The sequence below is a fragment of the Heterocephalus glaber genome, unplaced genomic scaffold, assembly GCF_053883595.1.
Source record: "Heterocephalus glaber isolate CG9 unplaced genomic scaffold, H.glaber_assembly_v1.0 deba00001461, whole genome shotgun sequence".
NCBI classification, from domain to species: domain Eukaryota; kingdom Metazoa; phylum Chordata; class Mammalia; order Rodentia; family Bathyergidae; genus Heterocephalus; species Heterocephalus glaber.
The window spans coordinates 45,986,326-46,058,414 of record NW_028258308.1 but is presented as its reverse complement, the minus strand read 5'-3'; the positions used below and the strand labels follow the sequence as shown (position 1 = coordinate 46,058,414).

The 72,089-nt window shown below is 38.8% G+C and overlaps 2 protein-coding genes and 3 pseudogenes across 2 annotated transcripts; all 5 read left to right on the top strand.

The window, feature by feature from the left end:
* Positions 1–36,921: 36,921 nt before the first annotated feature.
* On the top strand, positions 36,922–39,094 carry LOC101713833 (olfactory receptor 2T8-like; annotated as a pseudogene).
* An 8,721-nt stretch (positions 39,095–47,815) lies between these two features.
* LOC101713124 (olfactory receptor 2AJ1-like) lies at positions 47,816–48,742 on the top strand. The gene has a single exon (XM_004870949.2). The coding sequence runs from the start codon at positions 47,816–47,818 to the stop codon at positions 48,740–48,742; it is 927 nt and encodes a 308-aa protein (XP_004871006.1).
* Positions 48,743–50,608: 1,866 nt separating this feature from the next.
* Positions 50,609–51,536, top strand: LOC106008321 (olfactory receptor 2AJ1-like; annotated as a pseudogene).
* A 6,719-nt stretch (positions 51,537–58,255) lies between these two features.
* LOC101712744 (olfactory receptor 2L3-like) lies at positions 58,256–59,192 on the top strand (annotated as a pseudogene).
* An 8,818-nt stretch (positions 59,193–68,010) lies between these two features.
* On the top strand, positions 68,011–68,712 carry LOC110346973 (olfactory receptor 2L5). The gene has a single exon (XM_021249096.1). It carries the CDS (start codon positions 68,011–68,013, stop codon positions 68,710–68,712), a length of 702 nt encoding a protein of 233 aa, XP_021104755.1.
* The last annotated feature ends 3,377 nt before the right edge of the window (positions 68,713–72,089 follow it).

Below are 72,089 nucleotides of genomic sequence, written 5' to 3'. Positions count from 1 at the left end.
AGCATAGACACACATATGCTTGGATTCTGTATAGATGTTTTACCATTTGTCCTTTCCTAGTGTCAGTGCCCAAGTAAGAGCTACCAGCTCTATCTTTTGAGCAGAGTTACCTGAGGAAAGAGGTTTAGCTTCAGTGACCTGTTGTAAGATGCATAACCTGCCTTTTAATGTCCTTGAACAAATCTACTTCCATTAATGAACCATACCTCCTCAGGATTTGAGAGGAGCAGGTCACTGATGTCCTGTCTGCATACGTCTGGGAGATTACTTGTTTACAAGAATGGCTGTTATTGAACCTGTGTACATCAAAGAAGGAGGATTAATAGTAGGGAAAGTTTTTATAGTAACTTCAGGGGTCTCTAAGGGTATATCCTCATAGTTAGTGAGCTGTTCATCTATAACCTTTTGTCTCCAGAAATAGCTCTGATTTGATTGGGAGTCAGAACTTTCAGCCTCCATCCCAAAGTTAACTTTGTGGCTTCTGGTAGTACAGCTGTAGCTGCCACTGCACTCAGTCAAGGTTGCTATCTAGCAGCCATCCCATCTAATTTCTTTGAAAAGTATGCCACTGGATGAGGTTCTTGTCCTATCTTTTAGGTAAAGGCCCCCAAGCAATTCCTACCTTTTCTGATACATAGAGAAATAAAGGTTTTCTTAAGAGATATTCCCAGTGCTGGAGCCTGAGTAAGGGCAAACTTTGTTTTTCTGAAAGTCTTGTCAGTCGATCTTGTTCACTCTAGGGAAACAGACTCCAGACGTTTCACTGCCTCATATAAAGGCTTGGTCATTAGTTCGATATTAGGCAGCCAGATCCGTCAGAATCCTGCCATTTCAAAGAAAGAAGGAAGCTGTTGTTTAGTGGCAGAAGGTCCGAGATCACAGATAGCCTAGATATGGTCCCTACACAGCTGTCATTTTCCATGTGTGAGACTATAACCCAGATATTGAACTTCTTTGGAGAGATATCTCAGCCTTCTCTTTAAAAACTTTATATCACTTCTTACATAGAAAGTTAAGAGTTTGTATGGTGTTATGATTAGATAGTTCCTGAGTTGGCCTGCAAACTAGAATATCATCTACATATTTTAGAATTTCCTTGTTCTAGTTGTAGGTTTTGCAATCAATTTTTAGTGCCCAAGCAAAAAGGTGAGGGCTGTTCCTAAACTCCTGCAGGAGAACTGGCCAAGTGTATGACTGTTTTTCTCTTGTAATGGGATTTTCTCATTAAAAAGTCAACATAAACTGAAAGTCTGGATGTAGAGGAATGTAGAAGAATGAGTGTTCCAAATCTAAGACTGAGAAACAGTATCCCCTAGAATTTGGAAGCGAATTGTACATGGATCAGCCATTGCAGAATTAATCTTATACCATCCTATATTCTCCTGAGGGCTTTATTACAGGGAGAATGGGACTATTGCAAGGGGATTGACAAGGCTTCAGAAGGCCATATTTGAGAAATCTGTCCATGAGAGCCTAGAGGCCTTTATGTGCCTCTTCCTTGATGGCTACTGCTTCCAATTAGGAGACTGGTTTTTAGCCTTATAATTCTGCCATTGCTGAATTTTCCCTACCAGGTATTCCCTTATATCATGCAGCAGGATTTACCTGTTCGATAATTTGGTCAGGGAGACCTATTGTAGTCCCAGCAAGTAGAATTCATTTTGATCTTAGCCAAACTTTAGAATTGCCCCCAATTTTGTTAATAAATCTCTATCATGGGAGTAAGACATGGTGGGACAATTAGAATCTCATGGTTAAACATTTGACCTTCAAAGTGACACATCAGAGGAGTAAAGTGTCTCTGACTAGGGGTCCCTTCAATCCTAACTATGGCTATAGAAGTAGAGGAGAGTTTTCCAGAGAAGGAAATCAAAACAGAATGAGCTCTGCCTATGTCTATAAGCAGTTGAATCCAAGATTACCCGGGGTTCCTCACAGGAGATGGTGATGTCTGTGGGCATGGGAATAGCAGGTTACCCTGGGCCTCTTCAGTTACCAGAACAGGAAATGAGGATTTTAGCTGGCCTAGCCCCTCTCTGAGATCAGAGGCAGTCAAGCCTCCAGTGAGTCATGTGCATTACCTGCCTTACACTGAGAACAAGGCCCAGGTGAAGGCTCAGTGCAGTATTGTGTCCAATGTCTAGTTCTCTTGCACTTTAAGCAGGATGCCTTTCTTTGTTGTAGCTTGGCTTCTCTTAGATCACCTGGGTGGATTTAAAGCATTAACAATTGCAACCGCTATGATCTTAGCCTTTCTCTTTGTCTCTTCTATGGGTCCTGATTGTTGAACACAGAAAATGCTATGTCCAGCAATTGAGTCATAGGTGTCTGTGCCCTGATCTGAAGTTTTGTAGTTTATGACATATATTTGGGGCTGACTGATAGATGAAATGTTATCCCATTATTATCTCTCTCTCTCTCTCTCCCTGGAAGATAGAATACTTCTGGAAGGCCTCTGTTAATCAGTTATGAAATAAAGATGGATTTTTCCCCTTCACCCTATAAGACCACATTCACTATATCATTATCATAATTGATAGAGTCTTTAATGTAAAATTTTATAATCATAATAGAAGCAGCCAGTACTAGATATCATTCCCTGTCCATGCTGAATATTATAATACCAGTTTGGCTCTGTTGAAGGTAGAATAGCTGTTCCAGGTTGGTTTCTTTCCCCTTTTAGAGCATATTATTCATATGCATTTTCTAGTTTCTTGTAGGATTCTCTATCTTTCATGTGAGGTGCAGCAAGTGGCCAAGATGTATTGTACATCTAGCCATGATAAATTAAAAGCAAGGGTCAAAGTTTGGAATTGGTCTACAAGCTCACTAGGTTCTGACATTGGCCTAATCATTTCTTAAATTGTTAAATATCCACTACTGAAAAAGGAACCTGCACTTGAGTATTTCCTTCCATTTTTGAGAATTTTCTTAAGGGAAAGACAAATTGTGATCCCTCTTAGTGAGAAGCACTACTTCAGGTTCAATCTATGGGCCTTAACATTGTCTGTGTGTGGGACAGTGGGACATAGGACTTTGGGAGGGAGGAGGAAATGGAGCTGAAGAATGTTGGGTTCCTCTTGGGCATGAGGCTCTAGTAGATTTTTTTGATTACTTGAAGGGGATGGACCTGATTTACTGGTCTGAAGGTTAAAGGGGCTGGTGAGGAAAACTCTTACTGTGGTTATCTTCCCTAAATCAAGGCCAAGATTCCCCAAGAGACAAATGAGAATCTTAGAACAGGGTCATACAAGATATCTTTGCCTTCCTTGGGACCTGCATTAAATACCGTAATTAGTTTTTAAGACAGGGTTCCACTGTAGAGTTCAGGCTGGCCTTGAACATGTAGCAATCTTTCTGCCTCAGCCTCCTGAGTGCTGGGATCAGGTGTGCATCACCACACCCAGCTTAAATACTATAATTCTCGAACCTTCCATTTGATGGAGTTACAAAAGCCTGAACATAAGAAATTTCACTCCATCTTCTATGTTTCATGTAATAAATGGCAGGGAGAAATGAGAACAACTGAGGAGGGTAGCAGAAAACAAAGAGGTGCAGACTTTATTCACATGGGTGGAGATGGACTGATGGCAAGCTGAAGGCCATCAGTACCAAACAAAAGGCAGGAAACTTCCATTGGAATAGAGGTCTGACATGAATAGTGTCAAAGTAAATATTGATGGTCATGTTCCATACAGTGGTCAAGGCAGATGCATGGATGATATCAGGTGACTTGGTATTGAAAAGATGTTGTATTTTGTAGTTGTTATCTCTATGCTGGAAGCATCGCATCTCTGAGATAGCACAGCTTCAGTGGAGACAACTCCTGCTTTGGTTCTTTGCTTTGTTGTGGTTTTTTTGTATCTTGTCAAACTGTAGTTTGAAATTAAAGAACAAATTCCTTAACCATTTCATGACCAGATCAAACCTGACATCTCCATCTTTTTGTTATAAAAGAAAAATAGAAAAGAGAGCTAGGTGGGAAGAGGGAAAAATTTATCAAGGGATACTTAACATGTGCCATGGGAGTTGCATGGACAAACTACTGTGGAGAACACTTGGGGGAATCTTATAGCTGGGGACAGCAAAGAAAAATATCTGCTGAGTTGTAATTGCCTGCATGCAGTTCTATAAGAATTGGGATAGGAGCCTAAAGAGGTAAAGGCCAAAGAGGAGAGGAAGGTTAATACAAATAAGAGGTCTTGTCAGAGGAATGAGCCATGAGACCCATCCGCAGACAGTGGTCCATGAGTCAGAAACACACTGCCTGATTTCTTCAGCACTTTCAGGTAGATTTTTTGCTATACCTCTTACTGTCCCTGATTTATTTTTGTAGAAACATTCTTCCCCTAAGAAAATGCACAGGCCACTTTGCTCTGCAGTCAGGAGTTCAAGGCTTCTTCAATTCTGCTAGGTCACAGCAGCCAGAGAATCTATCTGGGTCTGCAAGGTAAAAATGGATTGGACTATTTCCTGTTGACTCCGTGATAAGTCCTGAGATAAAGTATGATAGTAAGAGAGAGAAGTTATGAGACCTGCTATCCCTATTCCTGGTGCAGTGGAGAAGCCCAAGCCAACAAGCAGAGTAATCAACTGGATAGCCCTGTGCTAATGGACCAAAGTTTCACCACAAGAGAAAGGCTCTGGTTTCCTGGGATTATCTGTTTTTGGGGTGAGATATGCCAACATACAGATCCTTGTACATTTGATAGAGAGGCCTAGGTAAGTGGAGATACTACAGATGAAAAAAAGCCTCCTTGGTTAGGCAGGCAAAATTCATTGTGGATGCTGAAAATATGTTTAAAGTTGTTGTCCTCATTTTTCTTACCCCCATTGTCCACAACAAGGCAGCTCTCATCAGGAATTGGAAAGTTCCTCTGACCTCAGTGAACTTTCAGGCCCCTGCACTCTACAGTTTCTCCTTTTGTGATATGGCCTACAAGAGGAAGATCCCATGCCCCAGGGAGTGAGGAGAGCCATGGATTTTTATGGTCAGTGGATGTGAATGGAAGTTCCTTCTCTATAAAATGATGACAGTTTAGATTGGGTAAGACCAAACCTGTAATGGGACAGTGGTGGTCTCGTAGGTGGTGGCTGACATGGAGGCATAGAGTCAGCAATCTTTAGCCAGAGTGTATAGATAATTTGGAATTGTTAGAGGAACTGGAGGAAGGGTAACCACTCCTCTTGGAGGCAAGGGGAGTACAAATGTCAGCCAACTCAAAGGTGTGTATAAAAAGAGTAATTAATTTTTTTGATTAGGATTAGCATGACCCCAAGAAATGATTCCATCCCTGAGGCAGGAGGCAGCTCTGTTGCAACACCAATAAAATCTCAAGGAAATACCCACAGATAATTACTCAGTAGGAATGCAGGATGTGTTAAAACTTCTCTACTTATCATTAACATCATCTGATACTTCCAGAATTTGGTAGAGTTTTAGAGTAGTGGGAGAAGTTACTTGTGATTTCCACAAGGAGTATTCAGGAGCCATGTCAATCAGGCAGTTTTATTCTTGAGCAATGTACCCACTGAGGAGGATCCTCCAGGTGGACAGCAGTTGGAGTGCTAAAGATGGCTATGAAGAGTCCTTTCCACATAGGCTGTGAGGACTGAATAGTCTGTGATTTAATTAAAACCTTTTTTTTTATTACCAGGTCATCTTCATAGGGCTAAGTAGTATGAGTGTGTACAAAGATTAGCAGAATGTCTCTGTCCTTCTGGACCTCCTGTAGGGCTGGGAGATAGTCTGCAATAGGACCAGGGTTTGAGTGGGGTTGTAGGTTGAGAAGGAATGTTCAATGGTAGATAAGTTCAAAGGACTGTATCCTGTAGGCTCTCAGGGCATGGCCTGGACACTTTGGAGAACAGTCAGAAGCAGGGAAAGCCAATCATTGTGGAGCTGGAGCATAAGCTTAGTAAGGTGGCCTTTAAGGATGTCATTGGCCATTCTACCTTCCCAGAAGACTGGCTGGTAAGGGGTATGGAGATTCTATTGTGTAGCAAGTGACTTAGACACTTCCTAGATAATCTGGAAGATGGAAAAAGGACCATTGTCTGACTGTATGGATTTGGAAAGGACAAACTGAAGGATGATGTCCATTCAAAGGCAAGTAAATACAGTAGAAGCCTTTTTCTGAGCTGGTGGGGAAGGCTTCCACCTGTCTTGTGGATGTGTCAACCCAAACTGAAAGATATCTTAGCTTTGATATTAGTAACATGTGAGTAAAGTCAATTTGCCAGTCCTGGGCAGGAGAAAAAACTCATGCCTGATGAGTAGGAAAGGGTGTGGTCTCAGAGAGCCCTGAGGATTGCATGACAGACAGAACATTGAGCAGTGATGTTTTGGAGAATTTTCCAGGATGGAAAGCAAATGAGAAATTCTAGCAGATGAATTAGGGGTTTATATCCAGCATGAAAATTATTGTTAATAGTGGACAGAATAGTGTGAGCTTATGAGGGAGGAAGATGGAATTTATCCCAGTCCATGAACTAGCTATCTTGGATAAGAAAGTCTCTCTGGATACCATTGAGGCTCCATGGGTGAGTAAACTGGAGTAAAGCCAGAAAGAGTAAAATATTGACCTTTAGGGGAAAGATTTGCAGCCTCTCTGGCTGTCTTATGTGCGAAGGCATTCCCAGCTGCCTTTGCATCTGAGGATTTCTTATGTCCCTTGCAATACATTACTACTGGTAGGAGAGTGGCTTGAAAGAGAGTCTTAATCAGTGGAGCACTGATTAATAATAATGGAGGACACTGGAGAAGAAGTCCTCTCTTTGCCCGGATGGTAATGTGGTGGTGCAATAAGTGGAATGAATACTTAGTATATATGTTAATGTGATGGCCTTTTGCTAGTGTGACGGCTCAGGTTAATCCGATTAGTTTAGCCTGCTGAGAGGTAGTGAATGTAGCAAGAGCATCTACCTCATCATGGCAGACACATCATCATGAGAGACAATCTGCACATGTGAGTGAGGCACAGGGGGCCTTAGAGGAGCTCCCATCAATGAACGAAGTGTGATTGGGAGCTGGAAAGGGAACGGTTGTAATGAGAGTGAAGGGAAGAGTAGTTAAGTGAATGAGAGATATACAGTCATGTGGATCTGGTACAGGGAGGGGCAAAGTAGGCACAAAAGGTGATGCAGATTTGAAGTTGGAGTCCAGGGCAATTGTTACTGTAGGGGGTGTCTATGATGAGTGCATATAATTGTAAAAGGTAGGGTGCAGACAAGAGGTGGAAACGAGAAGAAGACACAAGGCTTTGCAGGTGGTGGGAGGAATAAAGCATGATTGGTACATGCTTGGTGATTTAAAAGCTTCTGTGAGCATGAGACCTGATGTGGTAGCCACCTGTAAACAGGATGGCCATCTCAGAACAGAGAAGGTCAGCTGTTTGGATAGGACTAGCAACTGGTCAGGGACTGAGCCCCTGAGTCAGGACTACTGCCACACAACCCCCACACTCAGCAGTGTGTAAACAGAAAGCTTGAGAAAGGTCTGGTAGGTCCAAAGCAAGGGCCATTTTCAGAACTTGTTTTAGTATTGTAAAGGACAAGTGGGGGAATCTTTATGATATATAGGTTCAGACAGGTCTCCTTTAGTAAGTTTATATTATATTTTTGTAAGGAGGACAATTCTGGGTAAGCAGAGAAGACAATATCCCACCCTCTGAGAAAGAAAAGGAGTTGCTATTTTGTAGTTGAGACTGGAATCTGCATGATCATATGGACTACATCAGGAGGCATGCCTCAAGTGTGTTCATGAAGGTTTCTGCCTAAGTGACAGAGGGGAAATAGATTTGGACTTTAGAAGATGATACCTGATATCTCTTTAAGTCTAAATGTTGTAAAAGTAAGACTGTCCTGTTATGAAGACTCATGAGAAGGACTTCCGAGAAGATTGTCTTCATACTGCAAAAGGTAAGAGGAGAAAGTATAGAAAGAGAGAATATCATGAGTTAAGGCCTGTCCAAACTACTGAGGACTGTCTCTAAAACATTAAGATAAAAGAGTCTAGCTCAGCTGTAGAGTTTGATGAGTGTCAGGGTTGGTCCAGGTGAAGGCAAAGAGAAGTTATGAGGGAGAATATAGAAGAATAGTGAAAAGGGCATCTTTTAAATCCACAACAAAATAATGGTTAGTAGATGGTACAACAGAGGACCGAAGCATATATGGGTTTGGCACCACCAGATATACGGGAAGGACATTCTGGCTAATGGCACAGAGGTACTGTTGTAACAGCAGACTTACAGTCCAGAGTGTGGCAGGTCTTAGTGGTATAGCAGTATCAGGCCAAGAAGAATTGAGAATGCACCTGGAGGTTGGAGGCAAGTTTGTTGCGTGGGCTAACTGATCAGGGATTTCTCCACAAAATCGTCACCAGGAGCTGGCAGTGAACAGGGTTTATATGGGTTAAGGAAATGGGGGTTGGGATACAGGTGCAAGACTTTTTATCATCAGTTCATTGATTGAGGAAGTTACATTTAGTGTACACAATTTGACAGAAAAGTACACTGGATATGAGCACTTTCTGAGAACAAAGGACAATGAAGGAGGACATGCATTAGGTGTGGGACAAGATATGACCTGGAAGTGGCTCTTTGAAAGTTGGATCAGCTAGCCCCAGGAAAAACATTTTTTACTCAGAAATTGTTTTCTGGTTCATTCCTTTTTCTTTTTGTTCATAGATGTTTCTTTAATTATACAGTTTAATCTAAATCCTGGCATGTATAGGTATGGGAAGCTGAGGTTACCATAAGCTAAGATTCTTGGACTTTTATAGAATAGAGGCATTGAGAGGTGATTCAATTAAGGATGACAGGTCCAATCGTCAAGAGTAGGAGAAATGTAAATAGAGGCCCTAACAAGGCTCCTAACCATGTGTTTCAGCCCCTTAGAGTTCCCCACCAGTGGGAGCCTGTCACTCTTGTCTCCACTTGTCAATCCATTCTCTCATTTGGCAAGTTGTCTCTCTGGCAATACCTAACTTGTTGGCATAGTAACAACAATTTTCCCCTAAGAACAAGCAGGTTCCCCCTTTTTGGGCAGTGAGGAGATCTAGGGCTCTCTGATTCTGGAGGACACCTTTTGCAAAAAGGAGTCTATTTGGTCCTAAGGTGTACTATAGTGACTTGTGTGACATCACATTCATCTTGAATTCAGATGTCTATGTCTGAAAACTGTTGTTGACCCAGTCCTAAAGAAGTGGCACTGAGTGCTAAGCTCCCTATTATGGTTATTCCAGCCAATATAGGTAGTGTAACAGGGTTTCTTTTTTTTACAAGTTGGGTGACTAAGTGGAAGACCCTGTTGTCCTGAGTATACATAGAAATCAAGGTAAGCAAAGGCACAGAGGTTCATTTCTGACCTCAATAAAATCTGATGGATTCCATCAGAATGGATAAGAAAAGATCCAGGAGGTATCATTAATGTACCTGAGAAGATTATCACTGATTTTTATACAGTCTGCAGAGACATTTGGGTTAGAGGTGGTGCCCAAGAGGCATGAGGCATTGTCCCATATGGTTGTTGGTGAGACTGAAGCAGGCACCCTGGAGTAGAGATGGAGTTGAGTTTAGTGGTTCCTAGAGTTAATCCTAGGGCATGGTAGGAAACAGAGAATGGAAGACACAGCCAATATTCATTTCCCAGTTGAGGGTTTAGTTTGAAGGATATGGTGCTTATAATTGACCAAGTGTAGCAGGTCAGGAGTTAATGGGCCAGTAAATGTTCTTTTTTGGCTCAGGGGCTAATGCAACAGGGATCAATGTGAGTAGCTGAGGTTTAGGTGTAGGTATTTTGATACAGGGTGGAGGGATCCAGACTTTTTGGATTTTATGATTACCCCAGGTCTTTTTTCCTACCACCAGCCTGGATATTCATCTGATGCATCCACTTGAACACTCATCCAATTCCACTTTGTCCATGCTTGGTTAGTAAGGTCTGGGTAGTGCATCCTACTGGGGTGCCAGCCCTTTGTTGGAAATTAGAGTTTGATGGGAGCTGGGTTAAGAGGGTATATTGGTATCCCCCTAGCTCAGAGGGCAGTCCCAGTAGAGGCAGAACCAATCAAGAATAGTGTTACAGTGACATAAGTTCCCTTGGACTCTAGGTGGTTGGTGCATTTGGGAGAGACATATTTGTTATTGTTTCAATATTTTCATTCCCAGTCCATGCCCCTTCATCTTGTGAAATAGGAATCCCAGCACGGGTTGTTAGTTTGAATAGGGCATGCATCAAAATACAAATACCCAATAGACCAGGAGGTATCCCTTGTGGTCCAGTTAAGGATTACTATGGGATTGGCATTATAAAGTTGGGTTTGGAACTCCTAGTATCCTGGATTTGCTTGGCAGACCAAGTAGAAGCAGATGCAGATCAGCAATAGTGAACATTTTTGTAAGTTGTAGGGGATATGGCATACCAGAAGCCATCTAACAGCATCAAGCTAGGGTGACTAGTCCCAGCACCCCATAAAACTAGCAGCTTAACTGTCCACAGTTCATTCCAAAGTTGAAGCTTCAGCTGTGCATAGACCATCAGCTTCTGGAGTGGTGGGAGCAGGGCTTTGAGTGCATTGTTTTTTTCAGGATGATTTTCAAAGGAGTTGTCTCTTCTGGGTAGGTCTTTCAGCAGTCCTCTGGGTGTCTTCTCTTGACTCAGGAATGATGGATCCAAGGTTGGATTTTTGAAATTTTAAGGGTTGTGGGAGTTCTCAATAAGATCATTTAGGGCCTTTTTCAAACTGACTGTAAGGGTTCTTTAAAAAAAATTTTACCCATGCCATATCTCCAGGATTGTGTGTGTGTGTGTGTGTGTGTGTGTGTGTGTGCGTGTGCACGCGCAGGTGTATCTGTGGGTATGGCAGTTTTCTCAGCCATATTTTTCTGTAGCTGGAATAATGTCTCTCCTAATTGTATGAGTTGTTCCTGTAAGGATAGATAACCCAGTTGATGCAAATCTTCCTGGAGACCTCTTATGGGCAGTGGGCTCCCATATAAAACCCCAAAAGTTGTATCCCCAGTGGGCCCTGGTGAGTGTTGGACCTTGAGGAGAGCCATAAGGGGCAAATCTACCCATGGTGCCTGAGTTTCTTTATGATACTTGGCCAAAATTGACTTTAGGGTTCTATTATTTCATAGCAGTGACTATACATATTAGGAAAACAGTGTGCATCCAATTAAACAACCTGATGCTGAACCTCAAATTTCTAGAAAAAGAAGAATGGGACAAACCCAAATCTCATACAAGGGAGGAAATTATAAAGATCAGACCAGAAATCAATGCAATGCAGACTAAGAGAACGATACAAAAAATCGATCAAGCTAAGTGTTCAAAAGAATCAACAAAATTGACAAACCTTAGCCAAGCTCATGAAAAAAAGGAAAGAAAAGGCCCAATTCCATCCAATTAAGAATGAAAATGGTGAAATTACAACACACCCAACAGAAATCCAGAGGATCATAAATATCTACTTCAAGAACCTATACGCCAATAAGATGGAAAACAGAAGAAATGGACAGATTCCTAGATACATATGAATTACTAAAGTTGAATGAAGAAGACCTAAAAATTATAAACAACCCAATATCAACCAATGAAATTGAAAATGTAATTAAAAACTTATCAACTAAGAAAAGCCTGGGCCCTGATGGCTTCATTGCTGAATTCTACAAGATTTTTAGAGAGGAACTATTTGCCACTACTGTTTAAACTCTTCAATGAAATTGAAAGGGAAGCAATACTCCCAAATTCATTCCTGGAAGCAAGCATCACCGTGATCCCCAAAGCAGAGAAAGGCCCAATCAAAAAGAAGAAGTATAGGCCAATCTCGCTAATTCACATAGATGAAAAGATCCTTAATAAGATACTGGCAAGTAGAGTGCAGAAGATCATCAAGATCATACACCCTGATCAAGTGGGATTCATCCCAGGGATGCAGGGATGGTTCAACATTAGCAAATCAATCAGTGTAATACACTATATCAATAGAGCCAAGGACAAAAACCATATGATTATCTCCATAGACACAGAAAAAGCATTTGACAAACTCCAACATGCATTTATGATAAAAACCCTACAAAAATTGAAATAGATGGTCTCTACCTCAAACTGATAAAAGCCATCTATGAAAAACCAACAGCCAGTATCATACTAAATGGTCAAAAACTGAAATCCATCACACTAAAATCAGGAACAAGACAAGGATGTCCACTATCACCACTCTTATTCTGTACAGTTTTCAAAACATTACCCACCGCAATTAGACAAGAGAAAGAAATAAAAGGAATAAAGTTAAAAAATGAAGAAGTCAATTTGTCATTATTTAAAAATGACATGATACTCTATATAGAAGACCCAAAAAAAGCCACCAAAAGTCTTCTAGACTTAATACCAAATTTAGTACAGTAGCTGGATACAAGGTCAACACACAAAAATCAATAGCTCTCCTCTACATTAACAACAGACTCACTGAGACAGAAATAGGGCAAAGAATTCCTTTCACAATAGCATTCAAAAAGTGAAATAACTAGAAATCAACCTAAGGAAAGAAAGCAAAGACCTCTTCTCTGAAAACTACTGCACTCTGAAAAGAGAGATTGAAGATGATATCAGAAAATGGAAACACATCCCCTGCTCCTGGGTAGGAAGGATCAATATAGTGAAAATGGCCATACTTCCAATCCTCCTATATAGATTCAATGCAATCCCAATTGAAATCCCAGCAGCATACTTCACGTATCTTGCAAAAACAATCCAAAAATTCATTTGGAGCAAGAAAAGACCCAGAATAGCAAAATCAATTCTAGGCAATAGAGACATGAGAGGGGGTATCACAATCCCGAAAGTGAAACTATACTACAAAGCTACTGTGATAAAAAAAAAAAAAAAAGCATGGTACTCACAAACAGACCTGAGGACCAGTGAAACAGATTAGCAGATCCCAAAACAACTCCAGACACACTCAGCCAGCCATCTCATGTTTGATAAAGGAGCCAAACACCCTCACTGGAGGAAAGATAGCCTCTTTAATAAATGATGCTGGAAAAATTGGGTTTCAACTTGCCAAAGATTAAAGCTAGACCTATATCTTTTTCCATACACTAAACAAAATCAAAATGGATTAAAGATCTAAATATTAAAATACAAACGCTGAACCAGCTGGAACAGAGGTTGGGTAGAACTCTTGAAGACATTGGTGTAGGAAAAAATTTTATGAACAAAATCTCAGTTGCCCCTGAACTAGCACAAACAACAAGTGGGATCTCTTCTTACTAAAAAGCTCTGCACAGCAAGAGATACCACCAGCAGTGTGAAGAGACAACCCACAATGTGGGAAAAATCTTCACCGGCTGTTCTTCAGACAAAGGCCTACTATCTCAAATCTATAAAGAACTCAAAAAGATCAGGCCTCCCAAATTTAAAGACCCAATCTGAAAATGGGCATCTGAAATGAACAGACTTTTCTCAGACAATGAAGTAGAAATAGCAAATAAACATATGAAAAAATATTCAACATCACTGGTCATTTGAGAGATGCAAATGAAAACAACGCTGAGATTCCACCTCACTCCAGAAAGAATGGCTGCTATCATGAAATCAACCAATAACAAATGATGGCAGGGCTGTGGGGAAAGAGGAACCCTCCTCCACTGCTGGTGGGAGTGTACCCTGGTGCAACTACTATGGAAATCAGTATGGAGATACCTCAATTTACTAGGACTGGAAGTCCCATTTGACCCAGCTATTACCCTGCTGGGTATCTTCCCCCAAAGAATTTTAAAAAATCATACTACAGTGATATATGTGCACCCATGTTCATAGCAGAACAATCTGTAATAACTAAAGCTTGGAAGCAGACCAATTGCCCATCAACTGGAGACTGGATAAAGAAAATGTGTGGGGTTTTTTTCATAAAATGAAGTACTACTCAGCCACAAAAAATGAGAAATTAGAGACATTTATAACTAAATGGATGCACACCAAGGAGATACTCTTAAGTGAAATAAATGGGACACATGTGTAAGTACCAAATAGTTTCTCTAGTGTGAGAAACTGAAAGTGTAAATAAGGACTAAAAGTTATACTAGATAATGTGAAATAGGAAGAAAAGGGGCAAAGGGGAAGGGGAAGTGGGAGGGGTAGGGGTAAGGAAAGAAGGGAATTGAATTAATATGAGAAAATGGAAAAATTGAAACAAAGTCTTTGTAAATAGGGAGGGTGAAGGGGTTTAATGGTGGGCAGGGAAAGGGAGAAAATAAGAAACAAGAGAGATTATGTGAAGGTGCAAATTTCCAATGATGATTGTCATTATATTGTATACCTAAAGTTTACCAATGATTAAAATGAATAATAGATAATATGAAATAGCAAGAAAAGGTCCAAATTTGTAGGGAGGGGTGGGGGAAAGGAAAGAAGGGAAAGAAAAATGAGAACTGGAAAAAAAGGAAACAAAGTCTTTGTAAATAGGGAAGGGTGGAAGGGGTGAAGGCATGGCTGGGAATGGGGAAAAAATAAGAACCAAGATATATCATGTAAAGGTACAAGTTCCCAATGAGAAATGTAAATGTATTGTATTCCTAAAATGTAGCAATAAAAGAATTTAAGGAAAAAAAAAGAACATTCAGTATTTAAAAAATAAAGGGAAACTTAGAAGGTGTCTTCAAAGGAATAAAAATTTAATCACTGAAATCATAGAACAACATTTACAAATCTGGAAAAGAATTTAGTATTTGAGTTCAGGAGGTACATAGAACTTCAAATACCCAGAACCAGAAAAGGTTCTCTTCATGCCATATCATCTTCAAAATTTGAGAAATTCAGCACAAATTGAGTCCTAAAAGTTGGAAGAGAAAACCAAAAAGTTACCTAGAAAGTCAAGACTGTCATAATAATAGCTTTCTCAGCACAAACTTTAAAGAATAGGAGAGCTTGAAGTATAGTTTTACCAGCCCTAAAATATAGTTTTAATCCAGAGTTCTATATTCATTGGTATTATTTGTCAAATGTGGTAGAAAAGTGAAGACTTTACAAGAAACAAATCTGAAAAAAATTAATGATCACTAAAGCAGCATTGCAGAAAATAATCCAGGAAATCCAAGAGAGAGACAAATGTGGGCCTACCAGCATCACAGTACTGATTAGCTAACAGAAGTCATTTAATCTTGATTATTTCACCTTTTTTTTTTTTTTGCTAAATTAAGTTTTGTATTATTGAATGTTTTTGTCTTGGTAAGGCAATTTCAGTTTGTGAGTTTCATATATTTCAGTAGTTAGTGTTTAACAATGCCTATCATGTCCCAACTCCTGCATGAAGTCTGAAGTAGGACAGCACCCTGAGGAGGCGAGAAGGAGAACATCGGCAATAGCTGTGCTGTTTGTGCAGAAAGCTTCCTTTGAAGTTTCCACACCACATGCGTGAGGTGCACCATTTGCATGGATATGGAGCCTTCAGTGTTCACGGGAAGCAAGAGGACAGCTGTAAACGGGGCCTGCACATGTGATCCATCACCTGCTAAATCATAGGACTTTCCACTTGGATAAATTCACACCCCAACACAGAAGATGCAGTTTCTTTCTGAACCTATAATGTTCTTTCCTTCTAATAAAACATGCATGGCAAGGACAGTTCACAAATAAAGGAATTAGAATTTCTCACATTCTTCCTGGTGGGATTTCATGATCTCCAATTCCATGAGAGAGAGATTTATTTTCAAATTACCCCTTTACATTTATGGAATCTGAGATTTCTATAGATTTGTATATATTAGTAGATAAACCCAAGTCACAGCATTGCAAGACATGAATGCAGGTTCCCAGGGTGCTGGGCGACTGAAAATGGTAGAACAAACCATAGCAGCTCACAAGGTGAAGCCCTAGTTGGAGTCAGTTGGGAAGTGTTTGGCAATGTGAATACAGCTTGCTTTCACTGTTATTGCTATTGTCATTGATTGCATCACCTACACATATACCAGTACTTGATGTAAGAATAAAATAAAAATATGTTACACACAAACAACCAACCTGATGCATATGTGCAGTACTGATTCTCTCACATTTACTTCCAAAGGAAAAATGAATAACTGAATGCTTTCACTGACTTCATTTTATTCATTTTTTGTCCATTTTTTTTTTTTTTGCAAGACCTTGTAGGGAACAGGGAAAGGGGACATTGCTAGAACCTTTGCAGTAAGTCCTAGTCTCCTGCGAGCCACGACAGCACAAGGTAAATTACAGGAAAGGTAGAAAAATGAGACTGAGAAGAAGCTGAGCTTTCGGTCTGATCAGTGCTGCTCTGGGCAGCAAAGATGACAGCAGTTTACCTCACCTTTTATTTAGTACTCAGTATATCGGGAGAGACAAATGTAACAAATGACTTGCAGAGAGTTCAGTATATCCTGTGTAAAGATGTAACAGTCCAAGAACAATGAGGAACTGAGTAGATGTTTGTTCCTCCCAGGATGTTTTCAGCTCCCAGGATGTTTCTTGTCCTGGAGAATCACAGCATCACCAGATCATTGAGGTCTCAGTTGTGACCAGAGGCCAAAATGGAATTATGTCTCTGAATTCCATAGCTGGGCTGTAGGCAGGAGAACTAAGCTAACCAAATGATTTTTCCCTAAAATTATATAGCATTGCTCCCGACAAGACCTGAAATCAAGAGATTATTTTTAATTATCCCATCTATTGAAGTTTAGAAAAGCAACACCAGAATCATATTACTTTGCTCATTAGTGTATTTTTAAAATCATCCCTTTGCAAGGACATGCATTTGGATTTTTTGTTTATGCATGATTCAGTCTTATTTTAATAAATCATGGTATTCTGAAACATTTTAAAGTAAATCAGCATCCTCAGTAGGTTTAATGTCCCTGAAAATTGAGCACCTCTGGAGCCCACAGTGTGCACCTCTGAGGTCTGGCTGGTTAGTGAGAGAGGGATGGACCTGAGGCTGGTGAGGGGCCAGAGCCTGAGACAGCCACAGGAGGCACTGATAAAGTGAGGTGCCCTCAGCTAGCACCAGGGAGTCCTGCACATATGCGGTACATCCAGACCTCATTTCTGTGGGTCCATCTGCCGGGGCCCTTGCTTACTCTATTTAAGTAGGCCAGAGTCAGTGATTTCCTTGTAAATCTTGAACTGCAGAGAACCACAATTACACCCCCACTTCACACATTTTGTAAAGGAAGTCTTCTCTGTTACCTGTCTCACTCTCTGAAGAGCTGAATGTGTACCTGGGGATGCTTCCATCATTCTTACAATCTCCTGTCAATTCTTTTTTTTCCTTAAATTCTTTTATTGGTACATTTTAGGTATACAATATGTTTACATTTATCATTGGGTGCTTGTACCTGTACATGATGTATCTTGGTCCCTATTTTTTCCCCATTATCTGTGGTCCCTTCACCCCCTCCACCCAATGCTGAATTATTTCTCTAGTGTAAGAAACTGAAAATGTAAATAAGAGTTAAAATGAATAATTGATAATTTGAAATAGGAAGAAAAGGCCCAGAGAGGTAGGGAAAGTGGGAGGGGGAAGGGGAAAGGGAAGAAGGGAAAGGAAAAATCATGAGAAAAGAAAAAAATGGAAACAAAGTCTATGTAAATCTCTTGTCAATTCTGTCAAATTCTTTGTCTGTTACCATGTTATTTTTTAGAAAGCATAATGATAGTTCAGATCCGTGTTCTGGGTAGGAAAAATATAGTTTTAATGTCAAATTTTTGCAATGAGTTTGGAAGACTATTGAAAGAATATTGAAATTATAGGCAGTGTTTGAAATGTAGTGATTACTGAAAAGGTCTTCATGGAAAGGAATAGAGGGTCCTATCTGTGCCTGCTCACAGCACTGCAAAAAGACATGATTATGATTTGGAGGAAAGAGGTTACAATTCTTCCACCACTGTAAGTAAAAGCTTTGGAAGCAGATGTATATGCATTATATGCAGTTAAAACTCTTACAATCTGAAGACACAAAGAAAGGGTTAGAAAATTTTACTTAAAGCATGAAACTATGTCTAATTCTTAGCAATTTTTTAACATGCATTCCTGTTTTTAGTGACATTGCTATCTTACTGTAAAGGTGAATATATTCTAAATTATATCCGAGTCATGACTGGGGTTTGCTTTTAGAAGGATTTGCAATATGGGATGAGGGGACACCTGACAACATGGGCTCTGCCTGCCCATGAAGGGCTCAAGTGGACAGTGTCCTTCAGAATGAGCAGCACATTGTTATTCAAAGCGTTGGAGCAGTTCTGGCAGCAGGGGTCACAGATTAAAAGTGCTTTAAAGATTCAGATTACATTGCCCATGAAGAAGAAATTAGTTTTCTTCACAATTGGCTATAGAGTCAAGGTCTCCCATTTACTTAATGAATAGTGCATTAGTGACTGTGAAGAAGCAGATTATTACAGCAAAATACTTTTGAACAATTAATGCAAGTGTGCATTTAGCGTTATAGTTTTACATTGCAGGATAAAAGCAGGAAGGTCATTCTTATTTTAAGCATGTATCTCTGTACAGCAGAACAAAACATAAGACAAACCACCAAGTATGTTACACTCTGTACACCTGCACCATCTGTGCGGGTCACAGCCAGGGGTCAACTGTGCCGGCTTCAGACCCTACTGTGTATGGATTGCTCAGAGGCCTGATCTGTGGGCCTGGGTCTCCCCCTACAGCCCTTCCTCTCAGTGCTGCTCCCTGACTGCCTTCCAGCTACCAAGGCTAAATACCCTTTCATCCCCCTGGACTTCCACACTAGCATGTGATGCTATCTGTCCAAGAAATAGAGCTGCAAAGCTGTGGCCAAATAAACCATTCCTTCTTTTATTTGCATGTGGGACATATTCATTCCTGCAGTGTGAAAGTGGGCTATTGTACTGTATTTCTAGTTTCTAGATTTTAAAATATGTTTTCTGGTTTGGAGTAATAACCTTCTTTGATCAATCAACATCAGAGAAAATTACCTGACACTGGTAGGTTGAAACATTTTTCTATCATACAGATGCATAATACTCTGTCAGTAACATACTTCATAGCTGTTATGAAACAACACTGGCTTAATTCAGCTCCAATTACTACTATGGACACAGTATGGCAAAAATATAAGCCAAAATACAAATGATGAAATATTTCAATCTGTTCCTTTTCACCAATTTAAGTGGGATTCACATAATGGAACATGACTTGTATAACTATATCTTATCAGAATTTGTATTTGTTATTCCAGTTAATCAATAGGAAATGTTATCATGTGAACTTTGAAAATATGCAAAGCCTCAAAATAATTTAATATTCATGATAAGGCAGGCTGTCAATCTCAGACGTAGGATTTGAAACAGGTTTCAACTTTTTCACTCAGCTAATTTTCTAGGAACCTGTGCTTCACATGGGGCACTGAAATGTGAAATCCTGTCTCATCTCTTTCCACTGAGAGCAGCTCCTCTGTTTGAAGTCATGGACCATGGGAACATCACCTCAGATTTCATCCTACTAGGCCTCTTTCACCACACCATGGCCTACCAGATTCCCTTTGGGGTTGTCGTAGCAGTTATGGTCACCTCCCTCCTTGGCACTGACCTCATGGTCCTCCTGATTCACCAGAACCCTGGCTGCACACACCCGTGATTGAGCTGGGTTTGTTAGTGCATGCCTTTAATCTCAGCACTCTAGAACTTTGGGGTGGAGCACCACAGTATGTAGCCCAGGCTGGGCAAGTCATTTACTTAAAGATACATAAAAATAAAAATAACATAAGTAGAGATTTGAGTGTAGTGCCGTGTGAAGGCCCTGAGTTCAATCTCCAGTTCTGCCAAAAAAAAAAAAAAAAAACCCAAAAAAACAAAACCCAAAACTCAATAATTTTTACAAAGTGATTTTTTGGAAATTTCCTAGCAGGAAAATGTACCACAGCCTACCTTCAACCATTAGGTTCTTTTCCAAGGTGCTATTGCATGCCTGAAATTGCAGTTAATACCAGACTCTATAATTTAATAACCTTTTTGTCTTAACTATGTGTAACTATATATAACTATTAAACACAGTGACCATAATATTTTCAGCTTGACTTGCCACAGAAAAAGCAACACAAATTTATTTTCCTTATGAATTCCACAGAATCATTTTGTCCTATTGTAAAACCTAGGAATCATGGTGTACATTTTTCCCTCTTATATATTTGAAATCTTTCCTATTTTCCCATAAGGTAAGGACTTTAGAGTTTCTTTCTGATGTACATGGATTAACAGCATCAGTATCTTGGCACTGGAAGCCACTGTTAAGTGAAATAAAGTTTACTTGAATATAAGCCCTGAGGCAGAGGGTAAAATGGAGCCAGTCTGTCAGTGTGTGCCAGGTGGGGGTCTTGCTTCACAAGGAGTTGCTGCTTAAGGATCGAGCATCCATGCTCTGGTCAGGACAGACCCAAACTGATCAGATCCCATTATGCTACTTGTTTGGGCCTATTGCTGACTGCAGACAACAGAAACTACAAGAAGGAAAACCACAAATGATGGAAAGTATTTATTGCAGCATCTATGTCTACATTTGGGATTTACATTTCTTCAATCTTCTGTCTTTTGGTTTTAGATGAACTTGCATATTTTGTGTTCATTTACTAAGCTGTTATCACTGACATAAATCATGATTTTTAAAAACAATTTGCAAATTACAAATTCTTAGTAAAAAGTTTCTATATTCATACACCACGATCCACTCTTACTCAGAGTGAATTAACTGCTCAGTGAACCTGATGAGTCACTGTTAGTTTTGCTTCCCACTGAGGTATAATTCTGAATCAGCAGAAAGTTCACATTGCAGGTTTTCCTCCTCCTAATTGCAACAAGAACCTGAACTTGTTACCTATACCTGCTGCCAAGCATCTGTGCTCCCAAAAGAACCCCTCTGTCCCTCCTAAGGAAGTGCTGCTGCTCTGGATTTTATTCCCAGTCTTTGCTTTGGCCTATTCCCACCTCTTGCATCAGTGCAATTTCTCCCTCTCTTCTCAGTATGTTTGTCAAGATCCCACTACATTTTTACACCCATCAGAGGTTTTTTCCTTTAAATTGCTATTAACAGTCTTTCACTTGAAATACTACCATGTGTGTACTCATTATTTTCTTGATGGGACTCTCAACTACTTTTAGTTTGAATGTGGTATATTTAAAGTTCTTTTCTGGGATCATATGTTTGCATCTCCTTGTGGATCGTTGAGGAACTTTATACCAATTGGTGTTTTCAAGGTGCCTGTTCAATCTCACATTTGTACCAGCAATGCGATGAAGTCCACTTGCTCCACATCTTATAAAGCTTTGTTATTTTGGTAATTCTAGTCAAGGTAATAGTGTCTCATTTTGTTTTAGTTTGTTTCCTTGATGGCTGAATATTTTTGCACTAGTTTATTGACTGATTGTGAAGCTTTTTTGTTAAATATCTGTTTACCTTTAGAAAAAATAAAACATGTTGGTACTACTACAGCAGAGACAAGTTGATTGTGCACTCATAGAAAATATATGAAATTCATCTGGCTATTTTGATTTCTGAAATAAAGTATAATTGGATTATTTGTTATTATATTTTCCACATGTACCTTCCTTCAATACCTTAAAATTAACTATTTTGATTAATTGTATATTTGCATAATACAGCTCTCTCACATCTGACATTTTACTTGAAACTCTAGCTTTGAATTAATTATGCATTGTAACAATATTCCCATATATCTTGATAAAATTATTCCATTGAAAATGCGGAACATTTTTTAGAAAGAACTTTGTGTTGATACATAAACTTCAGGCGAGGAAGAATAAAGAATTGGTTTTTTAAATGGATATCCAGTTATTCAAAATGTATTTCCCATCTTTTGCCTGTGAGTTTAAATTTACAATGATTTTCAGGGAAGAAATTTGATACATTTAAATAAGCCATCTGATGGGGCTGTGGCTCAGTGTTCAGTCTTTGCCTACCATGCCAGGGTGTTGGTTCAATTCCAATCACCAAGATAAACAAGCACAAAAGAAGTGAAAATAAAGTTGTCAATTTTACAAAGAAGTACATGTAAATATACATCTTACATTCCCACAGTGCTCTTATAGTATGAATAATAATATTTTAATGATATTTAATGTTCAAACATTATTAAATAAGACTAATAAATCATAGTAAATTTAATATTTAATAATATTTGAATACTATCTAATCTTATGACTATTGCAAGAGCATTGTGGATATGTATAAGTACACATTTGTAAATACATGTCTATGTACTTGTGTTTGCATATATGTATATGTATTATTTTTGTGTTTGCATGTAAATGTGCTCTTAAAAATACAAAACTTCAAAAAAACCTGAACTTTAAGGGAAAAATGTTAAAAGTAGCATACTTTTAGAGATTAGTATTTCATTTCTTTCCTTTATTAAACTTTCCTTTATCTGAATTCCTTCCTTGTGTTGTTTCCCCATCTCCATGATGTAAGAAGCAGGAGTCCAGAGCTGACACTGTGAGGAAGCATGGACCAGAGCCCGGCCTGTGGTCCTGCAGTCACTCTGGAAATGACCTAGGACACCACGAGGAGGCGAATGGGGGAATCTGTCCCAGTTCCAGTGTCCTGCTCCAGAGCGGCTCATGGGCCTCACTGCGTCACCACACATTATGTCTGGCATGTTCCCATAGAGACTGGTGTACCTCGAGGAAAGGGTGACTGTATTCCATATCCTGCTTTACATTCTCTCAGAAATGCAAGTGGATTAGTTTGTCCCTAATGCAGACAGAATAAAAATCGTGTAGTACACTTAAAACAGCTTCGGCTCAGCATTTCTTTTGTGGCTGCATTTTGCTTCTTATTTCTCCTCCCTCTTCCTTTTTGAATTTTTACCACATTCTTGTAAGGTGGGTTCAGGGTCAAATATCAGTTTTGAAAAATGGAGTTACAATTACTGCAGAAAACATTCAGTCTCCACCTTCCAGTGATGCTGACCACATGCTTGACTTTAAAAAGCCTGCATTTAGCAAAGGGAGAGTTGGGGTAGTAAGAATGAATACCTGCGAAGAGGCACAGCAGAGGGAACTGGCGGCTCTCCTCCCTCCAAATGAAAAGAATTTAGTCAAATATTTCTGTATCAAATACAGGAGATGGAGGTTTGTGGGAAAGCAGTGAATGCCACTGAAGTGTGAGCTCTGACCCAGGACTTTTTACAGTAGAGACTGGCCAGGTGCCCTTGGTTTGTGGCCTCACATCTGGGGGACCCATAGTGTAGTTCCATAACTCAATCAATTTGTAACTGTAAGATGGAAATACATGTAAGATGCTGAAAGTCATGCCTGGCTTTTAAAAACACTAAAAAATTAGTTTAAATGCTTTATCAATTATGAAGAAGACAGATTACCCAAATTGCTTTCATTCATCCATTTAAGTATTCCTTTTATTTTGTGATTAGTTGATTTAACAACTGAACAAAAATTCATTTACACAAAATCATTTAGATATTCTGAATCCATTTCTTTATTTTTCCCATTGTAGTAGGATGTCTATAGGGCATTTAGATTTGTCACCCTCAAAACACCCAAAAGTCTCCCCAAGGTTGCTGCAAAGGAGGACCACCAAGTATCCTCCTAGAACACTTTTTCATTATTTTTAAAATTTTTCAATGATATTTTTACACTAGTAGAATAGTTTTGTGATACATAATGTATATACTCATACTGGGGAGCTGGGACATGCACACATTCCATTTCAATCATTTTTACTCTCCCTTCCTTGTCCTTCTCTCCCCAATCCTTCTATCTGTAGATCCTGTTCTCATTTGCGTAAGGTCTATCTCCTGGTTTCCTATTATCTCCCTTCGATTTTGCTCTTTAATTTTTGGTTTACTCGTCTAAGAGAAGCCATGTGATATTTAAGCTTCAATGTCTGGATTATTTCACTAAACATTATAATCTCAAGATGTGTTAAAATTCATCTTGAAATTCAGCCTTCATGTGTGCAGCATTTTCCCCGCACCACTGCTGAGGAGTCTATCTTTACTGCAGTGTGTTTTTCTGACCACTTTGTCAAAGATCAGAGAGCTCAATATCCCTAGGACTGCTTCTGCATCCTCTGCTGTATTGCACTGATCTACATGTCTGATTGACTCACATCAATCTGTGCAAGTACTATGCTATTTTCATCAATGAAGCTTTGTAAGATAAATTGCAATCTGGGATTGTAATGCCTCCTGCTTTGATTTTATTGCTCAGGGTTCCTTTTGTTGTTCTGGGATTCTTTAGGTTCCTAACGAATTTCAGGATGGTTTTTTTCTAGTTCTATGAGAAATGCTGTTGGCATTTTGACTGGCATTACAATAAATCTATATATCCACTTTGGGAATATGATCATTTTAATGATTTTTTTCTGGCCTTCTAAGAACAGGAAATATCTTTCTATTTTCTGATGTGTTCTTCAATCTCCTTTCTCATAGTATTGTAGTTTCTATGATAAAGTTCCTAGGGTCCTTTGTTGTTTCATTTTTAAGTATTTACTTTTTCTTAGTGCTATTGTGAGTGGTATTGTTTTTTTGATATCTATCACAGTGGACTCATTATTAGTTTACAGATACATTATTGATTTTTGAGTGTGGATTTTCTATCCCACTACCTTCCTGAAACTGTCTATTAGTTGTGGAAGTCTTTTGGTGGAATATTTTGAGTCTTCAATTTAAAGTATCATGGCATATGGGAATAGCATTAATTTTATATCTTTTTTTCTATTGTATACTTTTTATTTCTTCTTCTTGATGGATTACCCTGGCTAATATTTCCAGTACTATAATGAATAACAGTGAAGATAGTGTACATCTTTTTTCTTTTTCCTGATTTTAGAGGAAAAGTTTTCTGTTTAATGTCATTTAATAATATATTTGGAGTAGTTTTATCATATATGGATTTTATCAGATAGAGATATAGTTCTGTACCTATTTTCTTCTAAACTTTATCATAAACAAATATTAGTTTATGTCAAAGGGGTTTTTTTGCAAATATTCAGGTGACTATATGATTTTTGTCATTGCTTCTATTTATATGATATTATACACTTATTTGTTTATGTTCAACTATCCTTGTATTGTGGGATGAAACTTCCTAGGTAATGTTGTATAATATTGTTAATGATTTATCACATTCTTTTTGCTAGTATCTCTTTGAAGATCTTTGCATCTATGTTCATTAAAATGATTGGCCTTTTGGTTAATTTGTTCATTTTTGTACTTGAATTCTTGTCTACTTATGGAATCAAGATAATGCTAGTTTCCAGGAATTAGACTGACAGAACTAGTTCCATTTCTATTTTATTAAATAGTTTGAAGAGTATTGGCATTATATCATCCCTGGTGCTCCTGCAGAATTCAGTGGTGAATCCTTTGGGTCCTAGGTTTTTCTTACTTGGTAGGTTTTTATTACAGCCTCAATTTCATTTTCTGTCTCTGGATTATTTGGGGGTTTTATATCATCTTTGTTTAGTTTTTGGTGATTAATTTGTATCTAGGAATCTATCTATTCCTTGTATTCTTGAATTTATTGGAGGAGAGATTGTAAAATACTTACCAATAATCTGAAATTCCATGGTCTCTGTTATTGTTTCTCCTTTTTATCATTTCTAATTGCATTGATATGTCTTTACTTTCTTTTTTGTTGTTGTTGAGATTGGTGAAAAGTTTGTGTATTTTTTAATCTTTTGAGAAATCAGCACTTTATTCTTTGTACTGTTCTTTTAATCTCAATTTTATCAATTTATGCCCTTATCTTTGTAATTTCCTTCCTTTTATCATATTTAGATTTGGATATTTCTTGTTTTCTTAGGACCTCAAGATGAATTATTAGGTTTTTTTGTCTCTATTTTTCTGATGTGGGCATTCACAGGTATTAACTTCCCTCTTAAAGCTGCATTTATTGTGTCCCAAACATTCTGAAATATTGTACTGGTATTATTTTTTGAATATAGATTACATCCAATTTCTTCATTGGCCCATTGATTGTTCAATAGTATATTATTTAATCTTCATGTGTGTGTATAATTTCTTTGGGGTTTTATAGATTCATAGTTTCATTGCACAACTAGATGCATGAGGTAATTTTTATTACTTTGTATTTATTCATGTATACTTTAGGACCTAGTATATAGTCTCTTTTGAATAAAGTTCCATGTGATGCTAAGAAGAATGTGTATTCTATTGTTTTGGGGTGTAAAACTCGTTAGGTATATATTAAGTCTATGTGTTTGAATATATTGTTCAATTTTGATATTTCTTTTTTGGTTTTTTTGTCTGGATGATCTATTTGAGATAGTAGGATATTGAGGGCCCCCACTATAATTTTGTTGAAATATATCTAACCTTTTACATCCAGGAGTGTTTCCTTTATGAAGTTGAATGTGTGGATGCTCTGTGCATAGATATTCACAATTGTTATTGTATTCCCTTGAGTTTTTCCCTTAACCAATAACTGTTGACCTTCTTTGACCCTTCTAATTAGTGTTGACTTAAAGTCTGCTGAGTCTTAAAATGGGAGAGCTACTTCTATGTGTATTCAGGGTCCCTTTTTCATGGAATAATGTTTTCCATGTTTTTATTTTTATTGTATGTATTTCTTTTTGGATTAAATATATTTCTTTTATATATCATACCACTGGGCTTTGTTTTTTAATTTAATCTAATGATTGGTGTCTTTGGGAAATTGTACCCATTCACAGTGAGAGTTATTATAAAATATTATTGGCTTATGCCTGTCATGGTATTATTTTCCTGTCACTGTTTTCTTTTATTTTTTTCCCTTCATAATTGGTCCTCTTGCCTGATATATTCATTCCATTAAACTTTTGGGCACTTTTTGCTACATTGTTGCTTTCAAATATATCCATGAAAATTTTCTGTAGTTCTGTTTTTATGCTCACTAATTTCTTGAGGTGCTTTCCTTTACCAATTTTGAAAGATTTACAAAATATATAAATCTGGGTTAATGTTTATTTTATTTTAGGGCTTAGAAGACTTTGTTCCAAGTTCTCCTGGTCTTTTTGGTTTGTGGTGAGAAGCCTGCTGTAATTTTTATGGGTTTACCTCTATAAATAATTTGTAGCTTTTGTCTAACAGCTTTTAAGATTCTCTCTAGTTTGGGACTTTGGGGATTTTGACTATGATGTCAAAGGAGTAAGGGAGAAAAAAAAAGATGAGAAAATGAAAAGTGTGAGATAGAGAATTCTATTAGAGAGTAAGAGAAAATTAATAGAATTTTATAAATAAAACAGAAAAGAATAAACAAGAATAAGAAAGGAGAAAAACAGAACAAAATAAAGAGGAAAAAAATAAAAAGAAAAATTCTCCCAGCCCTGCCAAATAAATAAATAAATAAATAAATAAATAAATAAATAAATGTATAAATTCAGTAAAAGAGAAATGGGTCTTAACATTTTCCTTTTTTTATAATTAGTGATTTCTCCCTCAGATCTGCAATACTGAAACCCACAAAGTGTGGGAGAGGGACAGTGAGTCACTACTCAGATGTATTCTGTTTTGTTTTATGAATGCTGAATCCTGCCCCTATCTTTCCTGCTGTGTGTGGCTAGTCAGTGACAGATGCCCTAAGGTTATATTCACTCTACCTACTCCTAGTCTCTTGTCCCTCTATGAATATCAAGTCATAGCCTTCTCCACCTAGCTTTGGTGCCTGTAAACCAAGCAAGCCAAAGTATATTCCTATTTACATTGGCAGATCGGGAAATAAAAGTGACCACTGAGTTCTGGGCTGGACATTGACAGTACAGGGTGAAGTGTCAAGCAGTCTGCCGAACTTCCAGACCCAGGCCTTTCTGAAAGTCACACATGACTGCCTTGGCTTCTCTACTCATGGTGTGACTACTGAGTCATTCCCTGCCTCAGTTTAAACTTTACAGTGTGTCTGTGCCTAGCCCACCCACTCCTCCTGACTTTCTCTGTGACTGTCTCCCACCCAGTCTCTGTGTTAGGGTGATCCCAGGAAAGCTGAAGTGAAGTTGTTTTTTAGTTATTTTGTAGCCCAATTTTAAGCAATTAAACTCCTTCCTACAATGGATCCTGATTAAACACATTCAAGTATGGTGGGTATTGCACACTGGATTTCTTCTCCAGCTCTAGCTGTCTGGGTGGAGGGAGTCACTTTCAGAGGAAAGCCTTCCACTGTTTTTGCAGTTTCCAGTACTTTTTCTTGCCTGGGTTTGCTCCTTGAGCACTGTCACCCTCTCCAGGCTTCGTTTGTGTCTGAGGAGATGGCCTCTTCCTTGGGATCAGAGGCCACTTTCCCAAATACTCTGTTCTTTTCTCTGTATTGTGCTCCATTTCTCCAGCTTCTCTGTAGTTCCTGTTTTTCCAGTCAGTTCCCTCCCAATTCCGGTAGATCTACTTCTTTTTCTCCTCACCAAGTTTTTTTTTTTACTTACCTGGTCTTGATTCCCAGAGTGGCTCTATTTTGCCTCTGGTCTTTACTCTGCTGCTGTAATCTCCCACTTTTCAAAAATCACATTTTTCTTTTTCTCCAGCATATCATGGAGGTCCTCCCTAGTGTTTTTCTCTCTTCTCTCATACTTTGAAATTTAATTTCTGGAATATCTTTCACTGTAAGTAATTTTTAAAATTAACTACATACTTCCTATATATAAAAGAGTATTAATATTTAACTGGGAATTTTCAGAATAATTTAATGTAACAAAATGGAAACAATATTAAACTAAAATATTATAGGAAACTTAGGTCTTGTTTATGCTTTTGTGCTATTTGTTACTCTGCAATAAACCAAATAATGTTCCTTAATATACAGTAATGTGAGGAAATGGTTTTTGATTGAATAAAATACCAATTTTTCTGAAGAATTTTTTAGATGTTAGAAATTAAAACACACCTGTCATTTCCTTATGAAATCTGTATGTTTTCTTAATTAAATTATGTGTCAGTTGACCCAGACTTTTTCTTCTTGTGCTAATATTCAAAGCCTGGCTTGGAACCTGATGCCCAAGAGCTTTACTGTGGGGCCACAACATCAATCACAAAAGGAAGCCCCTCATTCCTGAGTAGTTTGTCTTTTTCTTTGCTAAATTTAATTTTGTATCATTTAATATTTCCTATTTCAGTAAGGAAATTTTAGCTAGCATGTTCCCTCATTTTAGTCTTTATGATTTAGCAATGACCCTTAATATTCTCATTAATATGTGGAATCTAAAACAGACCCATGCTCAGAACAGGACAGGATAAATCTCTGTTTTATATAATTGTGAAATTATTCTAAAAAGTTTCATCTGAAACTCTATGTACTAGCTATCTAAGGCATAATATTTCAACTTGTCGAGAGCCTTGAGTTTTTCAAAGAAAGCAAAACAACTTGATTTTAAATGTAGACTGCATATATTATCCATCACCTTGTACTCTGAATAGGACTTGCCATTTTGATAAATTCAACACTGAAGAACAGAAATATAAGTAAAACCTGTGATGCACTTTCCTTGCAGAAAAAATAAATGCCAATTACAACTCAGTAAATCAAGCAATTCAGACATCTCACATTTTTCATGGTGTGGTTTGAATTTCCCACTCTCTGTTCCCTGAAGACAGTTATCTTCAAAGTACTCTTTTATACTTGTGGAACCTGGCATTTCTATATGCTACGAGATGAGCCAACTTCACAGAAGTTGTAACATGTATCCCAGTTCCCAAAAATGCCTGGCAACAGAAAACATTGTGAACACGCAAAACATTAGGAACATCATGGAATGTAGCCCTAGATGGAACTAACCTGGTAAGTGTCTGGCAATAGGAATACAGTCTGCTTTTCCTGTTTCTGATTTATCATTGAGTTGGCACAGGCACATGCGAGCATACAATGTAAGGATAAGGAGAAAATATTTTACATGTGTGAAAAACCTCTCAAACATGTAAGGCAGTTTTGATAGTCTCAAATTTAGTCTAAGAAAGAAAAGCAAATTTTAATGCTACTATATACTTCATTTTACTTTATTGCCAGGTTTTACAAAAGCTGAAATCAACAGCATGCTCTTTAAGCTTGCCTTCTTTCAAAGGTTAGAAATGTAATGCCAAAATCATTTCTTGGCTCATTAGTACATCTTTAAAATCATAATCCTTGTGTGAGGACATTATTTTCATTTTATTTTGCTTCTAAATGATGTTGTATTATTTTACCATATCATGGGTTTCTGAAGCATGTATGAAATACAACAATATCCTGTGAATCATAAAAATGTCTCAAACATCAAATATCTCTGGAGCCCAAAGTGCTGCACCTCTGAATTTCTGAGTTGTTAATGAGAGGATGAGGTTACCAAGGCTGGCAGGGTGCCAGAGCCCAAAGAGTCACTGTAGGAACTGATCAAATGGGGTGGCCTCAGCAAGCAGAGAGCGTACTGCACAGATACGGTGCAGAGGGACCACACTTCTGTGGTTTCACCTGCTGGGGTCACCATCCTAAGCATAGGTAAGCAGGTCACACCATCCTCTTAACACTTAGCTACTTGCTTCTGAGCCTTGAACTCCAGAGAGCCACAGTTACACCACTTACTCCACACATTTGACAGGGAGCATCCTCTCTGGCTCCCATCTCATCCTCTGAAGAGTTACATGTGAGCTGGCTGAGCCTCCCACCAGGCTGGTTCCTAGGACCTCCTGTCAATATTGTCAAATAAATGACCTGCATATTACTATGTTATTTTTATAGAGCATACTGTCTATTCATGTCAGTATCAGGGGTGAGAACCTCACAGTTCTGATGCACAGCTTTGGCAGTGAGTTTGGAAGAACACTGAAAGCTTAATTATAGAAACAGTTCTATACTTAGAGGTCACTGAAAAGGTTTTTATGGGAAGAAAGGAAGGCAGCAATCTGTGCCTCCTCACAAACTGCAAAGACATGACTGTGATTTAGAGGAACCGTGATAACATTTTTGTACCATTCTAAGAACATATTTGGAAGGAGAAGAAAAGGTATGCAGAAACCTCCTACATTTTGAAGACATTGAGAAGAACAAGAAAATCACAATTTTAAGGACAAGAATTTATTGTAAAATAGCAGATTACTTTTAAGTTTGAATTGCTTCTTTTAGTAACATTTAGTACCTTATATACATGATGAATTAATTTCCATTGATAATTCTGACTGCATTTTGAATTCAGGGTATATTTTTAAAGGAATTATGTGAAACAATCATATTTACATAGGTTTACAAAGTTTTCACAATGTCTATTTCACTTGAAGAGTAAAAAGGCAGTAATTTGAATTTGAATTTCAAAACAAATAAACATAGATCTTTAAAAATACTTTTCTAAAATTCAGGAGTGAAGTCATCCAGACCTGGGCTTTTCTTTGTTAGTAAATATTTTATTACATTTTCAATTTCACTCATTGTAATTGGGGTGTTTAGAATTTCTATATCTTCTTCATTTAATTTTGGCAATTCATAAGTATGTAGGAATCTGCCCATTCCTTCTGTGTTTTCCATTTTATTGGAGTAGAGGTTCTCAAAGTAGGTATTGATGATCCTCTGGATTTCTGTTGGATCTGTTGTCACTTCACCTTTTTCATTCTTAATTGCATGTATTTACTCTTTAAACTCATCAAGGAAATTGAAAGGGAAGCAATACTTCCAAATTCATTCCTGGAAGCAAGTGTTACTTTGATTCCAAAACCATGGAAAGACCCAACCAAAAAAGAGAACTACAGGCCAATCTCCCTAATGAACATAGATGCAAAAATCCTCAACAGTACACTGGCAAACAGAATACAGAGGGTCATCAAGAAGATCATACACCCTGACCAAGTCAGATTTATCCCAGGGATGCAAGGATGGTTCAACATTCATAAATCAACAAATGTAATACACCATATTAACAGAGTCAAGGACAAAAACCATATGATCATCTCAATAGATGCAGAAAAAGCATTTGACAAAATCAAGCATCCATTGATGATAAAAACCCTACAGAAAATTGGAAGAAAAGGTCTTTATCTTAACCTGATTAAGGCTATCTATGAAAAACCAATAGCCAGCATCATACTAAATGATCAAAAACTGAAAACTTTCATGCTACAATCAGGAACAAGACAAGGATGCCCACTATCACCACTCCTGTTCAATATAGTTCTGGAAACATTAGCCATAGCAATTAGAAAAGAGAAAGAAATAAAAGGAATAAAGATAGGAAAAGAAGTTAAACTGTCATTATTTGCTGATGATATGATATTTTACACAGAAGACCCAAAAAAACGCTGCCAAAAGATTTCTAGACTTAATTGACAAATTCAGTAGAGTAGCTGGATACAAGGTGAATAGTCAAAAAACAATAGTCTTCTTGTACACAAATAACAGACTCACTGAGAGAGAAATTAAGGAAACAATTCCTTTTATAATAGCATCCAAAAAAATGAAATATCTAGGAATCAATCTAACAAAGGAAGCAAAAGACCTCTACACTGAAAACTACAGCACTCTGAAAAAAGAGATCGAAGAGGATACAAGAAAATGGAAAAATATCCCTTGCTCCTGGCTAGGAAGAACCAATACAGTGAAAATGGCCATATTTCCAAAACTACTATATAGATTCAATGCAATGCCAATAGAAATTCCACCAATATACTTCACAGAACTAGAGAAAACAATCCAAAAATTAATGTGGAACCATAAGAGACCTAGAATAGCTAAAGCAATTCTAATCAACAGAGACATGGCTAGAGGTATCACAATCCTCAACTTGAAACTATACTACAGAGCTACTGTGATAAAATCATCATGGTACCGGCAAAGGAACAGACCTGAGTATCACTGGAATAGATTAGAAGATGCAGAAACAACTCCAGACATGCTCAGCCACCTCATCTTTGACAAAGGAGCCAACCCCCATCTTTGGAGGAAAGGTAGCGTATTTAATAAATGGTGTTGGAAAAACTGGATTTCCACCTGCCAAAGATTGAAACTAGACCTATACCTATCACCATGCACTAAACTAAGATTGAAGTGGGTTAAATATATCAATGTTAAGACAGAAACACTAAACTTGCTGGAAAATAAGTTAGGTAGAACTCTCAAAGACATTGGCATAGGAAATGACTTCATGAACAAAACCTCAGCAGCACAGGAACTAGCAGAAGGAATCAACAACTGGGATCTCATCTTATTAAAAAGCTTCTGCACTGCAAAAGAACCACCAACAGAGCTAACAGACAACCTACAATATGGGAAAAAATTTTAGCAGCTGTACCTCAGACAAAGGATTACTATCTAGAATATGTAAAGAATTGAAAAAATATCAGACCCCCCAAATTCAAAGACCCAATTCAAAAATGGGCATCTTCTTGTTTGTCTGGGAAATGTCTGTTCATTTCAGATGTCCATTTTCTGATTGGGTCTTTAAATTTGGGAGATCTGATCTTTTTAATTTCTTTATAGATTCGAGATAGTAGACCTTTGTCTGAGGAAGAGCAGGTGAAGATTTTTTTCCCACAATGTCGGTTGTCTCTTCACACTGCTGGTGGTTCCTCTCACTGTGCAGAAGCCTTTTAATAAGAAGAGATCCCACTAGTTGATTGTTTGTGATAGTTCATGGGCAACTGAGGTTTTGTTCATAAAATCTTTTCCTACACCAATGTCTTCAAGGGTTCTACCTAACCTCTGTTACAACTGGTTCAGAGTTTCTATTTTAAAGCTAAGTGGATGCACATTGAGGCAATACTCTTAAGTGAAATAAATAGGACACACATGTATAAATAACGAATAGTTTCTCTGGTGTGAGAAACTGAAAGTATAAATAAGGGCTAAAATGTATAATAGGCAATGTGAAATAGGAAGGAAAGGGGAAAAGGGGAAGGAAGTGGGAGGGCTAGGGAAAAGGATAGAAGGGAATGGGATTAATGTGAGAAAATGGAAAAATAGGAACAAAACCTTTGTCAATAGGGAGGAATGGAGGGGTTGAAGGGAGGGCTGGGCAAGGGTGAAAAATAAGAATCAAGAGAGACTATGTAAAGGTGAAAATTTCCAATGATGAATGTCATTATGTTGTATACCTAAAATGTACCAATGATTAAAATGAATAATCAATAATGCAAAATAGGGAGAAAAGGTCCAAAGGGGTAGGGGTAGTGGGAGGGGCAGGGGAAAGGAAAGAAGGGAAAGGAAAAATGATGAGAAATGGGAAAAATGGAAATAAAATTTTTGTAAATAGGGAAGGGTGGAGGGGGTGAAGGGGGGGCTAGGAATGGGGAAAAAATAAGAACCAAGATTCATTATGTAAAGGTACAATTCCCAGTGAGAAATGTAATTGTGTTGTATATCTACAATGTACCAATAAAAGAATTTAATAAAGTGCAAAAAAATGGACATCTGAAATGAACAGACATTTCTCAGACAAGGAAGTAAATGCAGCAAATAAATATATGAAAAAATGTTCAACATCACTTGTCATTCAAGAGATGCAGATAAAAAAACACTGAGATTCCACCTCACCCCAGAAAGAATGGCTGCTATCAAGAAATCAACAAATAACAAATGCTGGCTGGGTCGTGGGGAGAAAGGAACCCTTCTCCATTGTTGGTGGGAGTGCAGACTGGTGCAACCACTGTGGAAGTCAATATGGACATACCTCACAGAACTAGGACTGGAGGTCCCATTTGACCCAGCTATTCCCCTGCTGGGTATCTTCCCCCCCAAAATTAAAAGAATCATACCACAGTAATATATGTGCACCCATGTTCATAGCAGCACAGTTTCTAATAGCTAAAGCTTGGAAGCAGCCCAAGTGCCCATCAACTGGAAACTGGATAAAGAAAATGTGTTTTTTTTATAAAATGGAGTACTACTCAGCCATAAAGAATGAAAAACTAGAATCATTTATAGCTAAATGGATGCATATCTAGACCATACTCTTAAGTGGAATAAATAGGACAAACGTGTGTAAATACCAGATAGTTTCTCTAGTGTGAGAAACTGATAGGGTAAACAAGGGTTAAAATGATTAAAATGAATAATTGATAATTTGAAATAAGAAAAAAGGTCCAAAGATGAAAGAGTGAAGGGAGGGCAAGGGGAAAGGAAAAGAAGGAAAGAAAAACTATGAGAAAAGGAAAAAAAAAGGAAATGAAATCTATGTAAATAGGTAAGGGTGGAGGGGGTGAAGGGTGCACAGGTAATGGGAAAAAAAATAAGAACCAAGATATATCATGTACAGGTACAAACACCCAATAATAAATGTAAAGGAATTGTATACCTAAAATGTACCAATAAAAGAACTAAAAAAAATACTTTTCTAATAGCCATTTCATTTACTGATGCATTTAATTGACTTTTTCATTAAGGAAATGAAATGCTATATTATTATGAATCAAAAACTAAATTCATAATGTGCAATCCTACTTACACATTTATTTTACCTTAGAAAGCATACAATTATCACTCATCTTAATTGAGAAATTAAGATTAACAATTTCACATGTGAAAATAACCGGAATGCACCTTTCTTACCTGGAATCGTGGTGGTTGTTCCATTTCTTCTCTGAAAACACATGGATCTCCCTTGCATGACTCAGCAGAGAATGCTCTGAGGGAGCTTTTTCTGTGCTATCTCAGGGCCTCACCCAGAGGGAGCTCAGCTTCTGTCACACTCAGTCCTGCAGGTGCACAGCGCAGTGAAGCAGCAGGAACCTCACAGCTGGGTGAAGGAACAAACCAGGTGTGAGCCAGAAGGGGAGTGGGTGACCGCAGAGGAAGGACACACTGACACCGAGAGGGCACTGATGACCCAAGGACATTGTGATCAGTGGTTGGAGAAGAAACTCACACTCATACACTCACACAGATACAAACACGTTCCATATGTGAGTGACCTGGCATAACTCGGTGTGTGCTGGAGAACAATGGTGGTTTCTGGCAGCAGAGAGGGATTTTCAGCTCAGTTCCTATAGGGCTTCAATTTGGAGAAATGCAAGGACTTTCAGGCCTGGACACCAGTGGCAGTCTCTCTGTAATGTGAATGTACTTATTAGGACTATATCAAGATGCACTCTATTTGCATAGCATGAAAAGGAATTGAAGAAATGTTATGAGCAGCCCATGGTCACTAAGTCACTGATGACTTCTGGGCAGGTCAGACTGAAAGTCATGTGGCAACGAGGGAGGCTGGAAGAGGAAGACGAGACAGTGGGCTGAGCTCCTGTCCAGTGTGGAGATGCTGGGAAGAGCAGGGCTCCATTAGCCAACCCCTGTAGAATGCACGTGAGGACATTGGTGTGCAGGTCGCAGGTGTAGCAGAGGGATTGTGAGGGTGTGGAGGGTGATGCATCACTGTTGGAACAGGCTGAGACACTCAGCGCAAGCACAAGGCTCAGCAATGCACTGGGCTAGGGCAACACGGTTTCCAGCAGGATCAGTCCTCGGTGTTGGAAGGAAGTGTAATGTGTGGGTGCAGGAAAGGCCCTGGATGCTATGGACACCTCCTGCCATGGAAGAGGAGAATGAGACAGTAACCTTGGGAGGGAATTACAGTCCAAATCTCTGCATCCCTGGACAGTTTTATTGAACAGGTTAGAGCAGGTGTGACAGAAGTGTATCAAAGATAGGAATGGGTTTAGAGATTTAGATCCTCTTGAGAATGTTCACGGTATTGATGGAGCTTCATTGGTTGATAAGGTACTAGGATCTCCCAAATTCCTAGTAAGTTGGACATTTGTGTGACAGAAGAGCAACAGATCATTACAGCAAAATACTTTTGAATGATTAAGAAAGTGTGCCTTTGATGTTGTAGTTGTAATTGCAGAAAAAAGCAAGGTCATTTTAGTTGAAGTACATCACTCTGTACGGTGGAACTAAATGCAGACTTGCTCCGCACAGTTGTGCTTCTCTGTGCAGAATCTGTGAGGGCTGGGCTGCACCATGGCTGGCCATGGAACCTGCTTAGGAGTGGTAAAGCCCACAGCTAGGTATATCACTGTGATCATGGAGACAAACCTTGGCTACAGTTCATGTTCTCGGCCCCTTCCTACCTGGAGCTGCTCCTGACTCTGCTTTCCAGCCACCAGGGACTAAGCAACTTTTCTCAGCCCCACAATTCGTGCATGAGGTTTCAGCCCTGAAGCCCACAGTCCATGATCCAAACCTCTGCAGTGTGAAGCAACTGAACCATTTCCTCCTGCAGGTTGTGGCTGTCAGGTGTCTAGTCCCAGCATGCACAGGTCACCTAATGCATTGCCCTTCTAGATTCTATGTCTGAGAGTGTTCAGTCGTCTTCTTTGGAACAAAACAAGGCTTGGAGGGTTAATCAATGTCAGGGAAGATAACTTGACATTTGTAGATTAAACCTTTGAATATGTTCTAGATGTGTAAGTTTCATTGTGATGTACATAGCATCCACATAACTAAAATATTGCGTTTATTCTGCTTCTAAGATTATCAACAATAAATAATATGATGCAAGACAAAATGTAAGTGGCAGTGTGAATACTTTCCTTCTCATGAATTTCTGTGAGTGTCAATTAATGTTAATATCAAATTATCAAAATATGGATTTGTTATATTAATCAATACTCAACCTATGAGAGATTTATTACCTAAAATTTGGAAATATCAGAACAGTTTTCAGATAAGTTTATATACAGTTTACAGCATTTTCTTAGTGTCAGATGAAGGTCTTAAAATAGATTTCATTTGTTAAAATCACATTTTTCTAGAAACCTGTGCTTCACATGGAGTGTTGAAATGTGGGAGCCTCCCTCATCTCTTTCCACTGAGAGCATCTCCTCTGTTTGAAGTCGTGGACCATGGGAACATCACCGCAGATTTCATCCTCCTAGGCCTCTTCAACCACACCACAGCCCACCAGATTCTCTTTGGGGTAGTTGTAGCAGTTATGGACACCTCCCTCCTTGACAATGGCCTCATGGTTCTCCTGATTCACGAGGACCCCCAGCTGCACACACCCATGTACTTCCTGCTGAGCCAGCTTTCCCTCATGGACTTGGTGCTCATCTCCACCATCGTGCCCAAGATGACAGCTGCCTACTTGACTGGAAAGAAGTTCATCTCCCCAGTGGGCTGTGGGCTGCAGATCTTCTTCTTCCAGACAACTGGTGGTACAGAGGGCTTCCTCTTAGGAGCCATGTCCTATGACCACTATGTGGCTGTGTGCCACCTGCTGCAGTATGCCATCCTCATAAGCTGACCGTTGTGTCTGAGAATAATTTTGGGTCCCAGCTTCTGGGGGCAGCTGATGGCCTCATGCAGGCTGCTGCTGCCCTGAGCTTCCCCTTTCTTCAATAGACATAACATCGATCATTTCTTCTGTGAGGCCCCCACGCTGGTGCACTTGGCCTGCAGTGACACCTCTGCTTTTGAGTATGCCATGTACATTTGCTGCATGCTGATGCTCCTCATCCCCTTGTCCCTCATCCTCATGTCCTACAGCCTCATCCTCACTGCTGTCCTGCACATGCGCTCCACAGAAGCCCGCAAGAAGGTCTTTGCCACCTGTTCCTCCCATTTGGCCGTGGTGGGACTCTATTATGGTGGTGTGATTTTCATCTACATGAGACCCACATCCTACAGGTCAGCCAAACATGACAAGGTGGTGTCTGCATTCTACATCATCTTCGCCCCTATGCTGCACCCTGTGATCTACAGTCTGAGGATCAATGAGGTCAAGGAAGCCCTGAGGAAGTGTCAGAGCAACTGTGCTGCCTTAAGAAGTGACTGACAGTGTGTTTATTGTTAAAACATCAAACACTGCATAAAACATGTGTTTGAGCTTTTTTTCACAGAGAAAGCACTTACTTATATATACATACACACAAATACACACAGGTATATGTATATGTATATATCTGGTTTTTGGTGTTTGCTTTGCAGTTTGGAGGAATCTGTTGGGTTTGGATTAATTTACTATGGTTTCACTACCATGTCAACTTGTGGTATGGTAAAACTATACATCATAAATCTGATATAAATTTTTATGTAACTCCCCATGATAGATTTCTGTTAAAATTAAGTAAATATTAGATGAATTTTGAGGATTAATTATTGTCACTTTATAAATTAAGGTATAATCTGCACACAGTTGAATGACCATATGTGTTTTTCCTTCTACCAGTTTCAATGAGTGCCTGCATTTGGAACACACACACACACACACACACACACACACCATACACACAAAGAATCAGTGACACAACTTCCACCTCCTCAGAGTGGTCTTCCAATCTTTTGCCAGTGAAAACCCACACGCAACACACAGCCACTGTCTGACTTCCATCCATGTTCTTCAGTTCGGCTCTTCTAAATTTCATGGTAATTCAATCCAACAGTAGAACTTTCTTGTATGTTGAGTTTTCTTCTGTAAGTGTTATAAGTTTACAATATAGCCCACATTTTCCCGCCTGTCAGCAGTTTGCACTTTTTTGTTCCTTGCTGTATTTCCTGTGTTAGTGTGCTGTATTACTGTTTCTGAGCACATTACTTTGCTGAAGGACATCTGTACTGCCTTTGGTTTGGAACTGTTATGATTAATGCTCCTACAAAACTCTCTTATTGATATGTTTATTACTTTTGGTGCTTATATGATGAACTTTTTGTAAAACATTTTGCAAGTGTTTGTCTAATTTTAGACTCTGGCTGGGAGTGAACACAAATTCCAATTGTTCCAAATATTAGCAAACTCTTCATTTAAGCCAATTTAAATGCATTTCTAGTAACTTATGTTGCTTTCAATTTGAATTTTCCCTATGAGCAAATTATTAAAGACTTAAAAATTACCTTATTGCATATTTGTATGTATTTTTCTGTGAATTATTTTGATTTTTGAAAATGGAATCTATAGATGCTTCAAAAGCAAATGCAACTATTGACTCAATAATAGAAAATATATGATTTTAATAAGACTATTAATGTTTTTCCTAATACAGGTATATTTTGGTTACTTCTCATGATTATGTACATTCTGACATATCTGTTGTCATTCACTGTACTATCTTTAGTTATTTTAACTAACGTGATGATGTATGAAATGTCTCTCCCAACTTCTCCATTCAGCTTGAGACTATCAGTGGCTGCATCTTAGCTACAATTTATAAAACATAATGGTATTGCATTGGGAAATGATGCCCCTGAATATCTGAAAGCTTTTCATATAAGAGGTATTTTTGGCTGAAATATAAAATGATTTAAAAGAAGAAAAATAGGGGCTCAGATGTTCAGAGAACATTTCTTATGTTTTGTTAGCAAATTGTTGATTTTACAAAGGAAAAAATGATGACTATAGCTTCCTTTTATATCTTTCATAAATATGTATTTATTAACATTTTAAGGACAAAGCAAATGAATTAAAAATATACTTGGAGATGAATCATTTCATTCGTTTACTTCAATTATATTTGAAGCCTCTCTGAGCCCTGTTTCCCAAGGTTTCCCTTTCTTCACAGCATTTTGAGGGAACTGTTCCCACTGTCCTGTGATATAAGAAGTAGAAGGGTCTGGAGGAGACACTGTCAGTAAGCACAGACAGTAACTGCAGTCCTCAGTTACTTTGGAAATCCAGCTGAGTCTCACTACCATGTGACTCTGGCCAGGGCTCATCCTGACTCTCCCAAACTGTCCATTCCTACATGCAGGATATTGTAATGTCAGGTGCCTGGTCCATGTCAGGGGGAGGTGGACAATAAATGGTTTCTAGACATGCTTTTAATTATTATGAAAATTGGTTACCACCCAGACCCAGCAGCTTTTGTAACAATTTCTGGTTAGAATGGTGACAGTGTGCTGGAGCCAAGTGCTAACATGTCTTGGTTCAAGGGGTGGAAGGTCATTCATAAAGATGGCACCGCCAATGGAACCGCACTGCTTGAAGCTTAGGACTGCATCCTGCCACAGTTGCCCAACTGACAGGCCTCTGCAGCTGCCCCTCTAGGAGGTCCACAAAATTGGTGATATCGGTACTGTCCCTGTGGGCCAAGTGGAGACTGGTTTTCTCAAACCTGGCTTGGTGTCACCTCTGCTCCAATAAATGTCACAGCTGAAGTAAAGTCTGTTGAAATGCACCATGAAGCTTTGGGTGAAGTTCTTCCTGGGGACAGTGAGGGCTCCAACGTCAAGAACATGTCTGTGAAGATGTTCGTGGCAGCAACATTGCTGGTAACAGCAAAAATGACCCAGGCATAGAAGCAGCTGGTTTCTCTGCTGGGGGATTTTCCTGAGCCATCCAGGCCAGGTGGGTGCTGGCTGTGCTTGTGCTGGATTGCCACACAGCTCACATTGCTTGCAAGTTTGCTGAGCTGAGAGAAAATATCAATCCCCAACCTTGGCAAAGGTGGAAAAGGGCCACAAATTCTTGAAACCTGGAGATGCTGAGACTGTTCACAGGATTCCAGGCCAGCCTATGTGTGTTCAGAGCTTCTCTGACTCTCTTGCTCTGGGTCATTTCGCTGTTCATGATATGAGACAGAGTTGCTGTGGTGTCATCAAAGCAATGGACAAGAAGGCTAGGGGAGCTGGCCAGGTCACAAGATCTGCCTGGAGAGCTCAGAAGGCTAAAGGAATATTATCCCTGCCCTGCCACCCCAGGCTTCATCAGGCTAAACAGCAGACTCAGAACTGTGTCTCTAATTGGCCATCTAACTTTAACAGTGAAAGACTGGTTAATGAAGACTATCCTAAAACCTTCAGAAGGAAAGGAGAATGCTTTGTGGGCCATTTGGGTGTGTGTGTGTGTGTGTGTGTGTGTGTGTGTGTGTGTGTGTGGCAGTTTTAAGTTATTAGTTTTTAAAATCAACACTTTTACACAGAAACAATTTGACCAAAAATCTGAAACAATTTTGAGACCCATTAAAACAAAGTTTAATTAAAAAAAAGAAAGAGGATATGGAGGAGGAGGAGGGGAGGACATGAGGCAGAAGTGTGCAGGGAAATGGTTTATTTATTTCTGTGGGGACAACAGATGCTTCTTTCTGAGCTTAATCTCTCAGCCAAGGCTGAGCCAGACTCTGTCTCCTATCCTGTGATGACACCCAGACTCCTGTGTGGCCCCAGGGTCTCATGCAGAAGCCACTCCTTCCAGCCTCTTCTCAGGACACCCCAGGTCCCTCTGCTCTTCCTGCCCTAGGTAAATGTGGCAGTGCTGTCCCCAGAAGCCACAGCCCAGGGGACTTCAGCAGATGGCACCACCCTCCTCTTTCCCCTGATGCTCCCAAACCCCTCAACCCCCTGTCCCTAGCCCAGGTCTCACCACAGGCCCCCTTGAGGTTCCATACCCCTGGGGACTCTCAGGGCAGCAGCAGTGAAGGGGGTCGGGGTGCAGACTTCTGAAGCTCTGGGGCCTGGTAGGACAACTTGTATGTAGCCAGAGTCCACCCAGTGTGGAGCCCACTGAAGAAGTCACAGTGGTCTAAGAGCCCAGGGCAGCTGCGCAGGGCTGTGTGCTGCTGTTCCAGGAGCCCTAGGTGCCAGGTCACAGAAGCTGGGGCATCAGAAGTACAAAGGAGTTCTGAGGCCCCCTGTTGCTGAAATTCTGCAGAAGGTATTTCCAGTCCACCCCCTGAGTTACACTTTGCATTACTTGAGTTTATTCAGTCCTAGCCTGAGTCTTCTTTCTCAGTCAGTCTTCCTCTATTCTTTCCTCCTTTGTCCTCCTCCTCCTCTCCTTTCTGGTACACAAAGGCTTAATTAGATGTTCTGAGAATTCAGAGATATGAAGCCAAGCAGGGCAGCTGAAGAAAGACTAAGCACCAGCAGGCACTGTGGAGCTCTGTTCTGAGGGCTCACTGTGTGTGGGTCTGGGCTTTCCCTGGAACATGATGCTGCATCTGTCTCATCGGAGAGCATCCCTCAGGCAGAGTCTGCTGTTGCCTTGGTCCACTGGAAGACTGTTTGTCATTGCTTAATAGAAATTCTTTTCAGGTATAATTTGTAACTGATCAGTATTTTGTGTACAGAGGAGACAGAGGATATGTTTTCTCTAAGAACTAAGAAATAGATAATTTAAAATTTTTAAACATAAATTTTGAGGGAATAATTCACCAATTCTTAGGCCAGACACTGATCATATTCATTATACACCATTCCATATCAGTTACTTAAAATAATGACCTTATTCCACACATATTATGTCCATTCTGTGTATGATTTCTGCTTCTCTCATTAGTTTGCAGTGCTCCTAAAAGGATTACTAGTAAAAATAACTTTTTTGGTCATTTGCTGACTATCACACTAAGTCTAATACTTGAAATTTTTAGGACAAAAGTTATAATGATTATTCCATGTAATTCATTGATATCAAAGATTTATTGAAAATTTATAAACTAAAAGTACATTTTCATAAAATGTGAAATATTCAGGTAAATGCACTATTCTCCAGGAGTTTCATATCCAATATTTTTGAAGCAAATCATTTACAAAAGTCAATTTTATGTTTTTTTACCTTTTGCTTGTCTTACAGTTAAAAGTTTTTAAAGAAATTGTACTATGATCATAGAAGAGTAAATAAATACATTTCATGTGCAGTTGAAATGATATTAGTGAACAAGGGCCCCTTACTAAAAGTGTGTTTTGTATGATTTATCCATAAGAGGAGATGTCTCTAGTAAAATTGTGTAATTATAACTAAGTTATTCAATCCATAGCATGTTTTAAGCACTCACATAACTACCAAATAATTGACAGATTTGGGGTGTATGCAGGCCGTGGTTAAGGGGTGCACTAGGAGGTAAGGGTGTGGCTGTATCTAGAGCTAGGTCTTGATTCAAAGTGGGGCTGATGGTTAATGCAGCATTTGCACCACCTTAGCCAGGGACGGTTTGATTCCCTAGGTGGAACAGATTATGTTACGTCCTGTGTCATCTCATCCATGGGGATCAAACAATGAGGCTGCCTGAACAAACCAGTGGGACTGATTGCTAAGTAATGAAGAGAGCCTAAGTTGAAACCTCTCTCCCTTTTTCCTCTCTCTGTCTTTCTCTGTCTCTATATCTCTGTCCTGCTGTCTCTGCTTTTCTCTGTCTGTGTGTCTGTCTCTCTCTCACACACACACAAACACACAAATATTGAAAACCTCCCTCCCTTTTCCTCCCTCTGTCTCTATCTCTCTCCTATACACATACTAATACTTAATCACATACAGTCATTTAAAAGACATAGTATACACATAGACAAATGATTGTGTTCCACTCAGTTTCATTGTATTAAACTTTCTTCATACGAAATGAACTACATGAGTCAATGTAATGTTGCTTTACAATATTATAAGATCTTCATAAAAATTTCAAGTATCATACTTAGTAAATTGTGACCAACTGATTTGAAAAACATAGTGATGGTACTGTAATTCTTTCAGGGACATTGCAACATAACTCAAACAGAGTTCAAACACTGAGTTGCCATAATAGTATGGGATAAAATCATGGCTTTGTTTAAAGTAGTCCACATGGAATGTGATATAATAGATGTAATAATAGGAGTCTACCCTAGGAATTGGTGTGCTATTGGCTCAAATTTACATTTGAAAGTAGTACATTGTTGTTCTCTGATATATTATTCTTACTCCAGCAACAGAGGCTTATTTCCTAAAAATAAAATGACTATTTTAAGTTCAAATAAACAGTTTACATGGATAATAATGTATGCCGGTATCATTGTAGACTGAACTGAGCATTTCCTCCAAATTCTGAAACTTTACTTAAATATAAAGACATGGAGAGATGCTTTGAAACTGTAAGAACTTCTCAAAAACCATGCATTCAAAGGATTGTTGAAAAAGTTAAAGCAAAATTATGGGAAAGCATGTTTTCTGTTTAGCCTCAAATCTTACAGAAAAGATATAGGTGAGAAGTGTATGTTTCAGCTATTTCCCTACTTAGCATTATTAACAAGAAACTTTGGGACCTCGATGGGGAAACAGATTTTCCTTGGAAAGAGTTCCACACATGTTGTATGATCCAGCTTTTCTCCACGGTAAGAGTTATGCTGCCAGAGAACTCTGCTTTGGATTCCAGTGTAGATTTTATCCAAAGCCCAGAAATGCTTGGCTGGTGGCAAAGGCATAGTTTAATAATTCTACCATCCTGGGGTTGTTTTTTTTTTGTGCAGTGACTGTGCAAAGTGTTATAAAACAAAACTGAAGAATGTTGAGATGCCCCAGAGAAGCATGTATATAATGGTAGAAGATATCTAGTAAAATAAGAAATAAACTATGGATTGTTTTCAATAAAGAGAAAATATAAATATAGTTGTATAGAGAACATGAACTCTATAAAATAGAAAATCAGGTAAAGTAGCATAAGTGGAAGAATCGATTTATACTTGAATTGCTTGTGTACCTGTGCCCATAAGAATAAATGAAATGTTCTTATAATAAGCATTTAATGAAACTTACTATGGGGCAGAGATTCTGTAAAAATTGGGAATTCATTACTAAAGGGACCTGGAATGACTGCAATAAAGTAAATAATTTATTGAAAAAGAAAATCCAGAATAATAATATGGTTCCAGTGAGTAAAGGAAAGTTAACAACTTTGAGTAAAATGTGGTTGAATTAGAATTGACAGCCGTAGTCGTTAATTTTGAAAATTCACTTACATTCACCAGGTCACATTAGGCACCATGCCCCTAATTCTCCATCTGTGTCTGTGATCACACAGCCCAGGGCTGTGGGCCAGATGCGGTGCACTTGCATGAGTCTGCACCTCACTCAGGTGCTGCTCTCCAGACTCTGAAGCCGAGAGCAAACCATGGCTAACATGCAGGACAAAATAGGACTGAGGTTCACAGTGAAGAATCACATTTACACACCAGAAAAACAATGAACTATGAGGCACTTATATATTTCAGTAACATAATCTGCACATTAATTTTCCAAAAAGTGAAATTGAAATTTATTATAGTCAAATTTGTGAATCACTGCAAAAAACTGTCTAACATTTTGTTAATTTTGGTGATCAGAGCAGATATTCAAGGACAGAACTCTAGATCAGTATATGTTACCTGTAATCATTTATCTGTGAATATGTGCATGCATGTAAATATATAAAAAATATTATATATATTTATATATTATTACATATTACATTATTTATATATATATTTATATATATATAAAGGAAGACATCATAGACACAAGGGTGTGTAAACATTTAAGGCACCATGCTATAAATATTAGTAACATGAAGACTTAGTATTCCCCACAAAAAATTAATGCATTATAGTTCAATTTCTGTAAGATAGAAAGGAGAAATTATAATATACTCTTAAAGATGTATTGTTATTTTGATTAAATAGACATGATTTCTTATATATAAACATGTGTTTATTTAACATTATAAATATTTTTATAACATTTTATCACTTACAATTTTCAATTCCTTAGAATTCCTACATTTCAATTTCTAAAAGTTTAGATTTCAAAAATTTATTTACAAACTTAAGGTCCTTCTTCTCAATATATATTTACTTAGTTTTAAAAAAATTTATTTTATGAAGAAAATGAAACAACAAAATTTCATAGCAAAATAAGAGAATATCAATAGATAATACACTGTGTATCATAATCTTCAAAGTAGTTCTTTAGAATATAACACATAGACAAATATGATTCTGCCTCACAAAAAAATAACAGATAAACTAAAAAACCTTTTTTAGTAAATTAAAAGAAACTCATAAAATAAATGAAATAAATTAGCATATAAAATATTTTTTTAAATGGAATAGATAATTTTGAGAATTATTTGAACTTCTTTCTATTTCCTATTTATGTCTTGTATTTTGCTCTCATTCTCTCTGTCCATATATATATATTTCTCAGATAAGTGAAACCACAAGATATTTAAGCTTATGTGTTGGACTTATTTCATTTAATATTGTGTCTCAAGTTGCATCCACTTACATTTGAATGCTTCCAAGTCATTTTCCTTTTAAAGGAACTCTCCTACATTGTTGATGGGAATGTAAAATAGTACAACCACTATGAAGTTCAATACAGTGATTCTGTAAAACACTAAAAATATAAGTTCCATTTCTAGAGAGAGTTAAACTCACCATACTGGCATATATGTATATCCATGTTGACAGCACACAACTTATGATACCTAGATCTTGGATGGAGTGTACATATGTGCTACAACAGATGAACAAATAATAAAAAATTCATTCACTTTTTATAGTAGGACCAGAGCACAAAGAAAGTACTCTCCAGACCACAGGCTCAAGAGAAAATCCAATTTAGTATGATCAACACATTCTATTCATTAATTCATCAGATAATACTGAAGAACTCTTATGAGCCAGTCAATACGCTAAGCATTTGGCTTCCATCAGTGAATACAGCAAAGGTATTCTCAAAATGCTGGTGGAGAAAATGAAAATAGGAATAGATCCAACTCATGTTTATTATTTAATATGATAGAAGGTGGGAAGGGGCAGGCAAAATGTGAAATGGAGCAGGTTAAGAGGTACAGGAAAGTTAGGGTTCAAGACTTTCAAAAGAGTGAAGGGTGGGCCACTACAGGCCACATCTGAGAGATAACTGGAGCAAAGTTCACAGAATTCACTATGACCTTGAGACTCAATGTAGAGCCAAGGGCAGAATCAACATACTAAGTCTCCCGAGGTGACTGACACCCATAAACGTCCATTCTGTAAGTTTGGCATGCATAAAACTCTCTAATAAACCTTTGATGTTGATGTAAAATACTTCAGAAGGTCTCATTTAGTTACACAGATCCATGGGAATGAGTTTGGGATTTTTCTACTTTTTCATCTTTACATTTTCTCTATAGCTAAAACACAGAAATGCAAGATGAGCCCTGAGAATCAGCTGTCCAGCACTGATTTCATTCTTCTGGGACTGTTCTCTTCCTCCCACAGCAGCCTGGTCTTCTTCTCCTCTCTGTTCATTGTTTTCATCCTGACTGTCACAGAAAATGCCTTCCTGATCCTCTTCATCCACAGGGACTCCTGGTTACACTCTCCAATGTACTTCCTCCTCAGCCACCTCTCCTTCATGGACATCTTGCATGTTTCCAACATCATCCCCAAAATGATAACCAACTTCCTGTCTGGCACCAGAACTATCTCCTTTGCAGGCTGTGGATTCCAGATCTTCTTGTCCCTGGCCCTGCTAGGTGGCAAGTGCCTTCTCCTGGCTGCCATGTCCTATGTTTGCTATGTGGCCATCTTCCACCCCCTACACTATTCCGTGCTCATGAGTGACAGTGTTAATGTGCTCCTGGCCGTGGGGTCCCTCAACTCCATAGTCCACACAGCCAATGTGCTCCACTTTCCCTTCTGTGAACCTAGGGTGGTCAATCACTATTTCTGTGAAATTCCTGCCATATTGAAGTTGTCCTGTGTGGACACATCACACTATGAACAAGGACTTGATGTAAGTGGCATTATTTTCCTGTTGATCCCTTTCTCCATGATCTCTGTATCTTATGTCAAAGTTTTGCACACTGTCTTGCAAACCAAATATTCAGAGGCCTGGAAAAAGTCCTTTTCCACCCGTTCTTTCCACATGGTTGTGGTCATCATGTACTATGGGCCCTATATTTTCACATACATGAAAGCCAAATCCTACCACATTCCAGGCCAGGATAAGTTCCTGGCCATATTCTACACCATCCTCACGCCCACCCTCAAACCTGTCATCTACAGCTTCAAGAATAAAGATGTTCTGAAGGCCATGAAAATTATGCTCAAAAGTAATTTTCATCATAAAAATTAGGTAGGGGGCTGAGGTGGTAGCTCAGTGGCAGAGTGCTTGCTTAGCCTACACAAGTTCCTGGGTTCTATCCCTAGTACCACAAATAAAAATGAGGTAAGAAAGGTGCTTGAACTCATTATATTCATATTTAATGTCCAGAGTTAGTTATTACTTAGTTTTGATAGAATATAAATCATGTATATCTACATTTTGGGGAAAAACATATATTCTAAGACACTGATGAAAAAAGTAATTTGGAAGATGTTTTGAATTTTGAATGCATACTTTTAATATATATCATGATGTGATATGAAATGCACTCATATTGTATTTATAAGCACTGAAAGAAAATAAAACAATGCTTTGAACTTCTAATAAAATTATAAGAATTTAAGAGAAATACCTTAAAACACTACTCATCTATATATTACCTGAGAAAAATATCTATATTTCTGGTAGATTTTTTTAAAGTGAGTAAATTATTTTTTCAAGTTTTACAATCTGCTATGTAAATCCACAAATTGACATCCCTTCTACGTTGCTTGCTATATGTTAATATTTTTATGTATCAAAGTGATGATATTCATTTGTGTAATGAATATTTCAGAATAGAAAGGAAAATATTTTAAGTCTCAGCAAGTTAAAATTAGTGGATACATAGGGCACTTCATAAATCTTGACTAAGAACAAAACAAATGATTAAAAATTGAGGGTAGGATCACTGGAGAGTAAAAGGTACCATAGAATTTATTTCTCTTTGGAGGAGATATTGTGATATGACCATGTTTATAAGAAGAGAATTATTTCAAGTCAGGAGTGAATTTGGTGGAACATTTGCACAGAAACCAGGCCAGAGCATGTTGGTTACCAATTAAATGTGTATGTCAAAAGGATTTCCATCAATAAGATCAAGTGTTTTGTCTTGAGGTATAAAACAGTTGCATCCTTTGAATTAATTGATTATGAGCCAAATAGTTCATTTGTAATTTGTCATTGCAGTTTTCACACTGTGTTGCCATATATAAAAATATTAAAAATGATCCAATTTTTAAAATCATAAAACAGGCATAACTAAAGTATATTTCTAAAGATGGATTATTGGTTGTGACTGACTCAAGCCTTTGATTTTCTCTGATAAAGTATGACTGATGTTTCAAATTGCATACACAGGCTAAGCTAAATTGTGTTATTTTACTTCTTATTCATATTGGGAGTCTTAGAAATAATGTACTTTACTTTCTAAAAGTATTGTATGAGTGAAAACACAATAAGATAAGCATGTTCCCCAGCTCATACATTGCACTCCTGAGAGAGACAGACAAGGCTGGGCTGGCTGTGCCCCAGGCAGTGTCTCCCACAGAATTTCACCCACAGCAGAGAGCAGGAGCACATCAGGGCAACACCCACAACACATAGTTTACTGTGCACTTCTCCAGGTGGGACAGAGCTGGGCATGAAAATATGGAGAATAACCAGCATAAGTTGGACCAGGAGAGTCAGGGACTGAGGGGAAGCAATGAGAGTTCACAAGGGAGACTGGGCCAGGGCCCCTGACAGGGGGCACCAGAGTGAAGCCCATGGAATTAGCTACAACTGAGACTTAGCACAGAATCAGGAACACAGCCAACATATCAGTGTTACCATTGGATTTAGAAAGGGAGTTGTCCACCTTTTAGAGCACCACACTGACAACACTGGTTGAGAGGCCCTTGGTGTTGATCAGGAGAGATGCATAACCAACTTTCAAAGTATTATGTAGACAAATGTAAAGGTGATTGCCACTTAATTACTTTCATCATTACAATTTAATTAAGCAGCCAGGCACTTGTTTAACTAACTAATTAATTTGTTATTATTATTTTTTATGGTTAAAGTAGAGCATTCAAGATGATCCCTGAGAATCAGACTTCCAGCAGGGATTTCATTTTTCTGGGATTGTTCTCTTTCTCTCACACCAGCCTGGTCTTCTTCTCCTCTCTGTACAGCATTTTCATCCTGATGCCCTCCTGATACTCCTCATCTGCAGGGACTCCCACCTCCACTCCCCAATGTACTTCTTGCTCAGCCCCCTCTCCTTCATGGACATCTTGCACATCTCCAACATCATCCCCAAAGTGATCACCAACTTCCTGTCTGGCACCAGAACTATCTCCTCTGCAGGCTGAGGATTCCAGAACTTCCTGTCTGTCATCCTGCTAGGTGATGAGTACCTTTTCCTGTCTGCCATGTCCTATGATTGCTATGTGGCCATCTGCCACCCCCTGCACTATGCCATGCTCATGAGTGACAGTGTCAGCGTGCTCCTGGCTGCAGGGTCCTGGCTGGTGGGGACCCAGAACTCCATAGTCCACACAGCCTATGTGCTCCACTTTCCCTTCTGTGAGTCTAGGGTGATCGATCACTATTTCTTTGAGATCCCTGCCTTGCTTAGGGTGCCCTCTGTGGACACATCACACTACGAATGAGGGGTTGATGTTAGTGCTGTTATTTTCCTCTTTACCCCTTTCTCCATGATCTCTGTATCTTATGTCAAAATTCTACATACAGTCTTACAAACAAAATCCTCAGAGGACAAGAAAAATCCTTTTCCACTTGTTCCTTCCACATGATTGTGGTTGTCATGTACTATGGGCTGCTTATTTTCACATACATGAGACCTAAATCCTACCACACTCTAGGCCAGGATAAGTTCCACTCCATATTCTACACAATTCTCACACCCACCCTCAACCCTGTCATCTACAGCTTCAGGAATAAAGACATTCTGAAGGCCATGAAAAACATGCTCAAAAGTAATTTTCATCATAAAAATTAGGTAGGGGGCTGAGGTAGTAGCTCAGTTTCAGGGCACTTGCTGAGCATACACAAGGTCCTGGGTTCAATCCCCAGTACCACAAATAAAAATGAGGTAAGAAAGATGCTTGAACTCTTTATGTTCATATTTCATGCCCAGAGTGTAGTTATTACTTGTTTTTGAAAGAATATAAATGCTATATGTCTACATTTTGAGGAAGAAACATGTATTCTAAGACACTAATTGATGAAAAAAGTAATTTGGAAAATGTTTTGAATGCATACTTTTAATATATATCATGATGTGATATGAAATATACTCATATTTATAGGCTCTGAAAGAAAATAAAACAATGCTTTGAACTTCTAATAAAATTATAAGACTTTAAGAGAAATACCTTAAGACACTACTCATCTATATATTACCTGAGAAAAATATCTGTATTTCTGGTAGATTTTTGAAAGTGAGTAAATTATTTTTTCAAATTTTACAATCTGCTATTTAAATCCACACATTGACATCCCTTCTATGTTGCTTGCTATATGTTAATATTTTATGTATTAAAGTGATGAATACAAATACACCATATAAATCTTAATTTTCAGGAGAAATATTAGACACATGAATTAGGCATTAAGCTAGAAAAATAGAAGCCCTATACCAATACAGAGAAAATTCCAATTTATGTTTTCCCCATGAGGGGACCTGAGTTAATCTGATGAAACTGATTTATTAAGAATGCTATGACAAGATAAACTATTAGTTTGTTAAGATTAACAATGAGAAGTGGATTGAGCATCACATTATGAAATGTGAATGGATGTTTCAGAACATGCACTGCAGGCTCATCTACCTCTGCTCTGACCCAGAGCTCTGCTCCAAAGCTCCCTCAGAGAGTGCTCCCACATGGATGCTGTCACCCTTAGAAGATAACTTCTGTCATGGACACATCACTACCCTCCTGCCATTCCCCACTTCTGCTCACCCAGTGTGAGCGTTTGGCTTAGGCAAGGTCTCTGCCCCTTATCTCAGGAGTCCAGCCACTCACTCACAGACACAGAGTCTGGACTCAAAGTGTCCTGTGCTTTGGGAAAGAACTGAACCCAGCACTCTGAGTGCACCAGGACATGTTCTGGGACAGGGGTCAAAGTCAGGGACCCCAAGCATGAAAGCAACCTTTAGATTGCCCAGCATGGGACAACTTAGAGTTTCTGATTTTAAAATCACCTGTGAAGTGACAGTAATGAAGAGTGAGGTAGTGACAAAAAGAGAAAGGGACTAACTGAACAGCATGTGGAGCCCAGAAAAATGAATCACATAAATGATCGCATTATTTTCCACAAATGTGCTAAAATTATTCAATGGGAAAAGTATAATGTTTTCAATAAATATGCTGGACAAACGGTATTACCATGAAACCATGCAATTTCAGCCATTCTAAAATATATATATTCAGTTTTCTAAATGTGTGTTAAAGCCTTGAATGTAATGATGAAAGATATGCAACTCTTGAGAGAAATACAGTCTTCATATAAAATCTTCTTTTACATAGATTTTAGCAAAGACCTCATAGGTAAGACATCAAAAGCTCAGGTATGAAAATAGATACATTATACTTTGTCAATTTAAAAAATAAACTCACTAAGGAAGACTTTCAATAGAGGAAAAAGACTCTCCATGGACTTGGAGAAGTATTTGTATAAATTATAGGCATAAACACCAACAGTATCTAAATAACTTCCCACTCTACAACAATAATGACTAGAGAACCAAGTACACAATCTTTATAAACAGAGCAAATGCCAGGTGTAGCTCACTGGTAGGGCACTGGGGCAGCAGGCATGAGGCTCTGGGTTCACTGCCCTGCATCATCCAAAACTAGGCATTTGATTTGAAGGCACATCCTTCTGAGGAAGATGTGCACATGAGAAACATGCACATGGAAACATGGTCAACTTTTCCAGAAAACTGAAAATGAGAGCTTCATACCCAGTTGGAAACCTACCATTAAAAAGGAAATGAAGAAAGAATAAAAGAAGAGGAAATACCAGGTGTTGGCTTGGGTGACAAGAGTGTTGGTGAGTTGGAAGAATCTTGGTGCATTTCTGAGGGGAATTTAAAGTGTGAGCCATTGTGAAAATGGTGAGGGAGTTCCTCAACATGTTATGCATAGAAGTATCCTATTTTAAAGCAATTCCAGGTCATTTGAGTATTGGCTCTCAAAGTAATGTTGCTGCACTGATGTTTATAACAACATCTTTCACAATAGCCAGAAGTCAGAATCCAAACTGACTCCTGAAGGAGATGAATAAAAAGTACATAAGCTATGTACATCCAGTGGGGAATTATTCAGCCTTAAAAAAGAATAAAACTGTGATACATGCTCTAAGGATGAACCTTGAGAACATTATTCTAAGTACAATAAGTCAGACTAAGAAAGGCAAATACTACATGATTCAATGTTTTTAAGAAACAGAAGAGGTAACTCGTGAACTCAGAGCAATAGCATTAACAGGACTTCAGGGAGGGAGAATGAGCAGCTTCTCTCTATGCTGTGAATTTGAACTATGTGTAACGAGAGGTTTGCGAGCTGTGAGGAGTCAGTTGTTGCACAAAAATGGAATCTGCTGAATGGAATTGAATAGAACTACCACAAATAATTAAATCATAAATTTTATTTAACATATGGTTTATGACAATAACAAAGTTAGAAAAAAAAGTAAACCTATACTAAACCAGTAGGGTCACTTCCCAGGAAACTTCCCATTAGTTCAGTTATTAGAGATCATGATAAAGAGATCCCAGAACTTTTAATGTTTTATCTGCAATGAAATGTAATATCAATATTTCCTAAAAAGCGTCCCACCAAAGTAAGGAATGGTAACTCTTTGTTTTCCATTTTAATACTTAGTATCATTTTCTATGACATAATAATTAATACCAACATGAGACCAATTTGATCATAAATACTACATAAAGCAAATTAAAAATGAATCCACAAATGCCAGACATTTTAAGGATTCCTTCCAGTGTTCTAATGTTAAAGTTATAGTATTGCACTGCAATACAGTAAATTTGCTATCCAGTGAAATCAAAACTGGCAAACCTATGGAGACACATTCTAGGATCCACAGGATGGATAAGGAATATTTAATCACAGGTCCCATAGGACTGAGATACAGTGACCCTGGGAGAGTCTGAGTAGAATACTGGGATCTCCCCTGGCACTGGCCCTCAGTACCTGAGGAATCACTGAGGACCCACGGACTCCTTCCTGGCCTTGGCCCCGCCCCAGCGCATGAGCAGGACATGGCCTCTGAGGTCACATGAAATGTGCTGTTTAACTTTTAAACTCGATCTTGTACTATTTTTAAATGATACAATAATAAGTTAAAATATAATAAGGGGAATCTTGTTACTTATATACTACACACTTTCCCTATCTTGTATGTGGCCCCACACAACTGTGCTTTACTGTGACTCAAGTCAGTCAAAACATTGGATGTGCCTGGAAACACAGCTGATGTGGATGATATCATGAATGTGAAATATGTGAGAATGGATCATCTCTGTCTCCTACCAAAGTTACAACTGAATCAAAATGGAATCAGGAACAGAATCACTGTGCATCTTGGTTAAAATCACACAAATAAACTCATCTACTGTAACAGAAAGTATAATATTGACAGCAAATGATGGCCAGGCTTGGGGGCACATGCCTCTTTCCAGAGATACAGGTGGCTGAAGGAGGAGGACTGTAGAGCTAAGCCAGCTTGCACAACTTAACCAGATCCTGCCTCAAAATTTGGAAATAATAAAAATAATAATATAGAAGGCAGGAATGCAACACAGTGCAAAGTGCTTTCCTAACTTGTGCAAGGTCCTGGCTTCCATCCCCAGCACTGCAGCAACAGCAGTAGAAGGAAGGATGGCAGGGTCTCCCTGGAGAATGGAGAATCCCATCTGCAACTCCCCAAGCATGCACAATGTCCAGTATGTGCCTGAGACCCTTCCTGCAAAGAGGCCACTGGTGCCCCACTGGGTGTCACAGCAGAGCCAGAAGGATACTTGGTGACCTTGGCTCTGTGGATCCATGGATCTTGGGTGGATGTGCACCCTCAATTCACCCACTAACCCCTTCTCAAGTGAAAGTCTGGTATCAAAGTCTCTGCTCATGTGCTTAGGCTGTGGCTGAGACAGGTAAGAGTTTATTTGAGTCCTAGCATGGATACTAGAACTTCTACAGTCTAAGATGTGGCTAAAGAGAGAGGAAATATGACATAAAGTTAAATGTTCCCTATTCCTTCTGCTGAATCAGGTCTATGTCTTTTATTTGGGGTTACTATGAGTAAAATTTGGGAATCTATGAGAAGTGTCACTTTCAGCATAGATACTGATCATTTAAGGACACGTGTGATTTAGTAAACAATGTAAGTAGACTGAAGACAAAAATTTTACCCAGCTGTAAACACAAACACATACATACTCATGCACTCACACTCACACACACTGTCATCATATTTATTAGGTCCCACATCCTTTAGGGAACAGAATAGACCCATTAGGAACAGAAATACACAATATATGATTGTATTTAGAATATTGTCCTTCTGGTCTGAAGGTTTTCCTTGTGGGAATGGAATTTGGGTGCGAATTACTCTGATCTTGGAACTTAGGCTTTGGGCAGACTCACTTGTATAAACAAACCAATTGTGGGGTTAACTCTTCACAGCCTGCCTTGGGCATAATCAATATTACGGTCCTCTGTACCACTTCTTCTTAAGTGTTACAGAGCATAGGTTTCTTTATTTCTCCAGTTCACTGTTTTTGTTTTGATTTTTCCTATGAGTACAACAAGATCTCAAGGGAAATGCATTTTTATCTCCACAGTATTTTAACTGATATGAATCTATTGATTATAAAACTTTTTCATGTATGTTTCATAAAACACTATATGATGAAACTTTCCACTAAAGCTTCTTTTATGAGTTATTAATTTCTAAATACCACATTTAGATGAAATAGTAATGGGGTGACAGTGAGTTTTTTAAATATAAAAATATCTATTGCAAATAACTGAAATTTTCCTAGGAATCATGAATGTGTCCCAGTCACCCGTCTTTCTCCACCCACTGCCACCTTATTGTGCTGCTTCACAGGTCACATTAGCAGTTCATGGCCATCACTGCTGCACAGTCATCTCAGTTGTCAGGGAAACCATAGCAGCTCCTGTGCAGACACCTTTAGATGTGGGGACCTGATGTGGGCCGCTGCAAGCCTGAGGCCAGCACTGGGCATCAGGCCCCACTCAGAACATGTGGACTCTCCCTCCATGGAATGGCCCAGTTCAGGCTCATCCACTGTGCAGGCAGGGAGGGACCTGCAGGTCCTGTCCATCAGGGCAGTGCACTTCCCTGCTAAGTGGGAGAAGGGGAATTGTATCAGACTCTGTGCCCAGATTGTGCAGTCTGCAGTGTGAATCCACCCCAGCCTGACCCACACTCATAGGAGGAAACCCGGTGATTTGTTCACTCATCTCTCAGAACACCTGGCTACCTGCTTAGGTTCTACCTCTGGCTGATGCTTATCCATCCTCCTGGAGTTTCCTAGTTGTTTATGACTTAGACGGACACAGTAACATGCATCCTCACTGTGCACTCCAAATCCCTTCAAATCCTAAAAATGTTCTGTCTTTTCTCTGCATGTTTCTACGTGGCTGAAAAAAACCCTGCTTATCCATCTGAAGAGACTATCATGATATATAATAAAATCATACAAGAAATTACATTGTTTTCTCTTTTTTACTTGAAGGAAGGAGGCATTCCATGAAGGATTCAGTTCCAGGACACTGCAGAACAATGCTTGAATATCCTGCAGAGGAGATTTTTTGGGGTCACTTGGCTTCAATTTTATAAGACTGTAAGCTGATAAACCTGCTGCCAATTTGACTTAATTCTCATAAGTGGGCATGCAGACACAGGCATGGTCAGATTTTCAGAGCTGAGACAAATGTGCTGGGAGCCATGGGTTCCATGTCCTGGGAAGGCTGATCTGGTCCCAGGGTTATAAGGTTTCTGCCTGCAGTTGATGAGGAATGGTCCCTCTGCAAATCTCTGGGTCATTAGGAGAACCTGCAGGGCATGAAAACAGAGGAAGTGAGCTACTGGCAAAACAAGGTGGAGAATTTTCTTGGTTTTTCTATACTGTCTTCTTTTTTGATATTTATATTCTTTTAAAAGAGTATCTTTCAGTTCCTTATTAAATTTCTAGTAAACCAAACTTAAAAATTAATATATAAATGCTAAAAGTTTATAAAAAATCTGCTCTCAAATGGGAAGTAAAAACATCACAAGGGGTCATGAATAAGTATTAAAATTTGGTCTATAATTGAGATAATTTCCATTCATTTACATATGTGGCACCTTTCATGTAACTTTTCTTCTTGATGACATCTGATTTTGTAAGTGAACAAACTATCTGAGTTTGAATAAAAGCATTATAATAAGAAATATGTTATTTTGATAAATTTACAGATTTATTATATTTTGTTAAAACATGTTTGCCATCTTCAGGCAAATGGAGGTAGAAAATGGAAGTCTTGTTTCAAAAACTTGTTCTTTATTAAAGAGCTCTAATAGTTGAATATGTCAGCTTTAGTAAAGTAATGAATTGAAATAACTTCTTATTTATATGTACCACATCACTGCAGGCACTCTCAGGAAATGCTAAACAAATGCCAGATGGAAAATTACAATCAGACCTCTACTGACTTCATCCTCCTGGGCTGTTCCCCCCATCAAGCCTTGGCCTTTGCCTCTTCACTCTCATCATCCCCACATTCCTGATGACCCTGTCTGGTAAGCTGAGCACGGTTCTTCTCATCCTCCTGGATGCCCATCTCCACACACCCATGTACTTCCTGCTCAGCCAGATCTCCCTCATGGACCTCATTTACATCTGCACCACTGTGCCCAAGATGGCTTCTGGTTCCCTCTTTGGAAACAAGTCCATCTCCTTCATTGGGTGTGGGGTTCAGTGTTTCTCTTTTGCCAGGTTAGCAGGTTCAGAAGGACCTATTCTGATGTCTACGGCCTATGACCATTACATGGCTATTTGCTTCCCTCTGCACTATGCCATCTGCATGAACAGAAGAGTGTGTGTGCTGATGATCCTGGGATCTTGGGCCATGGCTTCTGTCAACTCCTGTGCTCACACAGTCTATGGCTTCCATATCCCTTACTGCAGGTCCAGGGCCATCAATCATTTCTTCTGTGATATCCCAGCCATGGTGACTATGGCCTGTGGGGACACCTGGGTCTATGAGTACACTATGTTCCTCAGCACCATCATCTTTCTCCTGTTCCCTTCCATGGCCATAGTGGGTTCCTTTGTGGGAAAGTGCTCCTTGTTGTCTACAACATGCACTCACAGGAAGGCAGAAAGAAGGCCTATTCCACCTGCAGCACCCACCTCACCATGGTGACTTTCTACATTGCCCCCTTTGCTTACACTTATCTCCACCCAAAGGCCTTATGGTCTCCTGCAGAGGACAAGTTGATGTCTGTCTTCTACACCATCCTCACCCCAGTGCTCAACCCTGTGATCTACAGCCTGAGGAACAAAGAGGTGCAGAGGGCCCTGGGAAGAGTGGCTGGGAAGGTGCACTCTACAATGTAGGTAAATTTCTGCCTCAGTGTTATTGAGCAGTGGATAGGAACAAGAAAAATGTTTAATGTTTAGGTCTCAATAATTAGAATTAAGGTTTAAGATTTTAAAATTTTGAGGTATTACATGATAATAATTATGTGTTCTAGTATAGTATAGACATTTTTGCTTTCTTATCTCACCTTTCTAAAAAAATATTGGACATGAAGTTTTTTATTTTAGGGGTGAAATTTTATTACTATGAACATACTGAAATGGAAAATGTGCAGTCATTTTGAATGTGTTGCATGATCAAAACTTTTTTTGAATATTTTAACTTTAAAGTATTACAGCAAGGCAAGGAATTTAGCTAAGTGACACTGTGCCTACCTCACAGGCACAAGGTCATGAGTTGGATCCCCAGTACCAAAAATATTACTGTAAAAAACACATTGCTGTTAATCCCCCTCAAAATACTCACACTTCTTTGAACACACTTATCCCTTTGTCCTTGCTACTTTTCTTACTCTGAACTCTCATAATTTGTGTGATTGGATACATCATGATGTTGAATTTTCTCATGTGTAATAGGAAAATATAAAGGAAAGCTTCCTGAGTTCACATCTTCACCTACACATGCCAATTACTACTGTACATATGGAACTCACACTGATGCAGTGTGATGGCACAGAGGACCAAAACTTCTTCTACCTCACAATCAGCTCTAACTCCCTTCACCTGCTGACCCACAGGATCTGTGTTCTCAACACCTTGCAGCTCTAAATAATGATTCCTATCAGCATATAAGATTCCTACCTAAAATGCATTGTTTTGAGTGACATTGAATAAAAATGGAGCATAATCCATGACAAAATAGAATATTACCTGGGAACTCTTGGTTCTTCAATGAAAAATAACTCAACACATGGATGCCCATTCATTAATCACAGAAATCCATCCATGTCCTATTCAATCTGTGTAGAAATGGTTTGTCTTTATTTCATATGTTGTCCACAGTGTTTTTGAAACAAGATGTCACAGTTTTGCCCAGGGTAGGCTTTAGCTCCTGGGCTCAAGCAGCCCTCCTGCCTCAGCTTCCTGAGTGTCTAACCCATAGGTATGTGCCACTGCAGTACAGAAACCTTTGTCACCCAAGTCTTGCTCTTTGGGATACAGTATAGGCCTCCTTTTAAAAATAGGTGAGTATGATTGTTCATCTAAAGAGCTGTGTGCTGTAGTAAATTCCTGTGGGCAAAAGCAAGACATTCAGAGATGATCAAGAGCAACAGCTGCATTTTACTCAAGTTTTGACTCCTGATTTCTTTCCACTTGAGCCCAGTCCCCTGGCCATCTGTCACAACTGCAGGGTCACAGTGCTGAAGGGGAAGGCTGGGTCCTGGCCCCTGTACAGCACCCTCAGGATGACAGCACCGTGGGTCTCCTGGGACAGATGGGGCTCAGGGGGAGCCTGGTCCTCCTGTGTCCTGGTTGTTTCAACCTGTGTCACCCACACAAGACCTTGGGCTCCCTGGAGACACTGCTGCCCTGGTCAGACCGAGGCCCTTGGTCCCACACTCTCAGCTGCAGCTCTGTCTCCTCCCCAAGTCCCTGGGTCCTGGGTCAGGGACCTGGAGACACCACCAAGAAATCCCCAGGTCATGGAAGCATCCTCAGGCCCTGCATCCATATCCAAAAAGGTCTCTCAGCTCCTCCTCCTCCTCACAGTTCAGTCCTTGGAGCCCTAGAGGGCCAGACAGGCCCTGCTGTAATACCCAGGGCAATTTGCTGAGGTTGACAGAGAGGAGCTTCAGCTTACAGACACCAGGGCAGTCAGTCTGTGAACTTTCACTTCAGGAATCATTTTGGCCTGGAATATCAACAATTCACATATTGTTAAATTCTTACACAAAAACATGGTGCAATGTTATTCATTTCTGAAGAAAATGCATAAATAATTTCTTAGAAGTGAGAAATTTGTGAACATGGCTAAGCTTCTATTTGTCACAAAAATTAATTACTGAATATTTTGTGAATAATTCCCTACAATCTCCATAATATTATCATTTAAATTACCAATTTTAATAATGATAAAATTGTTTCATAATTAAATGGATGTTTCCAAAGGAAATAATTGGAATCTTTAGAATAATATTTATGTGATACTCTAAGATTTTCTACTTACATACTCTTATTAAATGGATTTCATTTCATGCAATTTCTTCCAGTACAAACAAAGTGGGAAATACTCAATGCATGCAGGCACATCATACCCACACATGCCCTGAGCTAGCATTAACACAGAAGGTGCCATTACAAACTAGAGCAGGACAGCCCAGGAAGGTCCCCATGAACCTGCCTGGTCCTCCCCATGGCAGCCTGGAGAGATCTCAGGGCCCCACAGGGCTCTGTTCTCACCTAGGCCTCAGGCCAGGCTATGTCCTCTATGAATGGCCACCTCCTGTCTGTCTCAGTGGACATTCCCTAGTGACACGGCAGTCCTGAGACTCAATGGGCAACGAAAGAAGGACAGGATCCTGGTGGTTGCTCAGTCTCCTGGAGGTCTCTGAAATTCCAGGTGGGGAGTGAGAGGTTTATAGGGACACTTGTCAGGACAGAACTCAAAAGTTTGAGAAACATGACTGTGTTCTCCTGTGACTGTGAGCTCATTGTCCACTGATTGGTTCAGGAGATCTGGGAGAGTTGGTCAGGGCATGGGGTGAGAGAGTGCAGGTTGGACTGACCCACTGATGTCCAGCTGAGTGCTGGTAAAGGAAGGGTCAGTTGGAAATGGCACTGATAGAGCTTAAGTCTCTTGCTGATGCTCCTTCCAACCCACTCAGCTTCCCAGCCACCTTGACCTGAGCAGATCTGTTTCTCATGGCCCCTCTGCTATGAGCTTCCTGATTTGAAGCCAGCCACCCATCAAATGCAGTCCTGAGCCAAACAAAACCTTTCTTCTCTTTGCTGTGGGTGTCAGGTTCATTGTCCAGCAAGTTGAAAACTGATCAGTGCAACAGCTTAAGGAGGAAGTGAATGGTTCAAAGTGGGGAGGAACTGTGGTATGAATCATAATTTTACTTTTATTTATTTTATGGAAGGAGAAATTCTGTTGTGTACTTGAGAGAACTTAGCTTCAGAATCAGATTGGTAGTTAAGTTTGAGGACCAGCCCTTGTGCAACAGAAATCCTGGGTTATGAGGTGCAGATGCCAGAAGCTAAATCAGCTCATTATGAGCCTGTTCTCTGGATGGGGTGGCAGTTATTTAATTATTCTCTCCTGCTTTCCATTTTACCTTCCATGAATCCATTATATTGGCTTCAAAAAACTGGACATTATAAATATTATTGCAATGTGAAAATATGTGATGGACCTTATGGTAATAGGAAAATAGTACCAGATAAATTACTCAAATGTGAAATAATAACTTAGTTTTCAAAATTTTAAAAAGCCTTTTGGAAGTGATGCAGGCATCAGTGTGCATAGTAGCTGTGTTATAATTATCCAGAGTTTGTATTCAAATTCAATTTGTGCCAAATTGAGTGCTTATACTATTCATTTACTAAACTTATTTATCATTTTGCCTTCTAGACAGAACACACACTTTCAAAAAAATAATAATAATATCTGCCTTAGGGACCAGCAAAAGCTTTTTGGAGAAGCAAATGGGGCATAGTTCACAGGAACAATTTAAATTCAATGTCACTGTGCAGTCCTAGTTGAAAACAACCACGTTATATGGATGCTGATAGTTTGGTGATGGTGATGGCAGCATTAGTGGTGGAGACTCTACACCTACACCACTGTCCAGAGCACATTATAGAAATAAGTAAAAATGTATTTAAACATTTAAATATTGCCTGGTCAATTATTTTTCAATTATCTTTGGTTAATAATCCTAAAATAAGGGATGTTCACATTTTAACCATGCAAAACAAAACTGAAAACAAAAAGAAGAAAGAATATTAAAATATAAATTTTATACAAGTGATAAATTGTTTAAAAGAATTAAAATTTCTTTAACACAAACATTATTTTACTGTTAATGTTAAGCATGTGAGCATCTTGTACTTCCTTTATCACCTGGTTTTACTGTTTTACTAGTGACCCAGCAACATATATAAATACCCTCATAGAAAAATACTTTTTTAAAAGACTAAATGGCAATTTATCTTATTCCTTATAACACAATGTCCCTACTAGGAGAATTTGACAGCAGAGAATCATCCTCATGATCTCCAGTGTAAAGCAGGTACATATTCAACATCATCAGTGAAATTCTCCAAGTGATGCCCACACATTACAATAAATTCTGTGCTGTAGTCCATCGGTGGGAGCAATTCTACATAATTTTTGGGAAAATCATTTGATTAGGCCTAGTTCTCCTCCCTGCAGGCCAGGTATGATATTTTGAGATGTAAGTCCATTTTGGCCTCTGGTCACAACTGAGACCTCAATGGTCTGGTGGTGCTGTGATGCTCCAGGACAAGATTACATCAGTTGAAGACATCCTGGGAGGAAAAGAATCTTCATCTGCATGATTCCTCATTGATCTAGGAATTCTGCTGCTCCCCAGTCATCTGTTACATTTGTTTCTCCCAATGTACTGAACTCTCTGTCCCACTCTGTCCAGAGTCATTTGTTACATTTGTTTCTCTCAATGTACTAAACTCTCTGTCCTGAGTTGTCTGTTACATTTGTTTCACCTCAAGTACTGAACTCTCTTTCCTGAGTCATTTGGTACATTTGTTTCTCCCTATGTACTGAATAAAAGGTGTGGTAAGCTTAGGGGCTTTCCTCTTTGCCACCCAGAGCAGCACTGGTCAGGCCCAAAGGTCAGCTTCTTCTGAAAGTCTGATTTTTTTTTTTTACCTTTCCCGTGTAATTAGTTAATTCAAGTTGTGCTGTCCTAGCACCCAAGGGACTAGGACTTACTGCAGAAGTTCTAGTAACATCCCCTTTGCCTGTTGTCTACAGTCTACATGCATCATTTCATTGCATTACTTCATTATGCTTCCATTTAGAGTTGAAAATAAGATACTGAAAAATGCCCCTTTTGTGATTCTTATAATAATAAAATACATAGAGTTTTTGAAACATAACATCCTTGTCATAGCAGGAATAAGACAAGCACAGACACTTGAGTCACTGTTGCCCACAGAGGGACCAAGTGATAGAGCTGGGAACCAAGAACCAGTGCCCTTCAGAGTCTGCACCCTGCAGTTTCTATGGTAGCAAGGCTCCCCCACTCTGCTGCCTATTGATGAGAGGATTCTCAGAGACAAAACTTTTCACAGCAATGCTGTTTTCTTTGCATTTTTTCTGATGACTTATAGATGTGGAACAAGACCCTGAACTTATCAAAACATAACATTTCCTTAATTTCACATTGCCAAGAGTTTTCTAAGGAAGCCCAGATTGAAATTTAAAGCCTCTCAATGAAACAAACTGGCAAGGATTTAAACACTAATTGAATAAATAAATATTATTTCTCATATCCATCACACCATCTACTCTGTTTTGGAGAAATCTGAATCACTTTTCTATTCTCAGGATTCCAGACCCTCCTGGCTTACAGGTCAACCTGTAAGGGTGGGGCCAGGGGTGTGGGGAGGGCCTTGAAGTTTCTGACTCTGGAAAGCCAGCCACAGCTCCAAGCACAACGCTGGTCCTGCTGGAGTCTCCCTACCTATATTGAGACATATTCTGAACTCACCTCGGTGAACTAGAATTCACCACATTGTAAAATGAGTATTGTAGAATCTCAGAAGTTAGGGAGGAGCATTCTCACAGTGAGTGCACAAACCCAGTGTGATTCTCCTTCTCTTCAGTTTCCTGACAGATTCCACTGGAGAAGGCATGGGGACTGCACAGTGTTCTATATCATTTCACAGACTAATATTAACTGATCTTTATTTGACATTTGCAACCACCAGTTTTCCATTGTCTAGAATGGGGTAAAGAACAATTTTTATCATATTAAGAAGATTGCAATACCCCATAATTATTTTTTGTGTGTACTTGGATCTTTCTAAATTATATACTTCCAGGAAGTTCCACAAGGATGCATTAGTATTTAAAGCACTATTACAGAAATAGGCAGAAAGATATTTTTTGATACACAGAAATGGATTGCATTCCTATGTCCTTTGAACTTTGTTCTGGACTAAGAATGACTTCTGCTTTATTGTACATGTTCACAGCAGAAAGATGAGCTTTCAATCTGCATCTGCTCCGCCTTGACCTTCAGAAAGGTAAACTCGGGCTGCTCAGGTCTCTCTGAGTGTGCAGAGACACAAACATGGACACCTACAGGCTGCCCATGGGAATACACAGTGTGCACATTCAGGGTGTGACTTGGCCACTGTGTGCATTAACATATATACATTAAAATTACACATACACTATATTATACATTATGGAAAATTTATATATGTTTCTATACATGTGCTTGGACATTTTCCTAGCTGGCATTCTAGGATGGCTCACTTAAAATCTCTGAATCTAAGCTTTCTCACCCACAAAGTGTCATGGTCAATAGCTACCTGAAGAGACTACCATTAGGATTAAATTCACCTGTATCCTGGACAAACCTGGACAGTTTCCTGGTGGCAATGTGTGAGGACAATCAGTGATTTCTGTGCCTCCTTCTCTCCTCTCATGTAGGACAGTCCTGCCCCAAGGCCTCTGCTTCTTAAGGTTAGGACTCAATCTTCAGAGTCTTCCTGCCCACTTTTTCCTCCATGTTGGCTCCTCTGACATTTACATTCCACATTTTGATGAGAATACAGGAAAATCAAAGTAAGTAAAATGTTTAAAATACACTTTGGATATTTTACTTATAGTTGTTTCACTAAACAATAAAAGGGTAAATATAATAAAAACAGAAGTTATTTTTACACAAGAAAAATGTTCATTTGTGTTAGTGAAACCAATAACTTGATGACTGAGGTTGTTGATCTGTCAGGGATAGTGCTGGAATGTTATGCATCCAACAGGATATGGTGCTGTATTTTAATGTTAGCACGGGGGAACTCAGATAAGAATATAAATGCTGAAAGGACACTCATGAGATACACTATCCATAGCAGATTTGATCACACATCCATGCATATTGTTTACTTCCTAATAATAAAACTAGTTTTGAAGCTAAATAGGACAACTTTATTCTAATCTGTTGCTGTCATGTTGATTCTAAAGATCTTCTGAAAACAATTTATTCTATAAAATGTTTCTTTGCAAATTAGCACAGATCAAACAATGATGGAATATGAGTTTCTCCAACATGGTTCAGGATACCGAGGCTTTAATTGCCTTAAAACATATTTGGAATAATTTTAGTTAAGTGTGGGTTTTGTGGCATTTCTGTGACAGTAAAGATGTATGAGGTAAAGTTCAGGAGTTTACCATTGATATACCACAGTGTGGAGGCTCTGAGACATCCTCCTGTGGCAGTTATCACCTCTCCATCTCCAGATTGTCCCACCACACTGATCCAAATCTCTGTAAGCATTGCATTAAGTCTGTCTCAGCTTCTCTCTGTTTACTCAACCCATAGCACCTGCCATTCCACCATCTCCACTTCCTAAAGTGCATCCACACAGTGTTTGTCCTCTTGTGGTGGGCTTCTTTCACTTAGTGTGCAATCTTCAGTGCTCCTGCATGTTGTAACTTGTGTCAACATGCATTCCCCTTAAGAGATGGAATAATATTCCCTGGGCATGCCTACCACTTTTTTGTGGATTCACTGTGGATGAAGAATTAGGTGTTTCCACCTGTGACTATTGTGAATTATGCAGCTATGAAAATGGGCATAAAAACAGCTAGTTGAGTGTCTGCATTACCTCCTAGGGATACACAGCAAAGGTGGAATTACTACTTCATATTCAAATTTTGTTTCATATTTGAGGCATCAAGATATTATTTTCCATATTGGCAATATCATTTGAAATGACTACAAAAAAGCCCAAAGATTTACAAGTATTCTACATTCTTGTCACAAAATATTTTCTTTTATTTGTTTTGTTAATGAATTTTTTCCTAGTGAATGTGCAAAGGTATCTCATCTTTGCTAAGTGATGAATGACCATGTCATCTTTTAAAGTCCCTGTTATCCACCTTGATGTCTCCTCAAATCATACAGAGCACTATTCATGTTCCGATACTAAAGGAGTTGTGGAAAGAGAATGGATGATGGTTAACATTTAAACTCAGGAGTAGGAATTACTATGACTTTGTCAAAGAGGTATGAGACAGTAAGATTACATTCATGATTTCTAACCAAAATAGCATGATAATGGCATCTGATGTAAGGAAGTTTCACATGGGGATTATTGGACAAGGATCCTCAAAAAAGAAATATCCTTTTTTTTAAAGAGTGAGAGTTTTCTGAAATATTATAATCAAGTCTGAAGAAGTAAATATGAATGCAAAAGACATACCATGAGAGGATTAAAATTTTATTCACAATATGGATCTATAATGTACATTTACTTTTATTTTCTATAAAAGTGCTTTGAATAATGTAACATCAGAATTTGATGATTTCTAAGTTCACATGAGAAAATAAACAATTCACATCTTCCAGAAGGTTTAATAGGAATATTATTGTTCTGCAAGTTTTTAAATTTTTTAAAACGTTTTCAGTAGCAGATGCTTCATAAAATATGAATTTCTCAGGAGGAAAATAATATTTATTTTTTAAATAGGTAAGATTGAATACTATTTTTAAGTTTTATAATTTTATGAATGATTCAGATGCTTTTTATCTTAAGGAATTTTTCAAAATTGGCTAATGATGATCTCTACCTGTCACTGTTGTGTCTGTCTTAAGACAAACCATATGAGTGCACCATGGAAAACTACAGTGAGACCTCTGCTGAATTTATCCTCCTGGGGCTGTTCCACCCATCAAGCCTTGACCTTTTCCTCTTAACTCTCATTGTCCCCATCTTCCTGATGGCCCTGGATGGCTATCTGTGCATGGTCCTGCTTATCCTCCTGGACACCCAGCTCCACACACCCATGTACTTCCTGCTCAGCCAGCTCTCCCTCATGGACCTCATTTATATCTGCACCATTGTGCCCAAGATGGCTTCTGGTTTACTATTTAGAAACAAGTTCATCTCCTTCATTGGGTGTGGGGTTCAGTGTTTCTTTTTTGCCATGTTAACAGGTTCAGAAGGACCTATTCTGATGTCTATGGGCTATGACCATTACGTGGCTATTTGCTTCCATCTGCACTACCCCATCCACATGAACAGAAGAGTGTGTGTGCTGATGATACTGCAATCCCAGGCAATGGGTTCTGTCAACTCCTGTGCTCACACATTCTATGCCCTCCGTATCCCTTACTGCAGGTCCAGGACCATCAAACATTTCTTCTGCCATGTCTCATCCATGCTCACTCTAGCCTGGGTAGACACCTGTGTCTATGAGTACACTGTGTTCTTTAGCGCCATCCTCTTTCTTGTGTTTCCTTTCCTGGGTATTCTGCATTCCTATGGTTGGGTCCTTCTCATTGTCTACTGCATGAGCTCATGGGAAGGCAGGTAGAAGGCCTATTCCACCTGCAGTGCCAACCTCGCTGTGGAGACTTTCTGCATTGCACCCTTTGCTTGCAAGATTCTGTCTGCCTTCTACATTTTCTCACCCCAGTGCTCAGCCCTGTGAGCTACAGCCTGAGGATCAAGGAGGTGCTGGGTGCCCTGAGGAGAGTGACTCAGAGCATCTGCTATCTGAAAGTGTATGCAAATTTCTGCCCCAGGACTCAGGTGTATGTTGATGCACTAATGTACAGACATGAAAATGTTATTTTATACCTAAAATGTTGAAAGTAAAATTTAGAAGGTAAATTTAGAAAATTTAGAAAGTAAAAAATTGCTCATGTCTGGAAAAATGTCATATAGACATGAATAACTATATAACCATTTTGTAGTGCATTTTCTACCAATTGTGAATGTATTTATTTTTTGCGAATCTATTTTCAATGAGAATTATTTTTAAAATAAAAGGTAAATTATCTATCTGGAATTGCATACTGGATAATAATTGTACTATGGTCACCTTGAAAGAGTTTTCATTTTTAGTTTTTTATACCATCAATAGAAAAAGATGTGTTCTGAATGATAATACCTAATCAGATGCCACATGGTTTCTCTTTTTCTGTCATTACTTTAGAACTTTACTTTGTACCAGATCCTTCTCCTTTCATGTTAGTAGAGTGATTTCTCAGAGGCCTTATTAGAGATTCTGAAGTCCTTACCCTGGATGGCAGTTGAGAAATCCATGCTGCTTTTAGTGGAAAACATCCTAAGGGAGGAACTGAGTTGCCAACAGATATCAGAGATAATGACTAGTCAAGTATAAGATGAACATGTCAGTTGTTTAATCTAAGGGGCAGGAATTAGGAAAAAAAATCATCCCTGCCATCCTCCCCCATGCCCAGCACACTCTACTGATACCCATGCAGACACTGCTGTGTATATATTAGACAGTGTCTGTCCAAGCAGGTTTGGTTTTCTGCTTGCTGCTTGTCTGGTCTCTAAGAAAATGGATTACAGAAATACATCTGTGAACCAGTTTTATTCACAGATATCACTTCCTTATCATTTCCCTAATCAGGTCTGACCACGACATCCTGCAAAATGTTTCAGCATAGGGCACTTCCTCCATGCAGTGCTACTGCTCTGCAGCAATGACAGAAACAGAAGTGTGTTACTCTAGAGTGGTAGCAGGGAAGGGAAGTGCAAAGTCCCCATGAAGATCCATGATAAACTTAAATTATGAAGCCATCCTGTTCAAATAGCACAATGTACCATTTAATGTACCATTAAATATACAGAATAATGTCTTCAAAGTTACTAGCTATATATTAGAATTGCAAACAACATTGTGCTGTTCTTAATATGTATACAATAACTAGTAACATTTTATCATGTAGTAGGTTTATTGATTTTAAGTCCTGTGTGGCTTATTTTCCTCCAAATTTACTTACCAGATCACAGAAAGTTTTACTTTGAGCACCTTCATTTTCAGTCTGTAAAACAGAAAGTGGAATCTCATTGTTAGAATGTGTGACAACACTATTAATTTATGAGATTAATACAAGGATCATGGTGTTTGTGTTTCTGGAGTTTTGCGGAATGTGTTCAGCTGAAGAAACACAGGGATAAGGTCTATTATGTACCTATGAAAACACACTATCTGGAGCTCTTCATTCTCATGGAGTATTTGTTTTTGAGAGACAGTCACCAAAAATGTGACTCTCTACATAAATCATTTTCCTTTTATTCTGAACTTAAATTTAAACATTTGTATATAAGTGTATTTTTTCTAAGTTGATGAAATCCAAACAAGTTCTGGTACATGCTAGGCAAGGTTTCTACCACTGAGCTTTACCCTAGGCGTAAGTTTATATATAATTTTATGAATAACATTTTGCTTATTGTATCCACATTTGTGGCAACTTGTGAATATTGTTTTAAAAAGAGCCCATTTTGGAGACAATCTTCAAATCTCATTTATGTTTTCTAGCATTTTATATTAAAGTTAAAGGAAATTCATTTAAATTTTTTATTATTATTAATTGGTTTATTGGACTATTCATAATAAAATAATGTTTTGCATATGAAATGATCATTAGTTTTAATTTTCAAAATGTTAAAAGATATCTCAATTATCTGTCTAGTTTTGACCTACAGATGTTCTCTTTATCATGCTGTAGAAATGTTTAAGGCCATACATTCTTAAATTAATAAATTCTTACAAATATGTGTTACTTTTTCTTGCAATGATCATAAATACAGATTTATTTTGTAATAATTTACTGATATTGTGTCATCCCTAAACTCCCAGTCATTTCAAGATGGGCAGTGAATGCTGTGTGGACTTCACAGAGGTCAGCTTGGAACAGCTGAGAATCCACTTCCATGGCTGCTCAGTACTGCTCCAGGAGGGCTCTGACCTTTCACCAGGAAAGACCCACATTCACCCCTGCATCCTATGCACAGTTCCTGCTGCCATCACGACACTGATGCAAGCCATGTCCAACCCAGTCACTCCCTGGGAATACCTCAGTTCCAGACTCTTCCAGGGTAAATGTATGTGCACATGAGGAGGACACATCAGTTTCTGTGTAGTTTCTATTCTGCTTGAGAATAGACGTGAAACTCCTATTGGACCAAAACTATGCTAATCCTGTCATCCTGCATAGTCTTCTGATTTCATGTCAGCTCTGGGACACAATTATTAACAATTTCAGTATGCTGAGAGCAGAGTCTGTAACTGAACACTTGATCCATTTGAGTGTGGCACCCTGGGCAAGTGCACAGGTCACATGATGTCAGGCCAGTTCTCTAAAGGATGGGATGCCAGTATAAGAAGGGAAGGATATCATACAGACATGGAAAATGAAGGGAAGTTCAGATGTCAAAATGCTAACATTCTGGTGATGGTGTTAAAAGATAGGATATCTGGGTGTGATCATGAGGTCATGAGGGAGATTTTAACTATGAGTGGTGTTGTTGGTGTGATTTTATTTGACCATGTGGTTCAGAAGCCTTTGGAACTTGTTTGCAGGAAGAGTTTGGAAAGGTTTCTATGCATAGGCTCCAGAAGCCTTAGAATGCTTTGAGCAATGTTTGATGGGTGATGCTGGTCAGAGCTCAGAAAATGACAATGCTGATAATCAGTGGACACAGTACAGATCAGGTTGAGAAGTTTTAAGGTGGAAACAAGGACTCCAGTGGCAGTTACGGTAGAGGCAATGTTGTTGCTCTTTGGCAGAAAATTTGTGTACATTTTTCCCATGTATTGAGACCCTGAGGGACACTTGGATTAAAGATAGTGGACTATATAATCTAAAAGAGAAAATTTCAAGGCAGTCTATAATTTAGGCTATGCATGAGTACTGTTGGCCACTCTCAGCCTGA

What these genes read in the sequence shown, in the direction of transcription:
- LOC101713124 (XM_004870949.2), top strand. Translation starts at nt 47,816, where the DNA reads ATGAGCCCTGAGAATCAGCTGTCCAGCACTGATTTCATTCTTCTGGGA.
- LOC110346973 (XM_021249096.1), top strand. Translation starts at nt 68,011, where the DNA reads ATGGAAAACTACAGTGAGACCTCTGCTGAATTTATCCTCCTGGGGCTG.